Source organism: Stegodyphus dumicola, chromosome 11 (genome assembly GCF_044657685.1).
Source record: "Stegodyphus dumicola isolate Sdum_Otavi_A_Nest chromosome 11, ASM4465768v1".
Lineage (NCBI taxonomy): Eukaryota > Metazoa > Arthropoda > Arachnida > Araneae > Eresidae > Stegodyphus > Stegodyphus dumicola.
Genome location: NC_140778.1, coordinates 90,426,300 through 90,498,388, shown reverse-complemented (window position 1 = coordinate 90,498,388; position 72,089 = coordinate 90,426,300). Strand labels below are relative to the sequence as shown.

The 72,089-nt window shown below is 34.2% G+C and overlaps 1 protein-coding gene across 2 annotated transcripts; it reads left to right on the top strand.

Moving 5' to 3' along the window:
- The first annotated feature begins 30,866 nt into the window (after positions 1 to 30,866).
- LOC118198005 (uncharacterized) lies at positions 30,867 to 58,343 on the top strand. Of its 2 annotated transcripts, none has more exons than XM_085826984.1 (2): positions 30,867 to 38,636; positions 57,184 to 58,343. In XM_085826984.1, exon 1 carries the CDS (start codon positions 31,288 to 31,290, stop codon positions 33,007 to 33,009), a length of 1,722 nt encoding a protein of 573 aa, XP_085683110.1. In that variant the 5' UTR covers positions 30,867 to 31,287; the 3' UTR covers positions 33,010 to 38,636; positions 57,184 to 58,343. The 2 variants fall into 2 exon arrangements, 1 of the variants encoding a protein (XP_085683110.1); XR_004759686.2 differs by lacking the exon at positions 30,867 to 38,636 and adding an exon at positions 46,190 to 49,933.
- Positions 58,344 to 72,089: the final 13,746 nt, after the last annotated feature.

The window sequence follows — 72,089 nt, the reverse complement described above, 5'->3', positions numbered from 1 at the left end:
TGTGTAATGTTAACGTTAACGGTGGCAAAGCCTCCAACCTGGTTCTACCGAACGGAAATGACTTTAGTCAAAAAAACCAACCCATTTCTGTTTAGTCTGAGAGAATATTTTTTTCTCTGATCAACCTATTTCAGGAAAAAAAATTCTAACCCTTTTCGCTTGAGCGATCACGAAATTTTCAGCGACGACGAGAGGGTGAAGAAGATATACAAAATACATCCCGTGGAGAAGATCAGGACTATCTCGTAAGAGAGAAAGCTAACCGTCACACACATACACAAACATACAAAATATGAAGCACTTGAGGGCTATTTGCTTTCGTGGAGGATTTTTGAAGGAAAACTGGCTCGTATTCATGTTACACATGGGAAAAAACACGAAAAAAAAAGCCACCCATGCAGCCAGCTTGAAAGTCATTCTTCAAGTTTTACAAAATATGAAATTGATTTTATAAAACATATTGGGATATAGACCCATATTCGTATTCATATTGGATCATTCTGTTGTTTTTTATCAGAATATACCAGTATATACGATTGAGCAATTATTCTGAACCACATGATCTTACCTTTTTGAAAGGGCTTTGTTAAAGTTTTACAAAATATATCAGTATACGATTGAATAAAAAATCATGATCCATTTATCCTGACTGATGGAGTCAGCTGTGGATCATAAGATCTTGCCTTCTTGAAAGGGCTTTGTTAAAGTTTCACAAAATATGTCAGTATACGCTGGAACAATCGTGATCCATCTATTTTTTTACTGGTCTAGCCAGCTGGGGATCATGAGATCTTGACTTCTTGAAAGGGCTTTCTTAAAGTTTCACGAAATATATCAGTATACGATTGAATAAAAAAAATCATCATCCGTTTATCCTGACTGATCTAGCCAGCTGCGGATAATGAGATCTTGCCTTCTTGAAAGGGCTTTGTTAAAGTTTCACAAAATATATCAGTATACGATGGAACAATCGTGATCCGTTGATCCTGACTGATCTAGTCAGCTGTGGATCATATGATCTTGCTTTCTTGAAAGTCATTTGTTAAAGTTTCACAAAATATATCAGTATACGATGGAACAATCGTGATCCATTGATCATGACTGGTCTAGCCAGCTGAGGATCACATGATCTTGCTTTCTTGAAAGTCATTTGGTAAAGTTTCACAAAATATATCAGTATACGATGGCACAATCGTGATCCATTTATCGTGGCTGGTCTTGCCAGCTGTGGATCACATGATCTTGCTTTCTTGAAAGTCGATTGTTAATGTTTCACAAAATATATCAGTATACGATGGCACAATCGTGATCCATTGATCGTGACTGGTCAGGCAAGCTGTGGATCACATGATCTTGCTTTCTTGAAAGTCATTTGTTAAAGTTTCACAAAATATATCAGTATACAATGACACAATCTTGATCCATTGATCGTGACTGGTCTAGCCAGCTGTGGATCACGTGATCTTGCCTTCTTGAAAGTCATTTGTTAAAGGTTCACAAAATATGAACAAACATATGAAATAACAAATCTTTAAATATTTTAAAGCGAAATATCAAAGTATCGAAAAGAAATAATAACAAATTTTCTATAAAAACGGCTATTGAGTAAAACATTTATAGCCTTGAAAAGCAAAGAAAAAAAAAAAACAGTAGGAGGGAAAGAATGTTAACCCATTAACGGTTTCACCCGGATTTTCTCGTTCTTTTATGCAGGTCTCTTAACGGTTCGTTACGGATTATTGTTAGTTTAAATGTACCCTCGAAAACGGACAGTCCCGTGTTTTTGTATTATCGAAAAAACACGCCAAAAAGGACTAGCCCGTATTTTTGTATGTCTTCCAACCCCTAATGCCTAAGGGGACAAGGGTCCATGCAATCCTGACGACAATGGGTAATGGCTGTCATTAGCGTGGGGAGAAATCTCCTTGATGTTTTGGGATAAAGGCCTTACACTGACTCTAAAGAAACAAATTTATTAGCAGTTACAAAGTGGATGCATATATAAAGGGATTTAAGAATTTCCGTTTTAGAGCAGTTATTGAATAAAAAATAGAATTTTTTACAAAATGAACGTTTACCTATAAGAGCATTAATGAATTAAAACGAGAAAAATAAAAGTAATAAATGCAAACATAAAAATCTGAGAATGCAAATCTTTCAGATTTTACATTACGCCCAAAGTGCGTTTTTTAACGGTTTGTAGGTTACCTTTATTTTTAAATATCATGTTCTTCGCACTTAAACCATAAAACTTCGGTTAAACAGCAATACCGCAAAATAAATTTTAAATGAGCATATCTTTAGAATTTCCAATGCACAGTCTCGCCCGTTGAAGATAATTTTTTATATTATTATTTTCATACAGGGTTGCCTTTGCTCGCTTTAAAATCGTTGAGTTTTTTAATAAAAAATTCATTGAAGTTTTAAGAAATAGGAAACATATAATAAAACAAATTCCAAATCTCGGCTTCGAGATGCCCATATTCGGGTGGAAATGTACGTTATTCAAAATTGGATGGGTCTAGGTACCGTTGTTTTATCACAATGCGAGAAACATACATGTATTTATGCAGATTATTCATTATTTAATTTCAAGGCAGATAGCCCTCGAGTGCTTTGCCGTAATCTAATAAACCAAAACCATTATTTAATTTCTTTAAATATAATACAGGGCTGTAATATGTGGTAGCAACAGTTTGAAAAGTGAACTGACGTAGGTTTCAACGGAAAATGAAAAAATGAAGTTAATAGACCTTTTCGGCTAACGCCCTTTGTTTTAAAAATAATGTATCGTGTAATTTAATGGGAATACGAGATTAAATAATTCTCTTTAAAAAATTCTTTTACAAATTTATATCACGAATAATAAAAACGTGAGGGTGTCTTGATAAATTTATAAATATTATACATCTGACAATGCGATTCAATTATTTAATTTCGTAATTTAAGAACCTATGATTCTTCTTATAAAACTGTACAGGAATTTAGCAAAGAAGCTATTAAGTAATCTCTTATTATCATTAATCTATGCGATAAATTATTATTATTATTATTACTTTTGGTTCAGTCTTTTACTTCCAAGTATCCTTTTACCTCAAATAATCGAAAAGATATATATAAATTTAAAACAAAATTTGCCCCAAAATCAGAAATTAGGTTACGAATTTCCTGCAAATTTTATTTCAAAAGCTATTTTACGCTCTGTAAAATGATGCAAACTTAAAAATTTTGAGATTTTTAGTTTATTCTTAAATGGAAATATGCGCAAAAAATTTCTTCGACATTAAATTTTAAAAACTCTAAATCGAATTATTATCATCCGTAAACGGTGTGTGTACAAAATTTGAATTCAATAGTTTATCGATAAGTAGTTCAAAAATCGACGACGAGCTTTTGATTAAACACCGTGAATGAACTGAATACAATTTTTGGAACAGCTCTATTTTTAAGCACTTTGGAAAGATCGGTAAGTTGTTGATATAGCATAACTGTTATTTTTATAACATTCTTTGCATTATGAAACGTGTAAGTGACATTCATAAGCGATTCCCGACAGTTCTGTTCATTTGTCAAAGTGGTTGCTTTTGAAAATATTGTGAAGCTCACTCGATGTGCTCCAATATCTATGATACTCATTAAAGATATTTAATTATGTTTTATTTCTATACAGAAATACTGGTAAAATTAAGAGGTCAAATATTTAATTATTTGAGTTATATAACTACTTATACTGTCTCAAGAAATTTTGAGTCATTTTGTAAAAATAATCTTTTCTTTAAAATTCCTTTTCCCCCCCTACCCCCTATGCTTCATGACTTTATTACTATTCTGATGAATGGAAGGTTTGTAGAGACATTACATTTTTTTTTTCACAGCAAAAGACATGAAAAATGAGCAATGCCTTACCCGGGACGCGAACCACGGACTTCTCGAATGCGCGCCGAGCATACTGAGACCACAAAGGCATGCTAAAAGGGCGGGAGAAAATACCGTATATACTCCCCCTTTTAAAGGGCGACTGGGGATTAGGGGACCGAATCGCCAAATCCTTGCGGCGGAGAATCATCATCCACCACCTTTTTTGGTTTGGGTGCCACTATAGAAACATTAGGTTATTTCGAAGCAGGACATGTAAAATGGGAGCAATGCCTTCGCCGGGACTCGAACCACCAACCTCTCGAATACACGCCGTGCGTGCTGACCATTACACCACGAAGGTATGATAAGAAGGCGGGAGAAAATACCTTATAGGTTATGAAAACCAAAAGTTGAGTAGGTAGTCACAAATCTAACTAATAAATGTTCTACAAATACAACTTTTAATATTTTAGCAGAATTTTTTGGAAACGTATTTATATAGATTGTTGTAGAAATCGACACAGTTTGATGCCAATTTAGAGGAGGGGTTATTTATGAGCGTATTAAAAATGCTTTTCCCACTCAAAATGTTAACTACTTTAAAATAATAATTCACAATCGCACTGAATCTGATGTTTACAATTATTTCCCCTGAGATTTCTTTAAAAAGAAAGAATTACAATTGTGTTTAATGCAGAAAATTTAATGGAATTGGCATCTGCGCAAGAGGACGGAAACTATCAGGGAGGACATTCTAAGGAAAACTAGATTTCCTTCACATTGAACGTAGAAAACTTTCACCGAACAAGCGTGTTAACCAGGATTTGAACTTATGTAGGATTACCAGTACTCAGCGGTTTTAGCGCTTGGCCACTGGGGCCCGCAGACCGATTAAAAATCTTGTTCAGAAACCTTTTATCTTGATTTAGTGTGACAGGTGCCGTAGTTTGAAGGATAGGATTACTTGAATACAGCAAAACAGACGAGGACTATCTGCTTTTAAGGAAAGAGATGCCTTCGTAGAGGACTTTTTAACGAGAAAAGTCTCATATTCATGTTATACATAGGAAAAAACATGGAAAAATACCATTCAGCTATCGTATTCGTTCGTCAGGGTGTAAATCTAAGTCGAACTACCAGTATTTACCGGCTACTAATATGGCCGTAGTTTAATAGGGGAAATAACTGTTGGATTGTAAGGCATCTAAATTAAGAAATAAAAAAAAATTCACTTCTGAGGTAATCTTTTAAGTTTTTTATTATAATTATGAAAGAGTTCAACTCATTTGTTAATTTTCAGATCGTTAAAATTAGTGTGGCTTTAATGAATGATTATTTAGACCTGTTACAGGAAACAAATACATCAAAAGTTTCCTTTAAAATATCAGGAATTATTGAAAAATCTTCTGTAATTTATAAACGAGAAAACGTATTTAACCAGATTTTACATGTTTGAAAAAATAATGAATTTTGATCTCCCCTAGTAGAGACATTTGTAATTATATTTCTAGTTCCAAATTCAGAGTGAGAAATCTAGGTGCCTGAAGCCAGAGAACACTATCGATTCTTCTTGGCTTCTATTTTCAACGACGAAATAGATCAACTGCATGGAATTTTTATGATTTTTCTCAACATGTAAACTAAATGCGTGTGTTTCTTAGAAAGCTCGTCGGAAGTAGAATATCTCTATCTTGGTAGATAGATATCGTGTGCTTTAGTAAATTTAGCAAATCTAAACACAGGGCCGACAGTACTATGTTTGAGGCCTTTCTCTAACATAGTCGAATAGTGTATCGAATAGTCGAACAGTGAAATCACCCTACATCGCCCTCTTTTACTTACTTTTATACTTTTATCTCAATATTATATATTGCATCCACAAAAATTTCTTTAAATTAATGTTATTTGGATTCGAAAACCATTTTATACTTAAATACATCTTTCCAGATGTTTGTCTTTTACTCACTGAGAGTCAATGCTTCTTGAAGATGTCAATTCATGAATGAAAAATTATTTCTTGCTTTTCTGGTTTCCCCTAACCGTTTCCACAAAGGCCAAACCTTTGGGCAAAAACAGCCCTCCTATGATGTTAATTCCTTAGTAAAAGTGAAAGCACTGAACGGGGTAAAGTAGAAGAAATCTTGACTTTCCTTTTCACTCAAAATTCAAGCATTCCAAAAATCTACTATAAAAGATATACTCCCTAAGGTATAAAATTTTTGTGTAATGAAATTATAAAATGCAATATATATATATATATATATGCATTCTAATATATACATATGCTAAAATATGAATGCATATATATATTATTGATTATATATATATATATATATCATTGATGACATATATATATCAATTAAACCATTAGACACACTCGCACACATACATAATCAGATATATTACAGATATAGAATCACATAGTATCAGTAGGTGAAAGAAGAAAATAAATCCTACTGGTGAAAGATTGCTGAAGAAATTCAAAGCATAATGAAAGTTTCTTTTATCTTGGAATCAAAGAACTTTTTTATCGCTTTAGTTTTTGGGAGACTATTAGATTAAAATGTAGTAAATAAATAAGTATATGGAAGAAAAATAAATCTTTAAAGGAAGAAAAAGGAAAAATAGAACCAAACAATCAAATCATTTTCAGCATTAAAACCAATTTTAAATGCGACAGTATATTTTTCTGCCGATACGAAAACTTAAGAAAATAGACAGAAATCTGCATTGTTTCACCTATCAATATACGACAAATGGAAAAACGATACAAGAAAAAGTAAATTTGAAAAATTTGCGAAAGCGGAATAATTTCGAATGTTGCACAAACAGAAAGATACCATGCAGAGACATTGGATTTTTTTCGAAGCAAGAAATGCGAAAATTCAGCAGTGTCCTCATTGTGCTTCTAATAAGGAGGTCTTCCAAATTCTAGCTGGAAGGACTTCCATTTATAACAAGATAGTGAGAATGGCGTAATTCCTTATTATTTGTTTTCATTTAGAGGGCGAGAGAAAAGAAGCACGAGGCACTGTCGGAATAATTCATGTGTTAACGAATTATCGTCTGACATGTTTTCGTTGGGGTGCCATTGAAGAGACATAGCGTTTTTACGAGAAAAAAAAAACACGAAAAATCCGTTATCCTATCAGCGGAATACGAACCACAGGCATTCCGACTGACAGTCCGATCTACTGTCACTTACACCCCGAGTTCAAATTCTAGCTGGAAGAAGATCCATTGAGCAATTTCCAGCTCAAAGAAGAATGAGATAATTTCTCATAATCAATACGGATATATAACTGATGATTCTAAAATTTTATTATCATTAAGACTGGAAAAAATACACGATTTAATTCATTTTCATACATTTTAAAAGAAGTTAAATTTTTCAGAGAGTTACTGTAAAATATTTATTAGAATGTCAAATTTAAGCATTTCAATTATTTATATAATAAAGGATAAATTTTATATTTATATAATAAAGAAAAATCGTTGATAATATCACTCTGATTTTAGTGGAGATATTTTAAGAAATAAATAAGTGAAAGCTGGAGGAAGAAAAACTATTTCAAGTTATATGTTTATCTTAAAAGTAACGAGAGAAAAACATTGTTAAAAGAAAAGGCACGCATATCGAAATTGTTCCCTGTACTGCTGACAAATTGTTATATGGCATGCATACTATAATGTTCATGAATAATTTATTGCTACTAGATTAATACAGGCATAGCATATTTCTAGGGACTGATTTGCTGTAATTTCCAATTTGATTTTTACATGCTTTTATATTTAAGACACTAATTACATCACACTGAAGATTACTCAATGCAATAATTCCATTGCAGTTTTATAGAAAATTATAAAATTTTCAGTTTCAATAAACAAATATATAATATTTCGATGACTCGGCAGGTAACATAATTTATTATACTAATTCAGAAGTCAAACAACAAAAATCAATTTTGTTGTTTGACTTCTGAATTAGTATTTATTCGGCGTGTTATTGTGTCTTAATAATTTATTATCTTTCAAGTTTTTTCGAAAACACCTCAGCAGATATAGAATCAGCCGCAGACTGTACTAACTTTAACAAGCGCAGTATCTGAGTGTTCACATTTCTGTTTTAACTGCAATAAGAACAAGTATAAGTGGCTATGTGGATAAAAGAGATGATCATAAGTATTTTGACCTGGTTTTGGTTTCTGGTCAATACGTTGGCTGTAGGGAAGATTTCGTGATTTTTTCCATGTGAACTAGTTTTTTTTATAAATTCCTCTAAGTCTTTCGTTAAGTACATACAAAGTTGCTATATTAAACATTAGTAAGTGTTTACATAGGTAAACATTTTAAAAGCTACTAGCGTAAAGAAAGATTATTTAAATTATGTTTTTAAAATGCAAATTCAGAACACTGAAAACCAAACATTAAACATTATAAGACTAATTTAATAATCTTTGGTTTGGTTTACTTGAAAACTTTACTTAAAAAACGTTGAAATTTACAATGCTTACAACAAACTATTATTCTGCCATATTCATCGAATGCGTTAATCAAAATCTAAAATTATTTAACGTAAAATGTAATTATCCGAAAATTATGTAAAATGAGAATTTTTTCGCACTATATCTGTAGCTTACAATGGCTAGAAAAAAAGATAGCTCTAGATAATGAGTATTTCTACAATGAAAAAACTCTATTGACTAGAAATAGTCTTTGGAGACCTTAGTGTCAGTTAGCCTGCGGAGGTCAGGTTCCCTTCCAAGTCGTTTTCTTTTCCCAGGAGGCAGGGGTAGAAAGGATTCTTCCCGATTGTTATTACTTTTAGCAAAGACGTTTACAATTATCTATTCAATCCTTGCTAATCAGACGAATTTGAGAAGAAAGGGAAAGTTGTAGATAAATTTTGCTTCTTCCAGTGCCAGTTACAAATCGTACAGCTGTTCAATAACATTTGAACTATATCATTAACGTTGCATATTACTGAAATGTACTTGTTCTTTAAAATCCTTGATCTGTTCTAAAAATAATACCGAAGTTTCAGAAGTGAAGTACAATTTAAAGCTACTTAACATTTCTATGCATATAAAAAAGTAAAAGTGTTTAAAATGAATATAGTTTAACGCTTCCTGTTTTATTTGGAATAATATTTCAAAAATAAAACTCGTGTTGGTTACGACCCAAGCAATACTTAACGGGATAAAGAGCCGTACTTTGATAATGCTAGGATCATGCATTCAGTTTCGACGTTTTAATAAAATCCATTATGATACTTATGCTGGTAATTATAAACTGCATATACGGATACAAAAGTATGATTAATACACTAATATCACAGAATATAAGCTTTTTATGCTCTGACAAGTTTTGTCAAGATACCAATTTTTAGTTCATATACAAGTCGTAAATTCCCTAGCCAGATTCCTTTTTTATATAAATAGATGCATAGAGGACAAAATGAAACGGTTAATTTTATTTTTTATTCTTTTTCAAAATTTAATTCTTTTAGATATAATTTTTAACGGTAAACGATATTCTGCTAAGTTATAATACAAAAATTATTACTAATAATAATTTATATCCTAATATTTATATCCTAATTTAATAATATTTATATCCTCATTTATATCACTCAAAACAGAATTGGAAAACTCATTCAAATCATATTTAATCAAAACATTTTACGAAGCTATGGGAAAAAGGAATTTTGGAGTTTGTTTGATTTTTAACGGTGAATTCAATCATTAAAACATTTTTACCGTGTTTCCTCATTCATAAAACATTAGCAAAATAATTTACTAAATAATTCTTAGATGTAATAGTATTCATGTTTATCTTTTGTTATATGACTAAAAATAAATAAAAAAGCGGCTGGTATTCAATTATTTATTTAATTAAAAATACTTGGCTACTGGTACTCAAGACATAGTCTTTTTATATTATCAGTTTTCTATTAGGCCTTGAAATTATGTTAACGACCTAATAGAATTCGGAAAATCCTATGATTGCATAAAACTGCGGGAGGTGCTAATAATGACAAATTTTAAATGAAAATAGAAATTTATTTAAATAAATTTATTTAAATTCTATTTGTGAGTGTCTGCTTTATGCATTTAATGTATCAAATGCAGAAAAGTGAGAAAAATCCATCCAACACAGAGAAATAATTATTTCTAGTCTGTGGTAAGATTGTATCAAATTCATTTAAACTTCCGTTTAAATTCGAAATGCGATCTCTCAAATCAACGAAGGAATACATTTTTGGCTTTAAATTCTACATTAGTAGCAACTGTATAATAGCTAAACTTACCAAAATATTTGTAGAAAACCGCCAAAATTCTAGAAATTGCTATAAAATCCCGAAAAATATTAGGAAGATTATGCTTGCCAATTCCACGCTGAAAAGACGAAGATGAGCTCGACAGTAAACGAACAACTTGTGGAAAAAATTCAACGCTAAAATATAAATGCATATGCGAAATTTTCCAAAAATTTCTGATAAATATTGTACTCTCATCGTAAATATGTATGGACTTATAATGTGATGAAAACTGAGTCGGTAAAAGAATGGATTAAAATTTAATTTCCCAAAATAAATTGGCCTACTAAAACTAAATAAAATAGATAAGTAAATAGTAAAAAAATTGTGTAACAAAATAAATAATGATCTTTCTTAAAATATTGCCCAATAAAACATGTCGAATAATTGAAAGTTTACAAGCTTGGAAGCTAAAATTCTAAAAAAGATTTCGGAAAATTCGGCCGTCACATGTTAAAAGAAACAAGTCTACAGGCTACTAGTACAAAGAAAGAGGAGGGAGACGAAACTAAACGCAACAACTACTTCTCGCCATTCAATAGCGGGGAGGCAATTTTATGGCTTATCCATCACACTAAGGGGAAGCAAACATACTGCCTTAGGCTGGGACATCTTAGAGAGATTTCAGAAAACGAAAGCGATTTTTTGGAGGGGTTTGTTGTCTGACAACGCGACCGTTTTCAAAGCATTTCGTTCCGAGAAGCGGGCTCGTTGATGGGTTAAAATACGTCAAAGTATTGAAAGGAAATAATAACACACTTCTAGTCTAATGAAATACAAAAGAGCAGGAAACCAATGTTCACATACCTTCACAGAAGCTCTTTCCAGGAGAGAGAAGCGTGCATCCACGTTGAATCCACAGCACAGACTGATCAAGTTGAAACGCGAGTTGTTTAAATAGATAGCGAGAGTTCCGTCTAAAAACAATTTGGATCGGTCTAGTTTTGATTTTCGAGTCGAGGGGGAAGAACTCTCAGAGCTCTAGAAAAAATTTCTGAGTATCAAATATGAAATAACAAATCTTTAAATATTTTAAAGCGAAATATCAAAGTATCGAAAAGAAATAATAACATATTTTTTATAAAAACGGCTATTGAGTGAAACATTTATAGCCTATGTGTAAATAAAAAAAAAGTTTTGTTAATTTTTATTATGTTTTTAGACATAATAAAAATTAACTTTACCTCCCTTATTTTGGTTCGAATCAGGTCTCAATATGTTTCAACATGCTCCTAAAGCAGATTTCCAAGAAAGAGATGACTCATTGTTTTTCTAGGAATTCTATTTTTAGAAAGAGTGAGACATCATCCTATACAAAAAGGGTATGTAGTTAATTTTTATGATGTCTTCGCTCAGAAATTTTTTCCAGAGCTCTGAGAGTTCTCCCCTTCGACTCGAAAATCAAGACATAACATACAAAATTGTTTCTAGAAGGAATTCACACTTATCTATTTAAACCACTCGCGTTTCGACTTCCAATCAGTATGTGCTGGGGATTCGACCTGGATACGCACTGCTCTTTCCTGGAAAGATCCATTATGAAGGTATGCGAACATTTTTCTCAGCTGTTAGAATTTTTTTTCCCAGCCGACTCGATCGACGAGACATCCCTCTATTTTTAAGAATGGACTCTCTGTTATCTATGGAAGTCTTTCCCGTTTCTCTTCCGTGCAGTTCGTGCTGTGGACTCACCTGGATGTCTATTTTCTGGCCCCCTTCTGGAAATTCCCATAGCTCTTTTGGATTCTGGTAGTTTTTTTTTGCGTAGCTTTTGAAAGCAAATCAGAAAAATCTTTTTGTTGACAGCCTTCCGAGTTTTGCTGTAGCTATTCCAGGGTGATCTGAGAAAACTAGAACAAGATCTGTCAACACGATTTTTCTCAAGTGTTCAAAGAGAGGGGGTCGTATGGTAACAACATTAGGAACTAAAAACATTTTTATTACAGTTTCACTCTATAAACAAAAAATCTGACAATATTTCACTCGGAAATGTTTAGAAGCATACTTTAAACAACGACTTGAGAAATGAAAATGGGACATGCCTTACATGAAAATTATTTCTATCCAGACGAAAGCGGGAATAGATTTCCAAAAAGCATTTTCAACCTAAAGCAATGTCAGCTCTCGGGACTGACTCAGAATTTTCTTCTCAGCTCTGAGAAATTTTTCCCAGCCGACTCGATCGACGAGGCATCACCCTATTTTTTTTAAGAATATACTTTCCATTATTGAATGAAGCATTCTGCGTTTAGCTGCAGTTCAGTCCCTGCTGTGGACCCACCGAGACGCGTAATGGCAGACCGCACATTGAGTTGAACAATGTTAAGCAAATTTCGCTTACTGCGCATGCTTGATGGTGTACCTTTGGCGCGGGGAGAAATATTGGCGACTAAGCAACCCTACGCTAGCTTATTCGTGATCACCATGGCTGTCGAGTGTGTTCGAAGGATGTTTACAACTGTAAAATGTTGTGCAACTTAGCTTATTAGTTAATATTTTAACGTCCATACCGATTTTCTAATATATCTTTCATTGTAATTTGTCAATAACAGTGCATTTAATATTTGTTAACATATGTTCGTAATACTAATTTGTTATTTAAATGTAATTTGTTTACTTGTTATAATTCAGTAATTGTAAACTGGTGTATCTCGCTTAGTTTGTTAGCGTATATTTGCGATTTTATTTTCTCATTTCACAGAATTTAATAACTAGCATTAAGGAATTGTAAAATTTCTTCAGTGTTATTTGTAAGCACTTGTTATATTCCTCAGTGTTTGTTTATGTATGTAGGAATGGAACGTATGGTAAATCCTGAATTGTTTTTATTGCTTAAAAGTATAATGAATAAATTTTCAACTAATATATCCTAAATTTCAGTCTTTTTCTGAACGAAAATTTGTACAGTTCCAAAGGAATGTGCAGAATTTCATAGGTATAATATTTTACATTTTGAATACAAACACTGCTTCACATTACTTCGCAATAATTTCAGCTTTCTAGTTGTTTGAGCAGTACAGCAAAAAATAGTATTTTAACACAGTAATTAATTTACATTTACATTATACTCTACGAAGATTTAAACGCCAGATTTGTTTACAATCAGATGGCGGTACATCTACCATATACCGTATTTATCTTCTTTTCAAATCGGCCAACATAATAATTACGCCAAATTGTTTTCTGGGCATGCGCAGTATGCGACATTCGTTTAACACTGTTCAACTCAATTTGCGGTCTGCCATTACGCCACCGGGACACATGTTTCCCTGATCTGGAAAGAATTGGTATCAAGAGAGATTCCTCCTACAATTTTCTCGTTTCAATTCATATATATGACAGTTTGTTTGCCCTATTTCTTTCAATCTCTATCGTGGAGGTTAGCGACTGAGCCATCATCAGTCGCCAGTATTGTTTTTTATTCAACTGTCATGGTCTGTTTATCCTGATGGATCTAGCTAGACCTCTTACAGCAAAGCTAAGAATTGTTTTGCTTGTTTTTTCTCAAAGTTCGATTTAGTTATACCACGTGGTTTGAAAAAAAAAAAAAAAGAAAAGAAAAAAGAAAATAGAACTCAACCTTCCTCGAGTGTTAAAAAAATAGGTTGATTTTAAATTAAAACCTCCAACTTGGATCATGGTTTCCTCATAACAGACCATTTTGAAATTGGGAAGATCGTTTCACATTAACGGAAAGAAAAAAATTTCTCTAGCTCGTCTCTCATACCTCTCTAAATCTCAAAAGTGTTGTCTGTCGTGGAAACGGAAATAGATCTCACGATCTGCCCTCCCCCCTCTCACCTCAACGGTCAGCGTAAAAGGAGGGACCTGTAGAACGGAAAGGATTTGAGTCCAGACCGTTTCGCTTGAGACTTATTTCAGGGAGTTCAAAAAAAAAAACTATAAGAGATTTTTTTTCTCTGAGCTCAGAAAATAAAAACCAATCTAAAAATATGCCTCTGGGATCCTTTAGAAATAGGTAATCAATAGAAGCATCTTGCTTTAGATTCTCGTTGCTGATCTGTGAAGGGCTTTAAAAGGACAGTTTTGAAATCGCAGCGTAAAGAGGGGGGCCAGCCGAACAGAAATCCTTTTGTCCCATTTCAGCGACCACGATACGTTGGAAAAGATATCCAAAAGAGAGCGAACTAAACATCATACATATGTTTTTAAACTAATCATGCTTTTAAGGGGGGCCCGGGGAAATCCTTTCAACTCTCTCTACATACAGTTATTTTCTACACTCCTATTTAAGAAGGGAGAATCAGATCTAAAGAGTATAGTGAAACATATAAATCATGCCCGGTATGACAATAACATTAGGAACAAAAAATTGTTTTTATAAATCTATTACATCTTACAATGCTCTACTAGACAATGTTTAAAATAATAGTTTGAGTAAAAATATTTGTAAAAGACTTACCTTTCATGAAGACCATGTCTATCCAGACGAAAACAGGAATCAATTTCGGAAAAGCATTCTCATCTTAAAACTCTCAGGATGCAAATGATATTTCCTTTTTTGTTTTTCAATTTCAATAAACGACATCCTTAAACAATTCCATTGGAATCTCTTTCTTTGTCAAAGTGCTTCGAAATACGAAAAGAAACATCCAACTCATCAAAGGTTCAGAAGTTGTCAACAATTCCTAAAAGAATTTCCTCTTAAAAAAACATCGTGGGTCCAGATTGAGTAGAGAGGTGTCGTCTCTTCAACAGCCAGCACGGATCTGCATTCAAACGCGGAATGCTTTTATAAATAAGTGAGCAATTGACATCCAACTCATCTAAGGTTCAGAAGTTGTAAACAATTCCTAAAAAGAATTTCCTCTGAAGAGCATCCTGGGTCCAGATTGAGTAGAGACGTGTCGCCTCTTCAATAGCCAGCACGGATCTGCATTGAAACGCGGAATGCTTTTATAAATAAGTGAGCAATTGACATCCAACACATCTAACGTTCAGAAGTTGCAAACAATTCCTAAAAGAATTTCCTCTGAAGAGCATCCTGGATCCAGATTGAGTAAAGAGAGAGAGAGAAAGATGTGTTGCCTCTTCAACAGCCAGCACGGATCTGCACTGAAACGAGGAATGTTTTTATAGATAAGCGAGGAATTGAAAGTGAAAGTAAAAGCCAAATCGTCTTGGCTTTCGGCTGAGAAAGAATTCTCAAAGCTCAGAAAAAAATTCTGAGTCGCTGAGTTGTTAGAAAAAGAAAAAAAATTGTTAATTTTTATGATGTCTTTAGACATCAATTAACAACATACCCGTTTTGTTTAGGATGATGTCTCACCCTTTCTAAAAATAGATCATGACTCATCCTTTCTAAAAACAGAATTCCAAGAAAAACAATCAGCTATGGTCTATTATTAGAAAAGTGAGTCATCATTCCCAGACAAAAGGGAGAAGATCGTTAATTTTTATTATGTGTAAAGACATAATAAAAAATAAGAAAAAGTTTTTTCTTATTTTATTCCAAAGGGCCATCGTCCCCGAAGGACTATTACTTTCGTTCGGGCGTTTTGCGTTTTGTCGTTTGGGGCGTTTTGCGGGAAACCGTAAAGTGTTGAATCACTTTTCAAAATAAAGCAAAACGACCGAAAGAAAGTAATAGTCCTTCGGGGACGAAAGACCTTTGGACGTAATCTAAAATCTGAATCCTTTCAGATTTTTTTTTTTTTTTTTACAATTCAGCGACTCAGAATTTTCTTCTGAGCTCTGAGAATTCTTTCCCACTCGACAGCCAAGACGATTTGTTTTTTTTTTAATTTCACTTTCACTTCCTCGCTTATCTATAAAAACATTCCACGTTTCTGTTCAGAACACTGCTGGCTCTCGAAGATGCAACATGCTTTCTCTCTCTAGCTCTACCTCATCTGCACACAGGATATGCATTCTTCTGAAAAGAAATTCTTTGGGAATGTTTTGCCATTTCTGAACTTTACACGAGCTGGCTATTTCTTTTTCATATTTCGAAGCAATTTGTCAAAGACGTGTAAGATGTAATGAACGGGACATTTTGACGAATAAGCTAAACTATTTTTCTAGTCTCACGAAAGCTCATTCAACTCGAATCATTTCGTGCTCTTGAACCTCGATAGATGGAAAACCACCCTTTTATTTCTCATCTCAAACCTTGATGGTGGGAGGAGCTATTTTGTTTCCCATCCAATGAAGACTTTCTGAGGAGACTGTTGTGTTCTTTCTCTTTACGCAAGTCAAGATGGGACGCAGCGACCGTCTAATTTTTTCTCTGCACGCGAACCTGGATCGTTTGATCAGTCATTTTCCCCATTTCCCCCAGATAGGTCATGTTGTATTTTTTTTCCTACACCTAGACAAATTTCACGTGATCCACCCTTTTATTTTCCCATCGAACTAAGATGGATGAATGAGACCATTGTGCTCTTTCTCTCTTCGCGAACCGAGACGGGGCGCAGCGACCGTTGTTTTTTTTTTTCTTTGAGCGCAAACCTGGATCACTTGAGCAACCATTTTGTTTCCCAGCTCACTCAGATAGGTCGTGTTGTATTTTTTCCTACATCTAGCCAAATTTGACGTGAGCCATCCTTTTGTTTTTCTCTTCCAACTAAGATGGATGAGTGAGACGATTCTGTTCTTTCTCTCTTCGCGAGCCAAGATGGGGCGTAGCGACCGTTTGTTTTCGTCGTTCGTCTGGGCGCAAACCTGGATCACTTGAGCAGCCATTTTGTTTCCCAGCTCACTCAGATTGGTCGTGTTGTATTTTTTCCGACACCTAGCCGAATTTGAAATGAACCATCCTTTTGCTTTTCCCATCCAACTGAGATAGACTCTTGAGACCCTTTTGTTTTTTCGCTTTTCGCTAACCAAGTCGGGCCGCAGCGACCGTTTACGTTTTCTCTGCGCGCAAACCTGGATCGCTGGAGCAGCCATGTTGTTTCCCAGCTCACCCAGATAGCTCGTGTTTTTTTTTCCGACACTTAGCCAGGATGGACGTCAGCCATCCTTTGGTGTTCTGATCGAACTAAGATTGACACTAGCCACCATTTTGTTTCTCAACGGAAAAGTAAATTTTCTGAATGGGTAACGGTTTTCGAATTCTTTTGTGACCGACTGTACGTCATCGGATGACAACCATAACCTGGTCTACCATAATAAGCTGTTTCTCCCCCTTTTGGCGTTAAGGCTGTTCTCCGAAACTTATCCGGGATGCCTTCGTGGAGGATTTTCTAAGGCAACTGGCTCGTATATACGTAACCACAAAGGAAGCCACAAGCAATGAGCAATTTCAAGTATTGTTTAATGCTAAAAACTGATGAAAAATTAAAATTAATTGATTTAAAGGCACTTATTTATAGAAATTTGATTTAGGGCCCTATTCACGACAAGGAGCGTAAATAACGATCTTCTCTTAACGGACGACCGCTAAATTTCACGGCTCCAGTAACCGTAAGGACTGTTGGTTAAATTGGCATTCGTGACAACGACCGTCGGAGGAATCCTTACGGTAAGCAACCTTCGTTCGAGAGTTGGGAAACTTCGTTAAAATAAGCCAATCATATTACAGCTACTAGAGACACAGGTTGACTCATCAGCCATGTTCAAGCGTGAGCCTCGTATTGGAGCCCCGCTTTAGGGTTTTATATCAGGTTTGGGGTGATATTTTTGGCACTTTAGCGGTGTTCGCTAAAACGTTATTTAACATTCTAGGGTATCCAAACTTCCGATTTTTTGCATTCATATAAAGATGTGTGGCTTTTGTCTCCTTTCTTTTCTCTGCAGTTCAGCTTCTTTCTTTAATATATCTAGCAAGTTCACAGTTTAAACTTCTGAAAAAAATTAATAGCATGTCTGCATATAAAGCATGTTTTTTATTTTAAATATGCTATTTGAAGTTTGCTTACATGGAATCTAACATCTATTATTGTAGCAAACTGGTTAAAAATGTTATTTTGCATGTGTTTCCAGAAAAGGCTTTATGATTTTAAATACTGGTTCAAGACATGCACCTTTAAATTATAATGCTCAGATTGAAGTGCAAAATGCTGTAAAAAATACTTCAGTTCTCTGATGGCAAAAAAATAAATTTTTGTATAGATTTAATAGAGTAAAAATTCCCCATCAAAAACATTTTTTCACCCTTATTTACGTAAAAGAAATTTAAAAATAATACGTACATAAATAAATAAAAATATTACTTTTACGTACGGAATTTGCAGATAATATTTACTAATCAATTATTTGTTATTGATAGCTACTTTTTATAACACATGGAAAAAATACTGATAAATTTGTAAGAATTTACATGCATTAAAAATGATGGGAAAAAAAAACATACATATGCTGTTAATATTACACTTATCTGAATAATTAATGATAATTCCATAACCTATATAAGATTCAATCTATACCACTGCAAGGGCAATGCTTAAATCACAGTTCTTCTTATTAGTTAATTTCCATATGCAAAAACATAAAAATATCATTTAGCTACAGATCTATAGATTATGGCCTCTTGTAACAAGCATATGCATAACACAGATAGTGAAAATATGCAAAAACAGAATTTTTTTCACTTTTTTTCCCCCTTAATGTAGTGCAATTCATTCCATTATATTGAAATCTTATTAAAATACAGCAGTAATTTGATATGTTTTTCTATTATAAATCAACAGCTTTATATAGAATGATTTTACTTTACAGGATCCTTATTTAAATGAATGTATACGGAAATATCAAAATAAATGAAAAAAAAAAGGTCTGAATAAATCTTAGCCAACACTGCGAAGATATTCTTATTTTCAATAAAATGTTTCTAGGTATATCATTTTAGTTTAGTTCTTTTTCTATTAAAGCAGCTAACCTAAAACATATATCTCATTAATTTGTTAAAAATATAGCTTAAGTAAGTTTTATGTGCATGCTGAGTAGGCAGAAAAAAATAGCCTTGATTTAAAACCTGTTTTAAAGCAACAAGTAAATAAAATACACTGGTTCTATTAGCATGTCAAAAAAAAATACTGATATGTACTCTAAAAAAAATCCCAAGTATCACATTTTGATATATTTACACTCTTACAAAAGAAGAAATATCAGATTAGGAATATACTCTTTTATGTATTTGATAACAAAAGAGAGTAAAACGTATGCAACATCACATTGTGAAAAATCCTGCAAGTCATTACAATAATAAGGTAAAAATCAGTTGATCATTCTTTCACAGTAGCACTAAGCTTTCCAATCAAAATTATGAATATCCCAAAACAAATTCACTATCGGTGCCCAAATTTAAGGTCACACAAAAGTAAATTTGATTTAGCTGAACATGAGATCTTCCACGACAAATTTATGAAAAAATTGATTTTCTTTAAAATGTACTTGCAAATTTAACAAAAGCATGCATGAAATTTAACATTAAAATCTAAAGCACTAGTATTTAAGAAAAGTTACATGTATTAAATGAATTAAATCACACTTTTAAGAATGCAGTTTTCTGATAAATTTTAATTTTTATACGAAAATTGGATTAATTTTGCAAAGCTACTTAAAACATATTTCCTGTTCACACATTTAAGTAAATTTAAAGTAAGTATACTTAAAAATGCAACATGAAGATCTACTACTAGATGCATTATAATGGGCTCAAAACAATTTGTCGAATATTTAAATTAATACTTAACGTCTTCAAAATTCCTAAAAAATACATAATATATCTTACTATAAAGAAAAAACAAAATTATTTATAATTTAGATCACACTATCAAGTTTTTAACACTGGCGCCAACTAACAGATTTAGCGACAATATATTAGAATCAAAATAGAATGCTACTTTAAATTATCAGTCGTACAGTAAAATTAAATAAAAATAAAGCACATCACATTTTTAACCTTTGTGATAACTCAGCACAAAGTTTACATAAAATGTAGGATACAATTTTACAAACAGCATAAACTATTTGCGATCCGCGATTCCAGCGCTCTGATACGCCATCTAGTGGCTAAAAGGTAGAACCATTAAAGCTCGGTATTTACGTTTGACAATGCTACCTAGTTTGTGAAGCGTGTTGTGATCGAAAAGTAATTAAACGTTTTATTTTTTATTGTTGTGGGCATATGTATAACTTAAAAAGAAGTACAGACCCCACGTTTTGTTGTGTACACTAGTCTAAATCACGAGCTTGCAAGGAACCTGAGTTATGCTTCTATCGCATTCTTGGTTCGAAAAATATCGAACGAGATAGCAAAACGAAGAGGGTGGATTCGCGTATTTCGAATTGGAAAGAAAGTTGGATATTATATGAACGTGCGTTCTAAGCATTTAAAAAAAACTGATTACATTTTTTCTCGTAAGAAAAGTTTTCTTTCTCGTGTATCATACATATAAATGTGTATGTGTGTTCTTCGAAAGTAAACATGCATATTTGTGTATTGAAGTATAAATCATTATAGCTCATTAATCTCTTAAATATTATTAATACACATACATATACAATTATGCTTTTATGCATATTTTACCTGCAGAAATTTAAATTGTGTTTCAGTTTATGTTAGCAATGATTTAAATGAAAATTTATAGAATGACACATATAAAAGTAAAAGTTAATTATTTTAACGTTAATGATGAACTTTGAATTTCATATTCTAGTAATGTTGAAATTTCTGTGTGTGAGTCATTTCCTGTTAAACTATTTAGAACTGTTTACAGTGGTTCAGGATAGTTAGCATAAAAAATTTCTAGTTCAGAAAATAGTTATGATGATGTAGTATAAGTAATAGTATAAAAAGTATAACAGATATCAAATCTTTTCCACTATAGAATAGCATGCACCAAACAATTTCTTATAAAATGATATACAGTCAAAAGTCGTTAATTCGGACACCCATAATCCGGAATGATCTATAATCCGGACCTCAAAGCTAAAAATTTTCTGCGCATGCACTACGTTGGCACATGCGCACAGGCGTTTTACGCGTGCGCGTAAGACCTTGACTACTGCGCATATGCGTGTGCGCAAGTGCAGAATACGTTTTCGCCTGCGCGTTTAATGTATAACGGACGGTGTAAGCTAAAATTATCTAATTATCTATTTCAGTTAATGTTAATGATTGCGTTGTTCCTTAATCTTCGACTTGGATCCCGCTTATTATTTTTTGCAGACTGTAAGAGCAATTTTATAAAAGTAAACTTGAACTTTAGATTATGTCAAATAGAATTTCCGATGCTGGAACTTCCAAAGGATCTACAAAACGAAAGTATGTTTCGATGTCCAACAAATAAAAAGTGGAATTGCTGCAAAAAATGGATAAAGACATGAAGAATGTGACATAGAGGTTAGTGAAAACGAAAAAATTTCGATTGACAAGTTAGTCGGTATTCTCGGCACAGCAATTAACGGGACTTGAACAACGGAACTTTGTAACTGAACAAGAAATTATGTCTGTTTATAGAATTAAAGAGAAAGTATTATCACATAAAACGAAGCACTTTTAAACAACTTACATTGAAAGAAATGTTGAATAAAGTAAACAAATAAATATTAAGCTTTATTTTTTGTAAATTTTGATACCCTTTAGATCATAATTGTTCTTTATTTCATAAATTACGGTTTCATATTTTTAATTTTAGAATTTCTGCATACCATCTTACGAGATTTAAACTGATGATCTATAATCCGGAAAAATCGATAATCCGGAATCGCCGAAGTCCCGACGAGTCCGGATTAACGACTTTTGACTGTACATACCATTGTTACTCGCTGAGCACAGTTAAACGTTTTTTCTTATCTTTTATAGCAATGTTCGTTTTGAAGTAAGTATTAGTAATAAAAAGTTTTTAAAGTAGCTTAAAAAAATTTTCTCCGTGGTGAAAATTAGCTAATGATGAAAGTATTTTTCCTCACTTGAAGTATCAAACGGGCACATGTATCGTTTTCGAGAAAATCTGTTGTTCTGTAATGTAAAACACCCAAGTATTTGTTCAGTGATAAACATTGATAGGGGAGAGACTTTTAAGTAATTTCATTTCTCAGCCATTATTCAAAATATGATTGCATGTAACTAAATAACTTTGGAGTAAATTAAACAGTGTGCACAGACATGTGTATACAGATATACAGGTTAGCAAATAAAAGCAAGGACTTGGATCAGTTCAGTAATTTATTAGATTGTTTATGTATTCCTGTTTTATTTATAACAAGCTTTAATTTAGTAGAATAAGAACGTGTAGAACATTTAGTAGAATAAGAAAAATACATGAATACACAGCCTTTTAGTTGCAAGAAAAAAGATTTTGCATAGTTATTTAAAGATGCAACCATATTTATTATCTCAAACATTATCTTAGTTGTATTTCTGGGGCAAATATGCATTAATTCTCTTACCTATTATTATGTCCTTATAAAAATTCGATTTTATGGTGTTGCTTATATGTTCGTAACTAGAATTGGTGTCGATTTTATGCAGTGTTGATACCTGTAACTATAAGCCTCATCAGTGCTAAGAAGATTTAGCGATTTTTTTTTCTTTTTTTTTACTGGCACAATCTCAAAATTTTCATTGCCAGTATGTCATTGTTTGCGTACAGCACTTTTACTAAGAAAATTATAGTACATATAAAAAATGCTAAGGATAATAAATCCTTTGTTAACACCAGATATACATATTGATTTGATATTATCTGATAAACATTGTAAATGAATGAATAAATTTGTCATTAAAATAGTTCGGAGGAGTAAAAATACATTAAATCATTTATATCAAGTGTTGCAAATCAATCTTAAGTTATGTTTTAGAATGATATATAAAAATCCGCATGTGTATCGTGTATGCAGTGTCTTCTGGATGCATATTCGTGTAAAATCGATGAACACTGGTAGTTCGGTCCAACTTTCGATCCCGGCAAACGGGCTGACTCCATGTGTGTTTTCTTGATTTTACACATGTGTAACGTTTATGCACTATCTTCTGTATGCATATGTGAATAAAGCGCTAAATCTGGTAGTTCGGTCCATTTTCGAATCCCGGCAAGCAGGCTGACTGCATAGGTGTTTTCGTGATTTTCCGCATGTGTAACATGTTGGCAGTATCTTGTGAATAACGTCAATAAAGCGGGCGCAGCCCGGGTAAAATCCGCTGAATACTGGTAGTTCGGTCCAACTTTCGATTCCCGGTGTACTGTTCAGAAATTGTGGATGCATATGTGAATACAGCGGGCGCAGCCCGGGAAAAAAATCGCTGAACACTGGTAGTTTGCTCCAAATTTCAAATCCCGTCGAATGAAAGCGGGCTTCACTGGTAGTTTGGTCCAACTTTCGAATAAAGGCCAATGAAAGCAGGCTTCTTCCCGCTCAAATGGCGGGCTTCTCCGCTAGCAATCATGTGAGCTAGCGTATATCTTGTGATTGCATACGTAAATTAAGTGACCTAACGTGAATAAAGCGGGCGTTCCACGAAAGCATCCCTTCCCTCATGTAGCGGGCTTGCCCGATAGTGATATATAAAACTGTCCCTCTCTAGCTACATCCCTGAAAGTAAGCATTCATTCAAATATTTAACAAATAGATTTGATCATATTTTATGCATCATGCAGACTATATTTCCAGCTCTTTCATTTAAGTGCAATTTATTTCCAATGTATGAACATGAATACTGTACAAGCTTAGTCACTTATTCGTAATTTAATTAAGTTTTTATATAAAAGTTAAAATTTACCAGGCAGTTGCTTAAAAAAAATAGTTTAATAGATGTTGCTGTAATTTAACACTTTTGATTTTAATGTTTTCAGAAATTTGCTAAATCAAGTTTATCTTCGTGCGACCTTGCATGAAAGGCACAGATAATAAATTTGTTTTGGCATTTAGTGCTAAAATTTTTAAAGAAAAACTTATTACAGTCAAAAGTCGTTAATCCGGAATCGTCGGGACTTCGGCGATTCCGGATTATCGATTTTTCCGGATTATAGATCATCAGTTTAAATCGCCTAAGATGGCATGCAGAAATTCTAAAATTAAAAATATGAAACCGTAATTTATGAAATAAAGAACAATTATAATCTAAAGGGTATCAAAATTTACAAAAAAAGCTTAATATTTATTTGTTTACTTTATTAAACATTTCTTTCAATGTAAGTTGTTTAAGTTGCGTTGCTTCGTTTTATGTGATAATACTTTCTCTATAATTCTATAAACAGATATAATTTTTTGTTCACTTACAAAGTTCCGCTGTTCAAGTCCCGTTAATTGCTGTGCCGAGAATACCGACTAACTTGTCAATCGAAATTTTTCGTTTTCACTAACCTCTCTGTCACATTCTTCTTGTCTTTATCCATTTTTTGCAGCAATTCCACTTTTTGTTTGATGGACATCGAAACATACTTTCGTTTTGTACGATCCTTTGGGAGCTCCAGAATCAAAAATTCTATTTGACATAATCGAAAGTTCAAGTTTACTTTTATAGTATTGCTCTTACAGTCTGCAAAAAATAATAAGCCGGATCCAATTCGAAAATTAAGGAACAACGCAATCATCAACATTAACTGAAATAGATAATTAGATAATTTTAGCTTACACCGTTCGTTATACATAAAACGCGCACGCGAAAACGTATTCTGCGCTTGCCCACACGCAAATGCGCAGTCGTAAGAGGTCTCATGCGCACGCGTAAACGCCTGTGCGCATGTGTCAATGCGGCGCATGCGCAGAAAGTTTTTAGCTTTGAGGTCCGGATTATAGATCATTCCGAATTATGGGTGTCCGAATTAACGACTTTTGACTGTATTGATGTAAAAGAAGGAACAAATTATATTTAATCTTGGTAATATGTCTTATGATATGCTTATTTACGGTGTCATGATATTGCAGTAACTTAACGGGCATTTCATATACTTGTTTCTTAAGTTGCGTAACCTGTTTTCATAACATTTTGTTATCAAATATATATAAAAGGTAAATTTCTAATCAAATATTCTTCATTCCACAGCAGAAAGTTTGTAGCTTTGAGGTCCGGATTATGGGTGTCCGAATTAACGACTTTTGACTGTACTAAAAATAGAACCACACGAAACACACATGAACAATTCTTAACTGTTACTAATTTAATAAAAGAAAATACAAGTATAATGTTCTATGAATAAAATAACAGTTACAGTAAAGAAAAATTTTTAAATATACATTACATCTTAATTCTATATAATTATTCTTTTGTTTTTCACTTGCACTTGACATTAGTTGATGGCAACTGATTCAAGTCAGAAATATTGTTCCTTATAAAAAAATACACACATAAATGTTATTTATATAGAAAAATTTATGTACTCTTCTATTATCGGGACTGGATTCGGAAATGCGTGTATGCACTTTTATATAAGTGTTTATACACAAACATACATGCCATACGTACATATGTGAACGCATTCATCCATACACACATTTCTGAATTCGGTCCTGATAACAGAAGTGTACCAAATTTTGCCACATTTGTTAAATGAATAGTGTAAGGTAGAATGGTTCTGGTTTATTTGATTACGGCAAAGCCCGCTCAAGCCATCTACCTAAGGGTATAGATGATGTCCTTGCGTAGTACTTTCCATTGAAAACTGGCACATATTCATATTACATGTGTATACTCAGCTATGAAATATGCACCAAGAAACTGAAATTGTCAACAGCAATTTAATATACTTTATTTTGTGTTACATATGAATGGTACATTGTTTTTGGGCAAAGCTATATGAAGCATACATAATCAACCTCATTCAAATACTAAATATTTAAGTATTCTCTGATTATCCAACCCCTAGTTTCAGCATTTTATACAAATGCGACCAAAGGCAGCATATACAAATGGATTTACATATTTTATAGTTAAACGTCATTTCACTGAGAAATACTTTTTTTATCATAATGAATTACAATAGAATTCTAGAGTCTATGTACTTATAAGAAAGAAAGCATTGGATTTCTTTACAAATACAATGTTTTCCCTAAGAACAAAGAATAAAAAATTTGGGTACTTTTCCGTTTTGCCGGCGCAGGCGATAAGGTCGCCAGTAATGGTACAACCAATGCCAAATGGAATATCCTTGCTGGTAACCTTTTACATCTCATTTTCAAAAGAAGTCACAGCATTTCTTATCAGATTGATTGTTCCTTTCAATACTGGCATACAATTACATAGAATTTTTACCAGATAGTTCAATTTTATGCCCTAAGGTGATTCGCGAGCATTTGGTTGGTTTATTAGATTACGGCAAAGCACTCGAGGGCTATATGCCTTAAGGGAGGGATGCCTTTGTGGAGGACTTTATAAGGGAAACTGGCTCGTATACAAGTTACACATGGGGAAAACCACGAAAACACCCATGCAGCCAGCCCGTTCACAGGATTCGAACCTCGGACATAACTAGCAGTGTTCAGCGGCGTTACCGCTCGGCCGCTGGTGGTCTTCGCGGGCGGTAATTATGTGAATTAGGATGCTATCATACCGCTCACCCGACGGCAAAAATATAGAAAAGTCAAAGGTTAAATTCATTAATTCTAATCAGAATGCACTAGCAAAGTAAAGCACTGCGGTTTTACATAATTTCTGATTAAGCTATTGAAATCGTACAAACTGAAATAATTCTTGCATTTAAACTTGTATTCCAAATTAAGATTTAACTTGAAATTAATGTAGATAATTACTGAGAGAATTGAATTTTTGTAGTGTACTTTACGTGAAATGAGATTACTTGGGGTCATGTGATGTGAACCGGCGAATCAGGATGTTTTACCAAGAAAGCATAGTAAATTCTTAAATTAATGTCTTTTTGGAAATTTATTGGCTTTTTTACAAAATTTTAAATGATATTTAAATGTTTATACCTTTAAAATAAAAAATTCTTAGAACTAACATTTGTCTATATTTTTTGTGTATATACTGTGTGTTCTCGCCAATAAAGTCTGCTTGGCGAGATTTGCGCTGGCGAAACGGAAAAGTACCAAAATTTGCATTCTATGAAATTGAACTTTTTAAATAATAAAATTTTAAAATCTACAATTTGAATATTAAAATATGGTTGGAAAATTACCATAAAATTTCTTGTTTCTACCAAAATGCTTTTAATATTCTGCGATGGAATGGGATAGTTCTTATGAAAATTATAGTATTATGGTACTGGAAATGACTTCTTGTTTGCTTAAGAATTATAACCAGATAGTGAAGCTCTTACAAGAAATTTTATCTGATTAATATAATTTATGCCTTTTTTATAATGAAATGGCTGTTGTATATAATGATTGTAGTTGTTTAAGAGGTATGTTATATTTTCCCATGAAACCATTAGGGCATACTAAAATTCATTTGATAAGTTTAATTTATTTTTGGTTGTTGGATATTATATTTCTATGCAAATACATTATGGTATATTGATGATTATCGTCAAACTCCTAATATTTTTACTCTACTTTCGACCATTTTTGGCTAACAAAAACTGATAACAATGTACATTAGCCCCAATAATGGATAAGCATGATATCAAAACGTACTCATAAATTCTCGGTGGTTTCATATAACACAGAGAAATACTTAATAAACCACTTTTATCTGTTGATTATCTAACCAAATAAATAGCATCTGTTCCTCCCAAATTTCCACATATAATTTTTTAAGTTTTTTTTTATATGCTATAATCTCTATAGTTTCTGTTGATTATGTAACTTAAAAAGAAATATCTGTTGCAATAATTTTTGAAAGCAAAATAATTCCATCAATCTTCTTGACTGACAAGAAAAATATGTAGATAATGTGTGGAGTTATTATAGCATAGGGAAAAACATAACACCAATTTTACAACAAATCTGAAATTTTGTTTTGTGAGTCTTTGGTTAAACTAAAAGCTATAATTTATTTAGGATGAAATAATTCTTTGGCATAATGTAATTCATATCATCTATGTTGCTACAATTCTGTTTCAATACAAGACCATCATATCAGTGTAATATTTCCTATGTGGAGACTTTGTTTCTAATCTTTGTGTAATATAATACAGAGAAGCTCGTACTGTGAATTCGTAAGTATAATTTATTCTTCTATTAGATTGGAATGGACTCGGTGTTTTCATATAGAATGTTTCATATCCAAAGTGTTAGTTCCGTGTTTCATATTCAAAGATGTTGAAGTTCATACAATGTAATTAATTAATAGACTTATCACACAGACTTTTTTAATAGACTTATTCTTGAATTTTTTGCTCAGATATAAAGTTATTAATTAAAAACAGCATTAGAAAAGCAAAACTGATTAAAAGAGCACTTCAGTTATTTTTAAAATTGATATATTTAAATGCTTTTGTTCATATAAAAACAACAATAAACACATTTCTAAATAATAAGATTATTAAGAATTATTAAGAAAATTTGGAACATTTATAAAGGTTTGCAAGGACAACATGATCGATTTTGTTATAAATCACATGGTTTTGACATGTTTTGAGTATGCTCCTGCCAGATTGGTAGAAGCCTGGTGATCCTGTTATGAACAAATCTTAACAGATAAAGATATAACATGTGAATACAGAATCTAAAGAAAAGGTAAGGTTAGATTATGCTATTTGAATATGGCTAAGCACATTGGTTATCAGCCTGAAGAAGAATGCCTTTATGAAGAACTTTATGCGGAAAACTGGTTCGTATTCATAAAACACATGCAAAAAAATAAAAACTGCACAGCCAGCTTGTTCACCAGGATTTGAGCTGAGATTAAACTACCAGTATTGAGTTGCTTAAACCACTTGTAGGACAAATCTAAAGAAAATGCTTGTAATGTCATGTAATCAAAAGTTAACTACATGTTATATACCAGGATTGCTTTCTCAAGTACTGAGGTAGGTAATACCTTTATCTGCTTTTTTTTTTTTTTTTTTTTTTGAAATGTTTGGTCATGGTATTATTTATTGCATGTATTTTCTATAATACATACAGAATATTAATAGTTCTATAACAAGTGTCTTTTTTTCATTTTTAAGTGCTTTGCTTGTTGATATTCTCAAAATTGCATTTGATGATTAGTGCTATCATGTGTATAATAAATACAATAGATGCATATAATAGATCAATATATTTTTAGTATACATATAATGATTCAATATCATTTTTATGGGAAAAAAGACCCTTTTGACTGCACAGATTTTCTGGAAATCCCAAGTAAAACACATATGAAATCATTTGTTTACAATCAGTGAACTTTAAAATCAGCTACATGTCACAATACAATAAAACAACGACACAATTTCCTACAACAGCCAGCAGTTCCTCCTTTACATGAACAAGAATTTTTTTTTTTTTAATTTTTATTTGTCCTTTTTGAACAATGAAATGTCCTTCGATTTCATGCGATCAGGACGCTATAGAACTTATCCTTAAATAGAAAGCCAAAACTTGTACATTGGATTTCAAGTAAAATTCCGAGCATTACCAAATGATCAGCTTTTTAAAATGCTATCTGCTTCAGTAATGCAGCGAGAATTTACGCCTCCTTGAACAAAATCAAACATTTCGGAAGAGCTAAGTAACTCCATTTTTGAATGTACGAAGCCAGATCACAAATCAAAATACCGAGTTTTATCCGCCATACTAATGTGTGAAAGCGCCATCTATAGGTGAATTGAATCGCGGATAATAAAAGAAACATCACAAACAGTATTGGCGATAATTTTACTGCACAAACACATGCACATTCCGCAATTCATTTTGTATTTATACAATCAGTTGATCGTCAATAAGTGACAGTGAAATAAAAATACACATTCTGAAGAAATACGAAGAGTAATTTTTGTAACATTCTATGGAAAAATACGAAGCTGAACTTACCTCACCAACGACACTCTCCCGGGCCCGGAATTCATTAATCTTGACAATAATTAATTATCCATTTTCTATATTGTATGTAAATCGAACGCATTGCTTCGATCACGGAAAATTCGCTGCCGTCGCAGAGAAATTCGACTAATTTCATCTAAATACGCTTCAGCTAAAACTGACGCAAAACCTTCCGCCATGTTTATTGCCGGAAATATAACCATCTGTTTATTTAACACGAAGGGTCAGACCTGTCCTTACTTTAACAGCCGTCTCGTCAATTTAACGGTCAAATTTAACGCTAGCTTTGATGAGAATACCAATACTTGCGATTTAACTACTTGTGACGTCAGAGTACCACGTGATTCCGTAAATCTCACTTAACGGTGTGGTTAAAAATGTCATGAATAGGGCCCTTAGTTTAGATGAAAGAAGGGTACTTATCTTAAAATTCCAGGCTTTTGTATTATATCCTCACATTGTCCGCTGTTTCATTCTCATCAACATCGGAGCTGAAAATCTTAGGAAAAGGTGTATGTTTTGTAGAAAAAACACTATTTCAAAGTAATTTGATTGATAACCACTAAGGGGAAAGGAATGTTTTTCACTTTTTTACAGAGCGCTGCGAACGTGCAGCCCAATACATAAAATAACTAGAAAGTAACAGGACTTTATAGTTAGAAATTAGAAAGTAAAACTACTTTGCGTGCAGCCCACTACATAAAATAACTACAAAGTAACAGGGCAAGCTCGAAGTCTCAGTAGCGAATCGACATCAACCCTATGAACTCTATAACCCTTCCTTGATGCTTGAGCAAGCCTCGCTTGAATTTTGTTAGTATAGTTTAGTAATTTGTGCACGGCAACAGCGTTCAAACTCTAGAAACTGTAGTTATTGCGATTTTTCTAGTGGTAATAAAGTTTGTTTTCATTGAAACTGATTTTATTCTGTGGCTGATCGCAACACGTATAGATTTTTATGCTATTGTCTTTTTCAAAGCTATGATGTTAGTCTTTAATTAAAGACTACTTCATGCTGCATTGCCAAGTATTCAAAGCTAGAATAATTCGTGACCGTTTTCTTGTAATCTTGAATATTAATCGTTTGATTTGTGAGCACCGCTTCGGTGCTTTGAGTTAGCCAAATTACCCGTTACTCCGTAGGTTTGCATCAAGTCAAATAATAAATCATTTGGAAGAGTAATGTTTTAAAAGAGTACATGCATGCCTTTGCAGGAGAAAAACCTCATGTATGTGAGATATGTAAATAAATATTTTTTCAAAAGCCTTCTTTAAATATGCATGTGCTTGTTCCTACAGGACACAGATGCGAAGTATGTCGGACGTCATTTAGAACTAAGGGTGGTTTAAAAACGCACATGCTTATTCACTCAGGAGACAAGCCTTATGTATGCGAAGTATGTTCGACGTCATTTAGAACTAAGAGTGGTTTAAAAACGCACATGCTTATTCACTCAATGGACAAGCCTTATGTATGCGAAGTATGTTCGGCGTCATTTAGAACTAAGAGTGGCTTAAAAACGCACATGCTTATTCATTCAGGAGACAAGCCTTATGTGTGTGAAGTATGTAGGAAGCCATTTAGTCAGAAGATTACTCTAATTCAACATGCGCGTATTCACACAGGAGAGCAATGTCATGTGTGTAATGTGTGTAAGAAGTCATTTAGGAAAAAGGGTTTTTTAAAACGGCATATGCTTAATCACACAGGAGAGAAGCCATATGTGTGTGAAGTATGCACAAAGTCATTTAGTTGGAAGGTTAATTTAAATGCGCATATGCGTATTCACACAGGACAGAAGCCATATGTGTGTGAAGTGTGCACAAAGTCATTTAGTTTCAAAGGTAGTTTAAATGTGCATAGGCGTATTCACACAGGAGAGAATCCATATGTATGTGAATTATGTATGAGGTCATTTAGAACTAATGATAGTTTAAAAGGGCATATCCTTATTCATACAGGAGAGCATCCACATGTGTGTGATGTATGTATGAAGGCATTTAGAACTAAGGTTGGTTTAAATGGGCATATGCTTATTCACACAGGAGAGAATCCATATGTGTGTGAAATATGTATGAAGTCATTTAGAAGTAAGGTTGGTTTCAATGGGCATATGCTTACTCACACAGGAGAGAAGCCATATGTGTGTGAAGTATGTACAAAGTCATTTAGACGAAAGGGTACTTTATATAGACATATGTGTGTTCACACAAAAGAAAATACTTATGTATGTGAAATATGTAATAAGACAGTTAGTGATAAGAGCAAATTAGTCCGGCATATGCTTCTTCACACAGGACAGAAACTTCATGTGTGTGAAATTTGTAAGAAGTCATTTATTCGAAAGGATAAATTAAATGAGCATATGCTTGTTCACACTGAAGATAAACCTTATGTGTGTGAAGTATGTAATAATTCCTTTAAACGTAAGAGTAATTTAAAGGAGCATATGAGTAAGCACAGAATAGAGAAAGCTTATGTGTGTAAAATATGTAAGAAGGCATTTAGTCGAACTTCTAATTTGAAGGAACATATGCGTATTCATACAGGAGAGAAACCTCATACCTGTGAAATATGTTTCAAGTCATTTAGACAAAAGGTTAAATTAAATGGGCATATGCTTGTTCACACTGAAGATAAACCTTATGTGTGTGAAGTATGTAATAATTCCTTTAAACGTAAGAGTAATTTAAAGGAGCATATGGATAAGCACAGACTAGAGAAAGCTTATGTGTGTAAAATATGTAAGAAGGCATTTAGTGGAACTTCTGCTTTGAAGGAACATATGCGTATTCATACAGGAGAGAAACCTTATACATGTGAAATATGCTTCAAGTTATTTAGACAAAAGGTTTCTTTAAAACAGCATATTCTTATTCACACAGGAGATAAACCTCATACGTGTGAAGTATGCTTCAAGTCATTTAGACAAAAAGTTTCTTTAAAACGGCATGTTCTTATTCACACAGGAGATGGTTTAGTCAAAACTGCATTTTGAAGTAACATATGCTTTTTCACACGTGAGAGAAACTGTGTGTGAAGTATGTACGATGTCATTTGACAGGAGTATGTACTTAGACAGGAGAAGTTACATACTTTACACCTTATGTATGTGAAGTATGTAAGAAGTCATTGAATCAAAAATAGAGTTTAAACTGCCATGTACTTATCTACATAGGACAGAAATGGGAACAGCTTTAGTATTGGTCCTTTTGGCGACAAACTTCGGTCCCCAAGGTATACCCGGCTTTGAAGATCGGGAAAAAATGGCAGATTGTCAACAAAACCCGATCTAGACTAAATAACAATCCTAAAAAATAAGCTCTTGATCAGAATAAACAGTGTCTCTAATTTTCAACATTTCTAGTACTATGATAAATTCTTGAAGCACTACCGTAAATCAATTTATGGCAGTGATTATGTTATGAGTAATGAAATTTACAAAAGGTTAATATTTTAAATTACAAAATATAATATTAATATATTAAGCATTAATATTTTAAGTAGTTAGTTAATAGTTATATTATAATATATTAGTACTTAGCTAATATTTTTAATTTACAAAAGGTTAATTTTTATGTTATAAATAATGAAATTTACAAAAGGTTAATAAATGCATTTCAAACTAGTATGTTACTTTAGTTTCTTAGATTCTGTTATTAAAAGAAAATTTAAAAAAAATATTTCAAAGTGAAAGAAATCAAATTAAATTATAATGAGCAAGTTTTGTACCAGTGTTAGAAATACTTTTTATGATTAAATTTTGTAAATAGTAAAAATATTAAGAAGTGTGTATTTTTTAATCACTCAATTTATTACAAGTAATTTATGGTTATAATTTAAAAGCTAAAATTAAATTATCATAATGAGTAAATTTTGTACCAATGGTAATAATACAATAATCATAAATGATGACTTCTGTGAAAAATTCGAACAGTCATAGGAATCCACTAGTGGTGGAGTGATAAGCCACTGAACAGTGGTAGTTCAAGGTTGGCTATATGGGAGTTTTTGTGGTTTTCCGTGCATGTAATGTGAATCTGAGCCAGTTTATCTTAAAAAGTACTTTATGAAGGCATACTTCTGCTGCTAGCCAGCATATATATTTATTTTCTATTCATAATTCTCTCTTATTTTCTTAATTCTAAATCTTACTTCTGAAGTGAAGAAGTATTGCATCTATAGGTCGAAAGATATGGTCAATATGTTTGCAAAATCCTGTTCAGTTGTGGACAGCAATTAAATAAAATAAATAATTTGTATATGATGTAAACAAAAATGCATTACACTATTTCATGCAGTGAATAATTAATCAGGGAATAAAGTACAATGTAACGTTGTTTTATTTTGTAACCAGAGTTATTTTATGCTTGGGATCTTTACTGTCAATTTCCCCACCAGAATCCAAATGAAGTTTTTAGTTTGTAAACCATGGGGTTTTCATCCGCAGAGAACTCGTTGGCGTCGTTGCATTTATACTCGCCAAGCTCACGGTTCATCGATGATGAGCCGAGCCATAAATGCAATTTTTACTGCATGTAAGTTCAAGTTAGCAGACAAAACAATATATTAAGCATATGGTAGTAAAAATTCGCAGATAATAAGCATGTAGATGTAAAACTAACCAGTTAAACGTGATATACAAAAATAAATTTGTATTAAATTCAAGTTAGCACAGAAAAGAATATATTGAGCATAGGACAATATATAAGCATTTATAGCGGAAATAAAAATTCATTTAAAAAATATAAATTAGTATTAATATACTGAAATTAACCCGTAAAACGTGATATACGAAAAAAATTTGTCTTAAATTCCAGTTAACACAGAAAATAATATATTCCTTACACCAGCAGTGGTTTGTTAATTTTGATGACCATGGTGATGCATCAAACTATTCCGTCATCTAGATAATCAATAATATTTTTTAATTCAATTTAATCATCTATTTATGTCACACCTGCCATTCTCCGAAAGGTTATTGTTGGAAAAGCATTAACAATATATTGTTAAAATTTTACTCCATAAAAATTGATTTATTCTCATAATTTTAGATGACAATAGCCAATAATAAAAATAAAAGCATTACTTAATTATTTAAAATGCACATGCACATTTTTGCGTCCTACAAAAACAAATTATTTTAGAGGTTAGAAACCTCATGGTTCTTAGAGCTGTTAATAAGAACACAAATTAGCATTCACCCCTCCCGCCATATTTTCATCCTTTCACCCCGAACCAATAACCGACATCTATCTACGAAAATATTTCTATCTGTTTGTTGTTAAAAAATTCAGAAAAAATAATAATAAATAAGAGAAGAATAATATGAATCTGCAAATGCGAACAACGACAGTGATAATTCAACAAAATGAACACAAGAGGAATGGTTGCAAACTTCGAACAAGCGAATAAGATAAATCCGCTGGGTTACCAGATTTGAGCTGTTATCGCCAAAGTTGACGATGTTTACATTTACCGGGTTCTCTGCGGAAGTGCTTCCAAACCATGTTTTGCCTTTCGAGGCCACGTTACTAGGTTGCTAGATAAGATTTGTAGTCTTCAGTCTTGCATTATAATTGCTAATAGTTGAATTCCATGTCGGTTAAGTTTTGAACCGACTTTGCATTAAATTGATTTGTGTAGCCTTTGGCCACAAATTTATTTGAATTTAAATTTTACATTTGAACTTAATTGTTATCATAAGTTGTCTTGCCACAAGTGGTTGACTGAGTCGTAAGCACAAACTTTGCCATCTGTTCTGTACATCTAAACTTTATACAGGCAAAAGTCTTTAATCCGGATGTCCATAATCCAGAATGATCTATAATCTGGACTTTAAAGCTACAAACTTTCTTGCACGTGCGTAAACACATTATGCGTTTCATAAACTCATTATGCGCTTACGCATGCGCATAATACATTTACGCATGCACACGTTGAAAGAAATGTTTAATAAAGTAAACAAATAAATATTAAGCTTTTTTTTTTATAAATTTTGATACCCTTTAGATCATAATTGCTCTTTATTTCAGAAGTTATGGTTTCATATTTTTAATTTTATAATTTCTGCATGCCATCTTACCAGATTTAAATTGATGATCTATAATCCGGAATCACTGAAGTCCCGACAAGTCCGGATTAAAGACTTTTGACTGTAATAGAATAAGAGTATATCTTAACTTAATAAGAATATATCTAAACTTTATAATAATAACATTTAAAGACATTGAAATCAGTATCTAAGTGCTTGCCATGTAATCGAATTTTTATATATAAATTGTACTCTTACTTTTATTATAGAGTTTTTATAACAAAAAATTCAGATTTCTGTTAGATAAAATGTTTAAGTAATGTAGATAATTTGCATAAAATTTAAAATGAAAAGTATACTGTTATGTCAACATACTGTTAATAAAAGTAATAATACTCAGTGAAGGTTATTCATATACAGCTATTAGGTTGTGAAATTTACAAAATTTGAGAACTTAAAAGCAATATTATATTTTTTATAGTCAGACAAATTATAAAAATGTATAAAATCAATAATGAAACCTGATTTTGGTTCTGATTTGAACCTATGATGCAATTACACATCCCTATAGTTCTAATATGAGGCAAAAAAGGCTAATATGAGACCATGGTAATTTTGATCTCCTTAGCAAAGGAAACACGAAGAGTTTACCTGATGCTACTGAAAATGTGTTTTTTTCTTGGGGAGGTGGAGTTTATATATGAAAAAATGTCAAGACTCGTGTGATGTAATATAAAAAGCATCAGTTTTAACTATGAAATTTTGGCTTTTTTAAAAATATTTTAAATGTTGTGCTTTCCTAACACAAAAGTAACTTCAAGAAAAACATGCAATTTATCCCTCCTGCCATCAATGCTCTGATACCTACGAAACTTGTTAAAGTTATGTGGACAAAAATGGCGGCATGTTTTTTCAGCTCAGTATTTACGGTTACCAAGGTTATAATTTTTCATTTATCGCTTCAAGATGTCGCCCAAAAGAACTAATGCTAAAGCTGCACCCAGAAATGTGTGTCAAATATGCTATCAGTCATTAAGAGGGAAGAGTAATTAAACAAACATATTCATATGAGAACAGGGAAGAAACCTTTTAAGTTATGCAGAAAGTTTTTATTCTAAAAGGTGATTTAAATATGTATTCACAGAGAACAAAAAATCTAATGATTTATGTATGTAAAAGTCATTTTTTAAGTTATTAAAGTATGTATCGATAGAAAAGAGAAATCTCATGAGTAAGGTAAGCAGAATTTGGATTCAAGAAGCATTTGAAGAAACATGATTATCTACATCATAGACAAGCCTTTTGAAAAAAAGGTTAGGTTAATAACAATTTTTAATTATCGATGCCTTAGAGACTTGTCCTTTTGAGTGAAGAAACCCCATTATGTAAAAAGAAGGCTAGTTCAGTCGTACCAGTTAGAGGCAGTAAAATTCTTAGAATTTAGAGAGGTTCTCAGTGGCTAAAATTAAGGATTTGCGGGCATTATATCGGATGGTATAAAGCAGACTGTTGTTTTTGTGTGAGGTATATCATCAGTTGATCAAAACAAATAACAAATCATTTATTTGTTTCTGCAAGAGAAGAAATTTCCAAGATATATCTCAGTATGAAGAAGAAGTCAATTTAAAGAAATAATTATTTGAAGTAGCAGTTGGTTATTCATCCAGTTTTCACTTGAACTCAGACTTTATGGTTTTTCCATCTCCTGTAGCATAATAATGTTTCACCTTTATCTCTAACTTATTTGTGAGTTGAATCCTTTGTACTGTATTGCACTTTACATATCGTTTCATAAACAGTATAAAGGTATGGAATATACTGTTTTATGATGTCCTCTTTAGCACTTAAAGCTGAAATTTTTTGTGTTCTAATTGAAAATGTACCTCCTTCATAGTTGTGTTTTGAATATTGAGAATGCCTTGAAATGATATATCACCAAGTCAGTGTTATGCACGCACTGTTATAAAATTATTTCGAACTCTGCTGCCAACACCATAGTAGCAATAATCAGCTCCTATTAGCATCAAGTAAACTAGAGGTTCTTGAGCAAATAAAGTTTTTCATAAGTTTATACAAATAACTGTGAGGTCATTTTTACTTACATTCACTGTCTACTCGTAAGTGGTCAGTCTTTATATCTGTCACTTGCCAATATGCACTATGGGGATCATATGCTTGTTGTCACTTTGAAATGCTTCTAGTAATGAAATTCTAAAGCATGGCTAAAAGTTTCACCTTTATTTCTAACTTATTTGTGTTCTGTGTAAACTTGACTCTCTCTGAGTTTGATACAGATATTAATCACAGCTGTATGATTAGTTTTGAAATGTCTTAATTCTGTGTGTTATAAAATAATGTATTACTAACTCATTTATAGTGAATAAATACTGAAGACCAGAGCTGCTTTACCAAACAAGTGCTGCAGTCAGTGCTTAACATTCACCAAAACAATACAAGATTAAATCTTCCAGTTTTCTAAAAAAGAAATGAGATGTTCTTCATATTTTCAGTCAGATCTTGGGTTTATGAAGTACAGCAACTGCATGTGTATAAAGTAGGTTGAAAGACATTTGGGGAATATTTCCATGCAGGTAAGAAAGCTATATATACTCTAGCGAAGAGCCGGGTATCCGATATGAGCCTAGATATTTATTTAAACTATTCAGAAAAAAAAAAAAAAAATTCAGATATATTTTTACTGATATATTTAGTTAATGTTCCTCATACATTGGTAAAAGAAAATGTTTTAACTTGCATCGATGCACATTTTGTAAGTAGAAGACTTAATAAGCATACCAAAAATATTATAAATGTAGAAATAAGAATAAGAAAGATCCTGTTCAGGAATTAGATCTAACATATTTTCATGTCTCGTAACTAAGCGAGATTATTATAAAATTTTATTTCATGGAGTTTATTAAAGTAACATTTCTGTATTTCAGTCTGTTTATTTTATTTAGTAAATCTTCATTTTAGAAAAATTGTAACCAAAGTGCTCTGTTATGTGGGTGTAGCCATCTCAATAGAATAGGGTTGGTGCCCTAAGAACTGATGCAGTTATACAGTCAAAAGTCGTTAATCCGGACTCGTCGGGACTTTGGCGATTCTGGATTATCGATTTTTCCGGATTATAGATCATCAGTTTAAATCTCGTAAGATGGCATGCAGAAATTCTAAAATTAAAAATATGAAACCGTAATTTATGAAATAAAGAACAATTATGATCTAAAGGGTATCAAAATTTACCAAAAAAAAAAAAAAAAAAAGCTTAATATTTATTTGTTTACTTTATTAAACATTTCTTTCAATGTAAGTTGTTTAAGTTGCTTCGTTTTATGTGATAATACTTTCTCTTTAATTCTATAAACAGACATAATTTCTTGTTCAGTTACAAAGTCTCGTAATTGCTGTGCCGAGAATACCGACTAACGTGTCAGTCGAAATTTTTTCGTTTTCACTAACCTCTCTGTCACCTTCTTCATGTCTTTATCCATTTTTTGCAGCAATTCCACTTTTTGTTTGATGGACATCAAAACGTACTTTCGTTTTGTAGATCCTTTGGGAGCTCCAGCATCGGAAATTCTATTTGACATAATCGAAAGTTCCTGTTTACTTTTATAAAATTGCTTTTACAGTCTGAAAAAAGTAATAAGCCGGATCCAGTTAGAAGATTAAGAAACAACGCAATCATCAACATTAACTGAATTAGATAATTTTAGCTCATACCGTCCGTTATACATTAAACGCGCACGCGAAAACGTATTCTGCACTTGCGCATACGCATGTGCGCAGTTGTAAAGGTCTTACGCACATGTGTAAATGCCTATGCGCATGTGTCAACGCGGCACATGCGCAGAAAGTTTTTAGCCTTTGAGGTTCGGATTATAGATCATTCCGGATTATGGGAGTTCGAATTAACGACTTTTGACTGTACTGTTCTTGTGCATATTACAGCATCTTCATAGGTATAGGTAATAATTATGGGACAAATATATTATGTTAAGGCCAATAATGTTTATAAAATTACTAAATATATTACATACTTAATAATAATAAAATTATGTGATATAATTACAGATATATTTAGTTAATGTATTTATAACCGTTACCTTACAGACATATTAAATGTGTATTTTGGTTTTTCTTATTAAGAGTTTTAACCTTTATTAAAGGAATTTTAAAAGGCATAATAAAGGAAGCAGCAAATAACAAAAATAAAATAAACGTGGCGAAAGTACTTCTGATATTTTACTTTCATATCTGATGTACCCACCCACATACATATAAAGGAATGTTAAATCATCTTACATTGGTTTCATAATACAGTCAAAAGTCTTTAATCCGGAATGATCTATAATCTGGACCTCAAAGCTGCAAACTTTCTGCGCATGCACGTAATACCTTTAAGCATGCGCGTTTATTGTATAACGGATGGCATAAGCTAAGATAAAATTATCTAATTATCTATTTCAGTTAATGTTGCAGATTGCGTTGTTCCTTAATCTTCTAATTGGATCCGGCTCATTATTTTTTGCAGACTGTTAGAGCAATTTTATAAAAGTAAGCTTGAACTTTCGATTACGTCAAAAAGAATTTCTGATTCTGGAGCTGCCAAAGGATCTACAAAGCGAAAGCGTGTTTCGATGTCCACCAAACAAAAAGTGGAATTCCTGCAAAAAAATGGATAAAGGCATATCCTTTGTTTCCCTAACCATTCCGAAATCTGTTTATCAATTTCACGCTGCTCTGCGAGGACGGGACGTCGTGGCGCGCAATGAACTGGAAGTTGATCTGTCAGCACAATCCTTATCTTCAGGCCAGATGTTTTTATTTTATTCGGCTTATAATTCCTTACTAAATGTAGTATTTCATATTGATGTACTCCATCTTTGATATGATTTAAATCAAATTCCTCGTCATTATAAATATCACAAATACACATCAAATAGTTTTCTAGTTGCAATTTTCTAATTTCGACTATGCGTAATGTATGCTTTACGCGTGCGCGCGTTGAAAGAAATGTTTAATAAAGTAAACAAATAAATATTAAGCTTTTTTTTGTAAATTTTGATATCCTTTGGATCATAATTGCTCTTTATTTCATAAATTATGTTTTCATATTTTTAATTTTATAATTTCTGCATGTCATCTTACCAGATTTAAACTGATGATCTATAATCCGAAAAAACCGATAATACGGAATCTCCGAAGTCTGGATTAAAGACTTTTGACTGTAATACAAAATGAAAATGTTACAAATTTTATGCATATGTAAGAAATTTTAGTGAAATTGTATGTAAAATTGGAGTATTTTTTTAATAAAGTTTAATATAAAAATCTAAAGAAGTAAAGCTCTCCTGGAAAGGTAAGCATAGTGGGGCAAGTTTATTTAACATTGAGTAAATGGTTATCTCACTAAATTGGTGAGATATCACCAACTTTGGCGAGATGTCTCCAAACTTGGTGACATGTAGGTATGGTTTGCTGTATAACTGTAATGGATATTGTAACTGAATATCTGTAACTGATCCTCTGTGTAACTAGCCATATCTGGCCTTCATATGCCTTCCAGTAATTTTGAGAAGCGGAAGTTGCTAGACATATTTAGGTGGCTAGGAGAAAACTATATAAGGCCAAAGAGGGTATTAGTTTCTCAGTGGTTATTACAGATCTGAATTAGAAGTATCGAGATTATTCATGAGAGTTTCTCCTTTTAGATGCGCTCTGCATTGTGCTGTCTTTAACATTCTTAATAGTTCGAAGTGTAATTGCTGATGGCACTCTGTGATACTGTGAAAAGCTGTACGATTATTTTTATGGAAAATTCCAGAACTGTCAAGTTTTTCTCTATCGCTGATTCTGTCCGCATTCACTCTCGTACAAACATGTACATGTGCAACAGTATTTGTAATTATTAACTTACAAACATTAAGGTGACTAGACGTCCCGATTTAGGCTGGTCAGTCCGAATTTCAGACTTCATGTCCCGAGGTCTCTCGCTTGTCCCGCCGGGACGCCTGTTTGTTCCTCTTTTCTGCAAAAGAGACTCTTAACGTCAATTAACTCCAATTGGGAGCCATGGCGCATTGGTGACGGCTCACTAAAGCTCTGCTTTTGATAAAGTTATGATGTCATCACTCAGAAATGCGGCCGTCGACAGCATTGGTGGCTAAGGCAAAGAAACAGCATGCGCGAAATATCTGTCGACAAAGCTCCCAGTCTGCATCGAAGTTCGAAGGTTACATTTACAAAGAGTCCAGAAAATTAATATTGTTTTAAATTACTTTTAACGTTATAGGAAACGAAAATATTTTTTTGTGCAAGTAAATTAATAAATGGATTAGTTATCGCTTTGTCAAAGAACGTTTCTTCTGAACACCGTAATACCGCTGCGGTGTTTGAAGCGGACATTCTGCACATAGAAGCACAGACTGTAACAGCATTGGAAGTATCTTCTGAACTGGATAATTTAATACATAATTGCACTGAGAGAAACTCAAAAATCTTTTTGCCAAATGAAGTACATATGCTGATTACCCAATTAGAAGAGGAAAGATTGGCAAGAAAAAAATGACATTATAAGAACCATTGTAAATTTTTATGACAACTGTGCTGGATATCTGAAAGAGAGGGTTGAGCAATTCGAAGATCGGAATGCATTTAGTTGGGTTGCGTTAAAGGAGCCACCCTCGTGGAAAAAGTAAAAGAGAGCATGCAACTTTTTGGGTGAAAGATTCCGAAGGTTGACAGTTACGAATTATTTCACGAAGTAAGCTACATTAGGTGATTTACTTCACCACAAAAGATTGTAGATTGGAATTGTAAGAAAACTGGTCTCGACTGTCGATGGGTTGAAATTTTTCGCCATTTCAAGGATAAAAATGTGCCATGTTCACAAATCCAGAAAACTGTGGATTTTTTGTTGTGTCTTCCAGAAACAAACCCCGCCAGTGAAAGAGTTTTCTCATCTATGAATATCATATGGACAACTGAAAAGACACGGTTAAAACTGGAAACACTACAAACAATGTTAATGGTGAAGTGCAATTTTTTTTGACAGTTCCTGTGATAAAGTCCATGAAAGACTTCTACAAGAGCCAAAACTTCTTATAAGCATTCATTCGTCAATGAAATGCATCTATGGAGCACCTACCCAGGATGATCCTTCTAGGTCAGCGGCTGATCAGGAAGGCCTATCGTTGGCGTCGAATTAATACATTTGCGGCGTCATGTGCTAGATGGACACATTCAGGTCAGGTCGTAACATTGAACTTCAAGTATCGTACTAATGAAAGTACATTACTTGACCAGATCTAATCCATTTAAGGCTAGTAACGTATATAGGAAGTTACAAACTTTTTTTTTCCGACTTTTTTTTTTTTTTCGTTCACTCTTACTCTTACTGAAAGCTCGTCTGAGTTGTCTCAGTCCAGATCCCAAAGTCTGTGATTGATCATTTAATAATTAATTCAGTCTGAGATATGGATAAATTCTATTTTTTCTTTCAATGATAGAGTCTATTTAACACAAACGCTAATTCGCAAATGATAGGTAATTCTTTACAGGACAATGTGACTTCACTAAAAATTTTGCACTCCATATTTTCACCTTCAGAGACTCCCACGCTTTTCCCAGCACCCAAATTTGCATCCCTGCATTCCGCTTTGCTCTCTGGAATATCCAGTCACCTTACAAACATGTTAAATGTGTATTTCAATATTTCTGTTTTTTTTATATAAGTGTTTTAACCTTTATTGAAGCAATTTTAAAAGGCATAGTAAAGGAAACAACGAATAACACAAAGAAAATAATATTACCAAATTTTATCTTCGTATTTTACTTTCATTTCTGACATACACATACATTAAAAGGAATATTAAAATACAGTCAAAAGTCTTTAATCCGGACTCGTCTGGATTTCGGCGATTCCGAATTATCGATTTTTCCGGATTATAGATCATCAGTTTAAATCTGGTAAGATGGCATGCAGAAATTATAAAATTAAAAATATGAAACCGTAATTTATAAAATAATGAGCAATTATGATCTAAAGGGTATCAAAATTTACCAAAAGAGAAGCCTAATATTTATTTGTTTACTTTATTAAACATTTCTTTTAACGTGCAGATGCGTAAAGCATACCTTACGCATAGCCGAAATTAGAAAATTGCAACCAGAAAACTATTTGATTTGTATTTGTGATATTTATAATGACGAGGAATTTGATTTAAATCATATCAAAGACGAAGTACATCGAAATTAAATACTACATTTAGTAAGAAATTATAAGCCGAATAAAATAAAAACATCTGCCCTGAAGATAACGATAGTGTTGACAAATCAACTTCCAGTTCATTGCGCGCCGCGACGTCCCGCCCCCGCGCAGAGCAGCGTGAAATTGATAAACAGATTTCGGAACGGTTAGATAAACAAAGAATATGCCTTTATCCATTTTTTGTAGCAATTCGTTTTTTTGTTTGATGGAGATCGAAACATACTTTCGTTTTCTAGATCCTTTGGGAGCTCCAGCATCGGAAATTCTATTTGACATAATCGAAAGTTCAAACTTACTTTAGAAAATTGCTCTTGCAGTCTGCAAAAAATAATAAGCCGGATCCAATTCGAAGATTAAGGAACAACGCAATCATCAACATTAACTGAAATAGATAATTAAATAATTTTAGCTTATACCGTCCGTTATACGTTAAACGCGAAAACGTATTCTGCATTTGCGCAGACGCATATGCGCAGTCGTAAATGTCTTGGGCGCACAAGTAAAACACCTATGCTCATGCGTCAATGCGGCGCATGCGCAGAAAGATTTTAGCTTTGAGGTCCGGATTATGGGTGTCCGAATTAACGACTTTTGACTGTACTTTTGAAATCTATCTTACTTTGGTTTCATAATAATACACGAAAAAATCTATATTTTTATTATATATAACTACATAATTAAAGATATTGAATTAAACATATGAAAGTTGTATGTGTTCCATTTCTCTTAATCATAAAACTAAATTGCAAATAAACTTGGGAAAGAAAAAAGAGCAAACATTTTCCGCCCTATCATTTTGGTTCAGAAATTACTATATTCCTAACTTCTAATTTTGTTGGCTGTAAACTTTATCATCTGATATTTCTTTCATATAATGAACTTCTGCAGTCTTCTCAAAGCACTTGCAGACATTCACATTCAAAGATATTATTCAGCAATGTAGCTGCTATGTGCAAAAGTACATTGCCCTTGTAACTTTCCCCTTTTCTGAAAAACACTTGGTCACCCACCCTAAAAGAAGGGACAGAGGACCCTCTTCTCGCCTCAGCTGGCAGAGGGGAGTGGACTTCCCCCCCCTGGTTACAGGTGGGAGAAAAGAAGAGATTGAGATGTGAAACAGAAAAGAGCGGACGCTGGCTTTGCGCACTCTACTGTAATGAAAATGTATTTGAAAGTTTCTTTTTTAAATGTAATCTCTACATAGTTGTATATATAAGTAAATATTTAGCCTAGAACAGGTCTTGTTTATTTGGCGGAGACACAGCTATGGTACAACTGGTGGCAGCAGCGATGAGATTTTAAAAGGCTCACTAGTCAAACGAAGAAGTGATGCTTGGATTCAACACAGTTGAGATGAATCATCCTGATTCAATGAAGTTTTGACACCACCCTCATGATTCTGTGCAGTTTAAAAATCAGCTCAAGTTCTGATGTTGATCTACATAAGTTGATGGTACCAAAATCATCCTGATTTTCACGTCGTATGAATCATCCTGATTCCAATTTCTTCGTTTGATCTAAGTGATATTTTAGAGAACCGCCATGGTTCTGCACAACGAGTTTTCTTCATCAAAATCATTCTGATTTTTGTGTTGTAATCATACCAATTCCAGTTTCTTCGGTTGATCTAATTGGTAATTTAGAGAACCGCCACAGTTCTCCACAATAAGTTTTCTTCATCAAAAATTATCCTGATTTTTAGGTTATAATGTTAAAGTTCCATGTTGTGAAGGAAGAGTCAGCACGTTCTACAGAAGTTGATCACATAAACCGTGTGTGTGTGGGAATCTTGTGATTCCGAAGATCGTATAGAATAGATATAGTGTCAGTGAATCTTCATCTAACAAGTCATCAAATGGGGTAAGTACCTTGATTTTTATATTAAGGCAGTGACTTATCCTAAGTAGTTAATTTTGTTAAAGGTTGATACATTGTCTTCCTTGCTATGCATTTTAGCTCGTATGTATGTGTATGTTATGGTGTTAGTTCATAATGATTTCTCACAGCAATTTGCATATTTGTTGAAATAATAAAGTAGAAATTCAGTAGCATGGAAAATACTAAAATTCTCTTAACTGTTGTTATTCGTTGGTCCTGTTTTAACAATTTTGAATGGAAAATCCAACAAAAATTAACTATGTTTGGAATTAATGTATATTGGTTTTATTGTTATTTAACAGTATAAGAATTATTGACGATTTTATATTGGTTTTTTTTAATGTATAAGAAAACACATCAGCACTACTGTAGTTGTGAAAACTGAGATTTACTAAATTAAGTGCAGTTGAAATTTATTCAATTGGATTATTACTGATGGTGGGTTTATTGTGTACTAATTGTTATTGAAGTTGTGATTGAATTACTTACTGTTTTTATTAGTATGTACTCAGGTAAAAACTTACTAAAACTTAATTCATTAATTCTGTAAATGTAGTCATAGTGTGTATTAGATTTTAATAATATTAGGAATTTCAAGTGTTTTGAATATTGTAGTACTGAGTAAACTGAATTCTTGTTATGTTAAGATTCAAATCATTTACGATGTTTGTAAAATCACTGTGCATTAATGGTTACTATTAATAATGATAATCTCAGTAGCATTGTATTTTTGATTAGTGTGTGATAATTCTAAGTAGAGAAATTGAGTGTGGCACAAAGCTGAAAGACTTTGGTTAAAATGGCTTTCTTGGAAAATGAATAAAAGATTGACTTATACAACCTAGCAATAGAATTAGGGAAGAGGCTACAATGAGTCTAAAGATGGTGGAGCTAAAATCTCTGATTCAAAAAAATGCAGCGTATGACGAAGAGTTTGTTAAGGGTGTTTTCGAGGGAATAGTAAATGACAGGTTGGAGGAGGAGAGACTTCGAGAAAAAGAGAGAGAGGATTGCTGGGCTAGGGAGATAAGACAATTTGAGTTAGAACGGCTAAGGATCGAGGCAATGGGTAGATCGTCGCCTGTGCTATCGGAAAATTCAAAGTCGAGTAATAAGCAGTTTCATCGTGAGATACAAAAAATTATTCAAAAATTTGATTCGGATAGTGGGAATATTAGTTTGTATCTAACAATGTTTGAGAGACAAGCGAAGAGGTTTAGTATCGAGGAGAGCGACTGGGTAGCTTATTTGTTAGCACTATTGCCCATGGAAATCATACAACTTATATCTAAAGAACCTGAAGAAAAGGCTTGTGATTAAATATATGTAAAGGCTTTGCTCTTAAAAAGATTCAAATTGAGCCCCGAAAAATTCTGTCTTAAATTCATTTAGCATCAACGAAAATCAGATGAAACTTGGATTTAAGTTTTGCTCTCAGAAATTATTTAGATGGATGGTTAAGCGGTCTGGAGATAAACGATTTCGAGAAACTAAAGGATTTGATGGTTACCGATCAAATGAAACATCAAGTTGGCAGCGAAGTCAAGGAGCATCTCTTGGACGACTGATTAAAAGTTACTTCGGCAGCTAAGTTGGCAGATGTGTTAGATAACTACGAAGATGTCAGAGGAATTCGAAAAAAATCAGCCCACCCTGGGTATCAAGACCAAAGGAAGAATGATAGGAATTTAACTGATCCTAAAGATAAAAAGTGGGATGACGAGAAAAAAAAAAAAATTTCGTCTCGGGCAGAACAAATGAAGACCAGCCGAAACAAAGCATTTGAAAAAAGAAAGGCTTCTAAGTATTTCAAATGCAGCTCAGAAAATCACCTTAGGCCCCAATGTCCAAAACTCATCAAGGATAAATCACCAGCCAAGGTAAACAACATATACCGATATAAAAGCGCAGAGGAATTGTTGTCTCCGTTTATCACAGACACATGAGTAAATGGTCATTCTATTAAAGTAAATTAGACCGGAGCTCTGGTGTCAGCTTAGAAGATCGGTTGGAACCTTGGCATGTAGATCAATTACAAGATTTACTAAAGAGATTTTCTTAGAATTTCTCCAAAGAGCCGGGAATAATGGAATTAGTAGTGCACAACATTGAATTAATAAGTGACAAACCAGTTAGATCTAGACCCTATAAAGTATCTCTAAGGCAAACGGAAATTTTGAAAATGGAGATTCAGAGGATGCTAGATTTGCGCGTAATCGAGCTAGGGGAATCGGACTACCCTTTGCCTATGATTCTAGTGGAGGCGCCCGGGAAGTGTATAGATTACCGCCGCCTAAATGAAGTAATACGCACTGAGTTCTTCCCCCTGCCAAATATAGAGGAAAGAGTGGAGCTTGTTTCTTCTGCGAGGTATGTAACTATTCTAGATTTGGCAAAAAGATGCTGGCAAATTCCTCTAAGTCCAGGGGCCCAAAGATTGGCCGCTTTCATCATGACATTTGGGTTGAAAAACGCTCACTACTTTTTCAGTAAGTTGATGGCTGAGTTATTAAAAGGGTGTGAAGGCTTTGTTGTCCCGTATTTGGACGATGTAGCTATTTTTTTCCAATACTTGGGAAGATCATATGAAGCATTTAAATTGTGTTTTGGGAAAAATAACTGCGGCAAATTTGACCATTAAGTCGTCAAAATGTCGTTGTGCTCAAAACCATGTAACGTATCTGGGACAAATCATAGGACAGGGAATCAGACGACCAGCTGTGGCAAAAGTTAAAGCAGTTGCTGATTATCCCACTCCGAAAACAGAAACTGAAATAAGGGTGTTTTTAGGTTTGGCAGGTTATTACAGCAGGTATATTTCCATGTTTTTATTTATAGCTTCTTCACTCACGAATGCATTAGAGAGGAAAGTAAAGAAGGGGGAAATTCTTTGAACAAAGGAATGCGAAGATGCATTTATTCAGTTGAAGGAAAAATTAAAGAAGGAACCAGTGCTACACGCACCAGATTTTAATAGAGAATTTATGGTGCAAACTGATGCTTCCGATTTAGGGATGGGAGTAGTATTAACACAAATGGATGAGAACAACACCGAACATCCCATCTTGTACTTAAGCAAGAAGTTTTCAGTGATGGAAGCTAAGTACAGCACAACTGAAAAAGAATGCGCATGTATAGTTTTTGCTGTAAAAAACTGCATTATTATTTGGACGGTCCAAAATTTACTGTAATTACTGACCACAACCCCTTAGTTTGGTTAAAAACTAATGCAGGCTCTAATCCCAGGCTAATGCGGTGGGCTTTAGCCCTGCAGCCGTATAATTTCCAAGTTATTCATTGAGCTGGGAAGAGTCATAAATATGCTGACAGTCTAAGCAGGTCTGCCACTTAAAAAAATATGCTTGTATTTATCTCTGAATTCTTTTGTGAATTTTATGTATTTGAATTGTGTCACTGGTCTTGATGTAATATTACGGTACTTCCATGTTATGTTTTCTTTTGCATGTGTGTAACTAACTCTTTATCTCAAATATACTTAAACACTTTGATGAGCAAAATGTTTCTTCGAAGGGGGAAGGAGCAGTAACATTCCCCTTCTCTGAAGAACACTTGGTCGCCCACCCTAAAAGAAGGGACAGAGGACCCTTTTCTCGCCTCGGCTGGAAGAGGGGAGTGGACTTTCCCCCCTGGTTGCAGGTGGGAGAAAAGAGGAGATTGAGATGTGAAACAGAAAAGAGCGGACGCTGACTTTGCACGCTCTACTGTAATGAAAATGTATTTGAAAGTTTTTCTAAAATGTAATCTCTACATAGTTGTATATATAAGTAAATATTTAGCCTAGAACAGGTCTTGTTTATTTCGCGGAGATACAACTATGGTACATCCTCCTAAAGTTAAGGAACAGCTTGTTTTTTTGTGTCTAATTTGAGAATGAAGCAACATAGAATCAAGAAATTTACAGGACATGATCGCTAAACAGTTCCCCAATGAATGCAACACAGAACGTTTCTAAAGTTCAACACAAACATAAATTACAACAAAAACTTGCTTGCTTGGCAGAGGAATCCAGTCTTCGAGAAACAGTATATCACAGTTTTTTCAGGGAAAATGGGATGGTAACATTACAAAAATGGGTTCTTATAAAGAATATATCCACTTCTAGCTGCAATACATTGGCAGTAGTGACATTCTATGCTGTCGATTAACTTGTCGGTCAGTTAAATGGAAAGCAATGACTAGATTGAGCAGGCCATTCCTTCTGCTTCATACTGTGACCCTCAAGATATTCTTCAGCAACCTGAGCTCGGTGCGGTCTCGCATTGTCCTCCATCAGAAGAAATCCAGGACCAATAGCAGACTTACTGGTCAAGGATCTCATCTCGATATCTCACAACAGTCAAAGTTCATCCATGGAACACATGCAGGTCTTTGTGAGCACCAAGAGAGATCCTAACCCAAACCATTATTCCACAACCTCTGTAACTATGTATTTCCGCAATGTGGGATTGATTGTATCTGGTGCGTTGTTTCCTTCAGATCAGCTGACAACCTGAATCACTCTCCAATGGGAACCTGGACTCGTCTGTGAAGAGGACAGATGCCCATTGTTGACTGGTCTAGGAGACATGTTCTCTTCCCCAACATAAATGGATCAAGGGGACACAAACAACTGGCTGTCTTGCATAGAGACCTGTATTGTGCAGGCATGTATGCACTTTAGTAGCTGAGATTCCACTAAATGATCTCCAATGAGGCCTGAGGCACAGTAATGTTACTCCTCCTCTGGGCCGAAAGAGCAGTCTCCCTCAAGTGTTGTAACTCTAGGTCTGCCTGGAACATGTCTTCTAGACACAGAACTCAAACTGATTCTTCTGAAACTGAAGTATTCAAACTGATTCCATAATGAGTGGACCACACTAGGAGATAAAAATACTAAATATATTACTTTAATAATAAAAAAATTATGCAATATAATTACAGATATATTGTATTTAATTAATGTATTTATAATCATTATCTTACAGGCATATTAAATGTGTATTTCCATTTTTTTGTTTTTTACATTAACAGTTTTAATCTTTTTACGGATATATAGTATCTAATTAACCTATTTATGCCTAGTGCTCCATATACACTGGTGTGCAAAACTTAAGGATGAAGTCAAAAAATTAGCATATCAGCTGAACGAAGAGGCAGAGCGGACAGAAAGACCAATCAGGAGATTAAGTAAGGTGATGTACGGTAGCACATGCGCAGATATGCAGGTAGACGTAATAGGGGAGTTTCTGAGTAGTATAAAGCATGATGTCGGTGTAAGATCAGTATTTCTGGCAAAGAGATTGCACGCCGTATAGCAGTTAAAATCACACCGAGTTGCTGCCTCAGCGAGAAATGACGAATAATCAATCTGTTAGACGACATCTGGATGCTTTTACCCGAGGTCGAATCATTGGGAAGTTGGAAGAAGGCCGCAGAGTGACAAGTGTGGCTGCAGAGTTCGGAATTGCTCACAGCATCGTTTCACGACTTTGGAGACAATATCAAACTACAGGAACAGCTATCCGGGGGTTTAGTAACAGCTATCCGGGGGTTTAGTAGTGGTCGTCTACGAGGAACCACACCCGCAGATGACCGGTATATTGCCTAACAGGCCAGAAGGAACAGGCGGCAGACAGCGGGAGAAATCGCTAGACACACGACACAGGCGACTGGACGACCGATATCGCATTTTACCGTGGCCAGAAGACTGCACGGTGGTGATCTGTTTGCACAACGCCCTGTACGGTGTGTACCTCTAACGCCTGCCCATCGGAGAAGGCGTTCTCTGTGGTGCCGGGAACACTGGAATTGGAGAGACAATGAATGGGGACAAGTACTCTTTACAGATGAGAGCAGATTCAGTCTGAGTAGCGATTCTCATCGCATACTCATCTGGAGAGAGCGGGGAAACTGCAATCATCCCTCGAACATCATTGAAAGGGACAGGTATGGAGGTGGTGGTGTTTTCGTTTGGGGAGGCATCATGCTTGGTAGTCGTACAGACCTTCACATCTTCGATGCAAGTTCAGTCAACGGGACCCGTTATTGTAACGAGATTCTTCTTCCATATGTGTGTCTTTTTAGAGGCGCTGTGGGTCCGCAGTTCCTTTTCATGGACGACAATGCACCATGTCATCGCACAGTAGCTGCCAAACAGCTCTTAGAGAGTGAGGATATTGAACGTATGGATTGGCCGGCACGATCTCCGGATCTCAATCCCATCGAGCATGTATGGGATTTTCTAAGCAGACGCTTGGCAGCTGGTACCTTACCACCAGTGACGATTCCGGAGCTTCGATTGGTGCTGCAAGGCGAATGGGCAGCAATGCCTCAACAACTCATTGACACCCTCATTCTCAGCATGGGCAGACGCTGTGGAACCTGCCTAGCAGTCAGGGAAGATCATATCCCCTATTAAAGACCAAATGTTTCTTGCTGGACACCTATCACAGGGATGTTTCGGCTTTCAGTTGCATTGCGCTCCATGCTACTTTTTCAATAAAGCTTCTTTTTATCCCTCTGATTTCTCTTTTAGTAAGTGTTGCTTACATTACTCATGTCCTTACGTACTGGGGATCTTACGGTATTAAATGTGTTGATTTGGAAAGCTTTTGTACAAAGTTATATTGAAAAAAACCGTCTCGTCCTTAATTTTTGCACACCAGTGTATGTATTTATAAACATCCATTTAAATGCCCGCCACTTCAGTGAATCAGGAAAACGACTTCTGGATATTATCCACGAATTTGTAATAACAACTGAAAATCAACACTCATGAACAAAAATTGCAATTTTTCCATTTTTTCTCCAACTCCTATATAAGCATTCATTTCTATAAAATAAAAGTGATAGCTATTGTTTTCGCATATATTTTCTTAAACTTCATTATTGTCATGCATATGAACTGTGAATTTAAACGTGACTGACATTTTTGTAATGGTGAGCATTAAAAAACATGTTTCTTAACTTTTGGAGGGCAGTATATATCAATTTTAGGGAAGAAGTTTTCTTTTGAAGCTTTTAAATTTGAAGTGTGTGGGAGTTGTGCTTTGGGAATAGACATGAAATGTCAATACCAACATTTCATTTCTTTGTTCAGAAGTTCTGGAGATGTTAAATCGTTTTTATATGTTATACTCAATTCGTTTACAGCAAGAAAGAAGAAAAAACGACAAGTAGAGATGCTGTATACACATTTTTAAAACAAATTTCATTGTATTTACAGAAATATTTTACCTAAATTGTATTTAAAATTTTACATTTGATTACTCACTATCTTTCTACACCATAATTTCCATGGCAATAAATCTTTTTTTAAGTAGCGGAAAAGGTATTTTATCCCATTCCTCTTGAAAAGCTTTTTTAAAGTCCAAAAGTGCAAAAATCCGTGGATGATACATCAGGAGATTTAATATTGATATGAGTGAAGGATATGGCATTGATACACATTGCTTATTCCATTTTTCCAGGAAATTAACAGTGGATTTTAACATGAGGCTGTTTGCTTTATCTTCATGCAATTCTAGTGATTGAGGCCTTTGTGGTTAGAGAAGATATTTTTGAAAATTGGATATGAAATATGTTCCTGATAATGTGTAGAGTTGACCTTAACATTTTTCTGCACTCTGTTTAATTTTTACTTGTTATTATTATATCAAAAGCAATTGCAAATCCTTTTGAAAAACTTTCTTTAGATTCTTTGAGCCTAGTTCTGAGATTTTTTTCTTCTTTTTGATAATAATAAATGGATTTCTTTTTATTGCAGTCGTTTAAATATACCGAAAGTGTGACAACATTTTTCCATTTTTGTCTAAACTATTGTTTCTCATTGAGAACTCTGCAATGCATTCTGCTTTTGCTGATATGTCAAGGAGAAAGGCGATGCACATTATTTCTTCATGTTTTTACAATTCAAATTGGCTTTAATCTCTTTGTTTACAGTTGACACTGAGCATTTTAAGGATTATGCAACTGTCCTTTGACTTTAAAGATTTTCTTTTAACATTTGTACATTTGAAACATTTGATTATTTCCTTGGATATGTACTTTGAACAATTTTTCTCCTTCAAACCAAATTTTGACAATATTGTGTATCGTTGCCTTAGATACCAAAAAATCATGGCTTTCGCAGCATTTTTTAATAACTAAATATGAATAACTTTCTTCAGAAAAAAATACAAACATAGCGTTCCATCCATTGCTTCTTTAAACCTGCCATTTTGCATGAAAACAAAGTTTTTGAATAGCAGACACTAATTTACACTTTCAAAAATGTAGTTGCAGTAAAAAAAAAAAAAAACTTTGCAAGCAGGCGATTTTTTTATATAGCAAAGCAAAATCATCTAAAAAATTTATGAATAGCCTCTATATAACATACCTCTATATAACATACAGTAAGGCAAAGCTGCAACCTTTTGTTTATTGTAGATTTTAACCAAGATTATTAATTTTGAGAGTGAACAGGTACAACAAGAAAAATTCTGCAGAGTTTCTTTTCGATGAAATACTCTGGTCATTAGCAATATTTGTCTCTTCTCTTGCCTTTTTTCAAATACTGTACCTAATGTTTATGATGTAGTAAGTATTAAAAAAATAGCTCATTTAGAATCCTTATGAGTTTTCACAAGTTTCTGACAATTTTCCTAAAATTATTATCACAAATGATGTAGTTATTGTTAAAAAGATAGATAATTTAGAAGCCTATTTAATATGCAAAATTTATGAGTTTCCGCAAATTGTGGATTCTTTGACATTCTGAATTTAGCTACTAGGTTTTTCTGCGCTACATAGTTTTAAGAACTTCAGAAAGTCTCTTTCATACACTTTTAAAAATATTTCACTATATTATAAAATATGAAACTATACTGTACTTTGTATTCCAAAGTATAAAACTATATTTATTTATTATAAAATGTAGAAAACTATAGTATGAGGCATTATCCCTTTGCAGCTCTATAAATTTGGAAACGTTGGTACATTATTAGCAAATTTTAATTTAGTCGTTCATTTATGCTCGTCTGCCCTTTGAAAAAAAAAATTGTATTAAGAGATTTTGTCTAACTACACAACATAGAACCAAGAACTCTATATATGATAGCATCTCTAAATGGCTTAGTTAAATAAAACTAAGATTACTGCAAATGAAACAGACATTTAGAATACAATCGATAACTGCAAATAATTAATAAATGAGTAAATTTACCTTTAATTTAAATTATCAGTTTAAACAAATACACAATTGCACATTGTACAAGAACTTTTAATGACATGAAATGTTTCTTATTATAACAGTTGAAATTTCATAATATCTATAATTTTCAGATGAGGGGAAAAATTGCTTACTTGTTTCTAAACAAGAAATTCTTTCAGTTCTATTTGTAGAGACACCTTTGTTCTTAAAAGTGTAAAGAGTATGCAGCTACTTTTAGATGTTTACTGTATGTGTAATATGAAAAGAAGCTCTAAAATTAGGGAGAAAAGGGTGCAGTGTTAAGAGTACATATCGCCAAGAATTTAAAAGGAAATAATTATTATTTTAAAATTTTAGGGCATGAATCTAAAAACTATTGTTGTTGTTGCTGTCTTGTCCATATTACATGGAACAATGGTTGCCAGAGCCTACTCCGAAGAGAGAAGGTTCTGGGACTTCTATTTTCCTGTTGGAAAACCATCTGTCCGCTGCCCCAAGAGAGGGCGCTACCAGCTTTCTCCCTCTTCCTCTCTGGAGGAAAATTCGAACTGGTTACTCGGTTCGTGGCTGCCGTCGGTGAAGCACGCACTTACCTCTCTTTCCCTCCGTGATGTTATCGTAGCTGTAATATGACTTTCTTGATTTTACTCATGCGGACTTGCGAACTGAAAAATGCTCATCTTGTAACTACATGCAATGTGATTGTGTATAAGTGAATATATGTTAAAATATGTATAATCCTAGAATTAAATATAAATGTTAATATTACCGAGTCAGATTTTGTTAACATTCAATGTGCAATCAAAAATGGCATCCATTAACAACAGCCATAACATCATGCGTTTACGCATGGGCATAAAGTTTGTAGCTTTGAGGTCCGGATTATATAGATCATTCCAGATTATGGACGTCCGGATTACAGACTTCATACTGTACAGTGCAAATTGTTGTATGACGACAAGTTTTTGCAGTTGTTTGAAGTTTTCTTAAGCTAAAACAGATTAATGTGTACATAAGGTGAATAGCAGGAGAAAAAGAAGTAAGTGTCATTTTTATGGGTGTTTCTCCCATTAACAACTTTGTTTATTGGCTGCAATTTTATGTAATTCTTAGTCATTTTTAAAAATGGCTGTTACCTTTTGCATCCGAGATTGGTGTAAACTTGGTCGCAAATGATTGGTGGCTTTTCGGAAAGGTTGGACAAATAATCAGAAAGTAACAATATTTGCACATTAAAATCAAATCTAAATATTCTATAAGTACCCTTAAAACTACATTAGTTTGCATACTTTTCTTTGACTTATGCAGAGAAAATCTGAGCAGAAATGAATAACGTAACAAAGAGTTATAAAAAATTCATCTTAGATATTTATAAGGTGTTATAGAATTTAAAGAAATAAATTAAATTTTTAAAAAAAATATTGCATTACTTTAAAAAATATTGTTTTCATTTTACCACAGTCAATCAAATGGGGATATTTTAAATAGGTATTTCTAGGTAAATGGATGTAATACAATTAACACCAGCACAATTGACATTAATAATAAACACTCATATGAAAACTCACTTTTGTTTTAGTTTACCTTATATGTAATCATACTGAGTTTACTCTAATATAAATTCATGCTTTAAATTATTTACACTGTGTTATCAGTTATAATACCATTAATGTATTTTTTAATTGAGTGTTATTATTATAATTTATCAATGCGTAGTAGTTTAATTATTTGCTAGAATTTCTATATAGCTAGAAAGAAAATATGCATATAATCCATTAGAATGAATTTTTTTCAGCATGCGTCTGAAGGTTATGTTTAACCTACCCTACTCCTACTCTAAAGACTCGTTTGCATAATTCTGAGAAAGACACATGAAATTGATAGCTCCATTAATGTAAGCTGAATGTGGCTTTTCACTGGGAATTTGACCAAGCTGATGTAAACGGGAGAACTGAAAAACTTTTAATATATATGATTAAAAATTTGACCAGTCAAAGACTTCCAAGTATTTTGTTGATATTGCATGCTGAGAAACAAAAGACAAGATTCAATATAAAGTTTTAAATGTTACAAAAATGCTGCAAAATACTTTTTTGCGGGATGAAAAACAAGATTCTCCTTGTTATTGTAATTTCCTGCAAAAGTCGAGAGATTATATGTAAATTTAGCCTTTCAGTATTAGTGATGTTTATATATTAAGATATAAATTTATTCAGTCGTATGCGATGTCGTTTAATGTATATAATTATGTTAGGCAGAGAATGTGACTTTATCTTATGCATTATGTTTAATAAAAATGATAAAAAGATGTTGTAGTATATGAATTTAGGTATTTGATGCAAATGTTATTGAAATTCAAATTATTTTCAGTTTCAATTAAAATATTTATACAAATCTAAAAAATTTACATTTAATTAAATACAACAGTAGCAATATTTAAATGATATTCATTAGCCTTTCTTAAATATTGTTATTCAGCTGTTAATTTCTTTTTTTTATTTTTCTTCTTATTTTTACTCTATTTAGAAATCCATATCCTCTGTTTGCATCCAAATTCCTCTGTAATTTGACTAAATATCCTTAAACTGCATATTTATGTTGAAACTTCATAAATTTTACTCATAGTAGTGCAATATCTCACAGAGTTTTCTAATATATTTTGGTAAATTCTAATATATTTTGATAACTAAAAAGTTGCAGCTTTCAATAGTTAATTAAAAGTATGTTTATACCAATTTGAATACCTTCTAACTTTAATTGTGAGCTTCAGATCAAATTTATTTAACCATCTGGTCAGCAAATAAACAGGAAAGTATATATGCCTGCATTTTAAATTTAGTCATCTGTTGATTCAAAAAGTTCTGCAATATGTGACTTTTTTATTTAAACGGAATGCAAAATGATGCTCCAGGAAAGCATGTAAAGCTATGAAATAAACTGAAAGTTGTTATTGAAGAAAAGTTGAGGTGTTGTATTGTTTTACATTGCATTCAATTTTTAAAATTTAAAAGAAATTATTATTCTAATACCTGTTTTAGACATTTTCTGTTCTGTTGTTGTAGTTACATATGCTCACTTGTCTGACATAGTCAGCCTAAGCCAACAAAATTCCTCGTGGTAAGGAGTGCAAGATTATGCCTGTCGTTGGCAACCTTAAAGGTGACTGTGCAATTTAGCTCAGTTCCCCCCCCCAATTTTGCTATAGAACACTCAGGGGCATGGGTTCAAGAGTCTCCCACTCCTCTCCCTTTCCACCAAACCACATGAAAGGACTTTGGGCTCACTGCATATTTAGAGTACCACCATGCCACACTGACACTATACATTTACAAACATCCGTGCCTTCTCCGTTATTCGAACCTGGGCCCCTTGGCACAGCAGTCAGTGACGCTAACACTATACTGTTTGGGCGGCAGTCATTTTCTTAAAAGTATGGTTATATGCAGGTAAAATAGGAATATGCCTTGATTTTATTAGTTTGCAAGAAATGGCAGAGGTGATTTGCATAAAAAATATTGTGATAATCGCTGAAGTATCACAAAAAGAAAAATGCATTTTGGAGGTGTTAATGCAACGAGAATCGGTGAAACATTCATAAATTTGCAGACCTAGATTTGAATGTCTTCTATAAATTCAAACATTTCTAAACCATAATTGAAATATATATAGGGGGGATGATTTGGGCAATTTTCAGATAACTATCTGATGGCCATGCTCATGTCTGAACAGCACCAAGTTAATGGGTATGAGAGCAATGATATGAAGAGCTGCTGTTGCAGCCTAAGTTACTAAAGAAAAATTTTAAAAAAATGGGAGAATATTAAATGTTTGAATAATTATATGATTATTTTCTAGCTCTTCCTGCAAATTCGCTACCACATTGTAACCTTAGCAAAAAGTGCCATCTCTTACATGAAAATTTATCTCATTGTTTTTCTTCATTTTTTGTATTATGACTATGTTCTGATTATTGGGGACCAAATAAGTGGGAATGGAAACATGCAAAGGGCATCACTTGCTATTAAAATGATGTAAGATATTCTCCTCGTTATATCTGCTGTGTTTTGACACCATCCAAGGAAGAAAAAAATATCTCTAAAAGCCAGTGATCTGAAATGTGTTACTTACAAATTGACTGATTTTCTGTTAAAAGAATTGTTCATACCTTGCAGCATTTTAGTAACTTGAATTATTGCATATTAAATGGACACCTCAAAATCTGAGGAAGACTTAACATGGTTGACATTTAATACTACTTCTGTACACTTCCAAGTATTACAACACTCAGGATAAATTGGGATTTTTATAATGTACAAAGAAGTACTTGGAGCTTTGGTATATCCAGTATGGACAGTAACAATGGAGTTTTTTATTATATTATAATGGATAATCCTATATCACTGTAGATATCATTTGCATACATATAATCCCTTTTGAATATCACAATCATATGTGTTTAATCCCCAGTGTAACTAAACATGTGTACCTTTATACTATTTTCCCATACAAACAATTTCTTACATAAATCACATTCACATATATCCTCAGTTGTGTCCATAATTTTGTGCATGTTTAAATCACTTCTGATTGCAAATGATTTATTACAAATATAACATTTATTCATTTTCTCACCAGACTGGATGAGCACATGTTTCAATAAATAACCTTTCTGAACAACAGAAAACAAATCAATAACTCGCTTTTCTGAAAAAAGACAAGACGTATTGTTTTCAGATAGTTTGTCACCAGTATGATTAAACTTATACTATTTGTTTGAGGCACTTTTAAATCTGAACCTCATGCTGGGAATTCATAATGTTTCTCATTAGCATGCGAAAACATGGCTCTTTATTTATGCATGCAAAAGAGCAGCTACAGTTGTGGTTTCTTACCCGTGTGTGCAAACATTTGTGTATATAAATCACCCTTGCATGCAAATGATTTACTATTCATATGATATACATTCATATGATTTTTGATGAGACTAAATTAGTATGTGTGTTGCTAAATAAATTGAGTTAAAATGATGTGTTACATTAAGGGCATGCATATGGGGCAGTAAAACCTATATTATATATTATTCATATAAAATCTATTAACATCTTTAAAATACTGAAAACTTTTTGTATATATTCCCTTTATTGTGCATTAACCAATAATACAAATATATTAATGTAAGGCTCACATTTGTGTTTTGTACTGCGAGAGCCTAAGAAAAATGATATTTATTTGAATATGTGTAGAAAAAGTAGTTTGGCATTCCTTTATTGAGAAAAACAAAATAATGCTGTCTCTTCATATAGTGTTCATTTGGTTTTAACAAACAAATTATGATTTTACTTAAGATCTTATCTGCATTAATATTTCAGACTTTAAAATCCCTTATATAGCGCGGATGATATCTTTTATATTAAAAGAAAAGTTGGAAAATATCTAAACAGTACACCGAATCGCCATTTCGTTGTCAACCGTTTCCGATGTACTTGATTAAAAACACTTCTGATGAGTTTGGCTACAAATATTTATGAAGTTTTTATCTGCGCCTTGCCCTTATAATATTGTTTTAATAATAACAAAATAGTATTTTATTTTTAAAATTTTTTAAAGTAACGTTTCGTTGATAAATAATACTTGCTAAGGAAGTCGTCAAACAAAATTACCTTTTCTCGCCAAGAGCAACTGTGAACAAATAAAATTTCAACAGACATATATACAGTCAAAAGTCTTTAATCCGGACCCGTCAGGACTTCGGCGATTCCGGATTATAGATCATCAATTTAGATCTGGTAAGATGGCATGCAGAAATTATAAAATTTAAAATATGAAATCGTAATTTATGAAATAAAGAGCAATTATGATCTAAAGGGTATCAAAATTTACCAAAAAAAAAAGGCTTAATATTTATTTATTTACTTCATTAAACATTTCTTTCAATGTGCTCGTGCGTAAAGCATACATTACGCATAGTCAAAATTAGAAAATTGCAACCAGAAAACTATTTGATGTGTATTCGTGATATTTATAATGACAAGGAAATTGATTTAAATCATATCGAGTACATCGAGATGAAACACTACATTTAGTAAGGAATTATAAGCGGAATAAAATAAAAATATCTGCCCTAAAGATGAGGATAGTGCTGACAGATCAACTTCCAGTTCATTGCACGCCGCGACGCCCCCACCCCCGCAGAGCAGCGTGAAATTGATAAACAGATTTCGGAATGGTTAGGGAAACAAATCACCTCTCTGTCACTTTCTTCATGCCTTTCTCCATTTTTTCAGCAAATCCACTTTTTGTTTGTTGGGCATCAAAACATTTTTGCGCTTTGTAGATCCTTTGGCAGCTCCAGAGTCGGAAATTCTTTTTGACATAATGGAAAGTTCAAGCTTACTTTTATAAAATAGCTCTAACAGTCTGCAAAAAGTAATAAGCCGCATCCATTTCGAAGATTAAGGAACAACGCAATCTGCAACATTAACTGAATTAGATAATTTTAGCCTAGCTTATGCCGTCCGCTAATGCGTTTACGCATGCGCAGAAAATTTGTAACTTTGAGGTCCGGATTATAGATCATTCTGAATTATGGACGTCCGGATTAAAGACTTTTGACTGTATACCATTTTGATTTGATTAGAGGCGCAACCGCTTCATTTAATGATCGAACAGTTGAAAACGGAATTACGTTTCGGATAACTTTATCGCAGTGAAAGTAAAAATAATTTAACTTCGCTCATTGTGGAGGATAATACCATCAGAGGTGAAGATGCAGCTTGAGATGAATTACTTGCTTTTCGTATGCAATCTCTAAATAATATTGAGAATAATCCCAAAGAAACACTGCCTGCTGAAACCGAATTATTGAAGCCAATTTGAATAACTAACAACACAAGCAGAACTTTTAAGTAATCGCTCTCATCTATTGAACCCCCCCCCCGCCTTCTCAAATACATTCAAATATTGCAATGCTCAATACATTAAGACACAATAATTGTTATTAGTTGGACAAATATGTTCCCTAAGTGTTCTTTAAATTACATCCACCAATGGTACCACGAATTTTAAGAAAAATGCCTTCGCCTAGATCAGGAAGGCTGAAAGAATTTCCAAATTGGCTTATTGCTTAGACGAACTAATGCTATTTCTCACCTCGACGTATCCGAAAAAAATTGGCAGTTGACAGCAGGCAAAAATTACACTCATGTCCATAAATTAAGGATAATTCGGAGTCACGCGGAAATCGAATTCTAAAATAAATATATGTAAAATCACTACACACATCTTCAAAAATCATGCAAATTTCAGGAAGTAACCAGATGACATTGATGGTACGTCACAATGACGAGAGTGATATATAAGGAATACAGGCAAAGAAGTAAAATTGTTCGCAGGCGCTTTATAAGCATTTCAGTGCAATAACCGAATAGTTATGACACAAAGGACGCATTTGGATGATTTTTTACGTGGTAGAATTATCGGCCGTCTGGAATGTGGGCGTACCCAACTGGAAGTATCAGACGCACTTGGAATTGCCCAGAGTGTCATCTCCAGGCTTTGGCAATTATTCCAATATGATGGTAATGTGAGTAGACGTTACAGCACAGGTCGCCTCAGAGTTACAATGCCGAATGAGGACCGGTATTTGGCAGTTACCGCCAAAACAAACAGGCGGAGCACAGCCTCAGACCTGTCTCTTCAGCCACTGGTACGACAATTTCAAGGCAGACCGTGTACAGACGCTTAGGGCAGATTGGTCTATATGCTCGTAGACCTGTCAGATCCGTTCCACTTACTGCAACTCACTGTCGCCTGCGGTTAGCCTGGAGTAGAGAGCATGCATTGTGGACACCGCAACAGTGGGCTTGTGTGATGATTTCCGACGAGTCCAGGTTTAGCTTGCAGTCTGATTCTCGCCGGACTTTCATATGGAGAGCTCCAGGTACCCGTTACCACCAAGAAAACATCATTGAACGACACCGTTACGGTGGTGCAGGAGTGCTTATTTAGAGTGGAATTATTCTGGGTTCCAGAACTGACCTGCATGTTCAAATTGGAACCATGACAAGCCAAAACTATCGGGACGTCATTCTCGAACAACATGTACGTTTGTTTCGGGGCGCACAATTTGTGTTTATGGATGACAACGCCCGTCCTCACCGTGCAAACATCGTAAGCGAATGGCTTCAATCGGAGGATATTACCCGTATGGACTGGCCAGCATTCTCACCGGACTTGAATCCAGTAGAGCACGTGTGGGACATGCTTGGCCGACGAGTTGCAGCCCGTCAACCTCCTCCTACATGTCTACCGGAACTTCGGGGAGCATTGCTTTTTGAGTGGTGTAATATCCCCCAAGATCAGATCGATAATTTGATACTCAACATACCTAGGCGTTGTACGGACTGTATTGCATCGTCTGGGAGACATACAATGTATTAACAATCATACCAACCATGTAATATAGGTTTTTTCTGTAATTTGCTCCAGAGAGGAAAAATCGCTAATTTTATAATAATATCAAACATATAGCATCTTTTTTTGTTCTTTACTTTTTGTTTAATAAATAAGCTTTACAAATAAGGCAAATTTGTTTTGCTTCTAACTCTTACTTTGCCTGATTTTGCATTATCCTTAATTTATGGACATGGGTGTATATTAGTTGGATTGCATGGGAAAATGGTCTCGCCTCAAAATTCAAAACGCGCACCACGCTGCAAGAGTTTTTAATAAACTGAACGAAAATTAAGCACACAATGATTACATTTACGCAAATGGTACTCTTCTGGGAAAAGCTCCTTCTACCATTTCGCAACCTGACCGCATTTCGATGATCATTAGGGAATATGAGAAAGTCGCTAGAGTCACAAACTTTAGCTAACAGTTAAAACCAACTTTATTTGATATTTAAACAAAGCAACCCACATCTCGGAAGAGGCTACATAGTTAAAAATTGACAGACACACGAGTCAACGCCAGACATCGGGCGCGAAGAGGCAAAAACAAAAAGTGAGATGTAAGTCTCGTCCAAAAAGTGAAGGCCTTTATCTCGTCGCGAGTGCAAACGGCGCTGAGCCATTGACCACCATGAATGACAACTGCTGACCAGGTGCATGGTAAAAAAATGTAACTGAATTTGTTAGATAAATTTTGCATTTTTCAAAGGCCGCAGTTGTTTCCGCTGTCCAAGGAACGAGACGTATATCATTTTTAGAATCTTTTAAAAGAAAATGAAGCAGAGCTTTGTTGTAGCTAAGAATCATCGAGAGAGAAAGAGGCTGATCACCTGAAGAGAAAATTCAACAGCCAAGAAATGATACCGATGACTTTCCAAGAATACATTTCTTTTTCTTGAGATTGAGTTTGTCAGGTATCAGGCACCTCTAATAAATAGCAATGAGAATACATTTAAAAGGATTTAGTTCCAGTCCGTATTTTTGCAATCTATCAAAAGTCAAACGAAGGTGGCTCTCGAGTTGATCTTCATTTTCTGAATACTACTTTCCGGAAGCCGCAAGCAAGTCAACAAGTATGGAACGCAAAAGTCTAAGCCGGAAAGTAGTATATAAATAAATGTTTGGCTCGCGTTTCTCAGAGCAAACGGGATTTTAAGGAACTTAATCAAAATAAGGTAGTCACAGCTGTTTGAGACCCATCCTGTAGATTAGCAGGGACTTGAAGGTACGCCCTAGCCAAATCAAGTGTTAAAAAATAGGTTTTTCAAAAAAAAATTGTGAGCAATCCAGAATATGCGCTACGGGATACCGCTCAGCAATAGTCACAGTATTCATGCGCCCTATGGTCACCGCAAGCGCGCGAGTCACCATTAGCTTCACAGACAATCTGAAGAGGGACTTTTGGACGGCCTAAATACTCGATGTGACATGAGGTACTCAAACTCCTCTCCTGCCACCTAGATTAAATCCAGCGAAAACTACGAGGTTTAAAAAGCACTGAGGGCCTTGAATCTCAGTATAAAAGAAAATTGTTAATGTTTGATTATTGTTGGTTACATAAGAAAGAATGCAGAGCTTAAGATACTCAGCTAGTAATTTATCAGATTTGGAGTCAGCAAGCAGTAGAATCAAGCAAACTCTTAAACAATTTGCCACGTGATTACAAACTATTCTTGGAATCGATAATGCAGTTACTAACAGCGTCAACAAGTATTTTATATTTTTAAGGAAATCAGCACACATAATTGTCTGATTTAGATCTGCAACAAAACGAAATTCTGAGAAGGCCTAGAACATTGAGCATACTTTTTAGATAATACCAACACATCGGATCCAGTATCAATTTAATATTTTAATATTGACAAGGGGTCGGCCAAAAGTATATGATTCACTCGGGGACCCCCACCTTGGCCAGTAAACGATCTGACATTTCCTTGCACCCTCCCCAAAATTTATGTCATAGAATAAAGGTCGTCTGTTCGCTCTTTATAGCGATTAGTGCGATTGCGTGACCTGCTGTGCTAGCATGAATGCCAAACATTGTGCTTAGGACTGCAAGAATTACGTCCCAAGGCAGAGGTTAACTCAGCCAATTGCTTTCTTCGTTACGCTATCTGAAGTTCCAAACGAGTTATAGCAGATTTACTTGATTCAGCGGTCAGCACAGCCGTATTCAAAAACCGTTAGATGCAAGCTCAGTAAACTTCCCACCGACTGTAGTCACTTTGCTTAACTTAGACCGTATTTTATTCTCGAGTGTTAAGATGTAGAAACATCTTTTAACTCGGCTTCTGATAAGCAATCAAGGAGCAAAAGAAAGAAGAGTGTAGGAGAACGGGAAAAAAAACTGCGGCGAAACGGAAATGTCCGGGCCGCCTCATCCCTTTTTAGAGATATCTGTTGTGTGATCAAGGAGAAGATCAGAAAAAAATGGCAGCAACTTTGGGACATTCAACTTCATAACAAGTTGAGAAGGGTAAAGCCTAAAATAGAACATTGGGATACTAGTAGCAGTCGCAAGGAGGAAGTTCTTTTGACTCGCCTTAGAATTGATCACACTAGAGTGACACATAACTACCTTCTGAAAGCTGAGAACGAGCCTGTTTGTGCAAATTGTGATGTTTGTCTCTCAGTCCATCATGCCCTTATGGGGCCACAGGGAGTTTTGCGTCTGGATAGGGGAGGGTGTGGGACATATGCCTGTTTACCTCTGTTAGACGCCAGGCGTCTCCATCCTCCGTCACCTGTCACCTGTCATCTGTCTCAGTCCATCACATTTTAATTGAATGTCCAGTCTTCGTGAGAAGTATTTTAATAGCTGCGACCTGCCTCTCGACCGTTTAATCGGAAGAGACGTCAATACCAATTTGTTTCACTACCTGAAAGAGACAGGTTTCTATTATTTAATTTGATTATCTGAGATTTTATGTTAGAATTTTAATGAATCAGATGTTTTAGGATTTTATATCTCATTATCTGAATCATAATCAGCATTTCATCCCACCATTTCATTATCTTTTTACTTGCCTCTATTTTAAAAGTGTGCTGTTGTCTTAAGACTTTTTTCTTTATATAAAATCTATATTTTAGTTTATTATGTTGAAAAACGAATCCTGTGTTTGGCGCATATGGCCTGTAGAGCTCTGCGCCATACATCTACTACCACCACCACCTGGGGCGAAATGGAGCTGAAGTCAGTGACGTTACAAGATGAAGCAGTGGGTGAGACCGCTGCTTGTGGGTTAAACCGTAAGTCAATTAAGAGTGAATGAGTCAATTTTGGTTCTATTTTGTTATGTGGGTAGGATGTTATGTGGGTACGATATTTTTCCCTGGGGTGCGGGAAGTGTCTGAGAGTGATATTAAGGCTATTACTGTGGGATCGTACTGAGTGAAAGAAGTTGACCGCTAAGCGTTTAATATAGTCTTGCGTAGGTTCTATTTGAAGGTCTGTGTGAATGTAAGTGTTTGGAATATACCAAGGAGCATTGAGAATTTCTCTTAAGATTTTATTTTGTAGTACGTGTAATTGTTTAATATTGGTTTTAGCTGCATGTCGCCAGATCGGAGCTGCATAAAGGAGGGCTGGACGAAGTATGGAGCGATATAAAATTAATTTGTTTATTGTAAATACGTTGCTTCTTCTACCAAGAAGAGGTCGCATAGTAGCTGAAGTGATTTTAAATTTTTGTGCTACTGAACAGAAGTGGGTTTTGAAGGTGAGTTTTTGATCCAGGGAGACTCAAAGGTATTTGGTTTCATTAATCCAGTTTATTTCTTCGTCAAATATTTCAGGGGGTGGAAGGTTATAGTTTATGTTTCCCTTACGGAAAAGTATTGCCTTGGTTTTATCAATGTTAATTTTAATCCTCCGAAGAGTGAGCCATTTTTTCAGTTTTATGAGATAGTTTTGGAGTTGGTTTCTTTCGGCGATTGTTTTGCAGGCTTTAGTGAGTATGGCAGTGTCGTCGGCAAAGCGTGCAAGATGAACAGAAGGGTCTTTAGGCATGTCTTGCATATAAATGTTAAAATTACTCTGGTGGTTGACTAAGCAGTTCCAATTTTGATTCTGAATGTTCTGTTGCTGAGAAAAGAGGCAATTAAGCGAATAAAATGATCAGGAAAATTGAGTGTGATTAATTTGTAAATGAGGCTGCGATGCCATACCCTGTCAAAAGCCTTCGCGATATCAAGGAATATGGCACCGGTCGAAAGTTTGCAGTTGTAGCCTTCAGTGATAATGTTGATAACTCTTAGAAGTTGGTGGGAAGTACTATGATGATTGCGAAATCCTAATTCTTCTGACAGAAAATTCATGGAAGGGTGAATTGTTTGGATGTGGAAAAGTAGAATTTTCTCTGTAATTTTAGAAAGATGGCTCAGTAAACTGATAAGGTGATAGTTCTGAGGGAAGGTGGGACTTTGTTGGTGGGACTTAGGAAAAAGTATTATTATAGCTTGCGTCCACGGGCTACGAAAATGAGCGAATTGGATAATGAAATTTCATTGAATGAGGTAGAACATGTCGTTTCCTTTTCCTGTTTGCAGGTTCCCGGTTCCAGCAGGAGTATTTGGCGTTTGACGTTAAAGTCGCTTCCGACAATTGTAGAAGTATTAGATTTTAGGAGGTGAAGCAGTTCTTGTTATTTGGGATTGTTATTTAGTGGAATGTATACATTAGATATTGTGAATTTTTTGTGTTCTATGGTAATTTGTATTGTATTACTTTCAAAAGTGGTGCTGGGATTTGGTATCTCAGAATGTTTTATGCTCCTTTTAACAAATCTGATAATACCACCTCTTCTTCCAGTCTCCCGAACTGTTCGATAGGTGTTATAATTAGCATAAAGTAATTTGAGTGTTGGTCTAAGGTGAGTCTCTGGTATGAGTATTACGTCAGGTTCAATTTCTATTATGAGGATAGATAATTAATCTTTCTTATGATTAAGACCGTTCGCGTTCCAAGAGAGGATTTTTATGTTGCACCTGTTGCTGAAATTATTGGAATTAAAGTTGATTTCTTATTTTTCTATTATTTCGACTACTGCGATTATTTTGTCAAGAGGTGATTTCTTGGTTTTAATGTTTTTAACACCTTATATCACTATTGCCCAGATTGTCTTTAGCGAAGAGAAGTCGAAGAGATCTGACATGGAGGATTCTGCGGTGCTGGTAGTTTTTTCTCTTGAATTTTCTTTTTGAATGGAGGTTTGAATGAAATTTTCACTACTGTTGTTTGATGTTAGCAGAGGAAAGTATCAATCTCTGTTAGTCCAGGGATTGATTGCTAGTGGAGGGCTGGGTTGAAATTGAGCTTGTTTGGTTTTTTATCTGGCGGACAATTTGAAAAGTTGAGAACCTTTGCAATGGTAATATATGGCTGGTTGGGTCAGGCCTGTGGGTGCATTCTATAGGTTTATGGTTGCCTCCGCAACGCATTAATATTCAGTCTCTGGTGCGGGTCAAGGAACGATGAAAGAATCCCTGTGATCTGTAACATTGTGTAGGGCCGGGTAGCCTATTTCCAAACCTTACCCCATTTTTCAAATTTTTGACGTCACGGAAATATCGACTAGTTTCACCTGGCAAATAGGACACAGTCTAGTCTAGTCTGTACGGTTATTGCCGAAGTGTTGCGCAGCTGCGCAACTTATCCGGCTCTTGAGAATTGAGCCCAAAGGGCGCATGACATTGAATTTTTCATGACAATTTTTTAGGAGGTCAAAGCGTACCCCACTTTTGACTACTACGGCGCGCTTTCGAAAGAATTGTGGTGCTGAATAGTGTGTTTAGGTCCTAATTGTGAGATTTTCTCAATTTAAATTATTATGAGGGGAAATTTACGCAGAATCTTTAGTGAATGGTTATTGTTAATCGGCGTAGTGTATTTGAGGAAAGAGGAGAATAATTCACTTTCTTTCTTTTCACGATCGGCGGAACAGCTGGCCCACTGGGTTAGGAGCTTTTCAGCCTGTTGGATCCCGTCGATGGAATTAAAAATAAATACATGAATAAACATAAATAAAGAGCTTAGTACTGTGTCCTCCGGGGATTGGCCATGAAACGAGGAACATTGAAATAAGGACCAGAACATGGAAAGAAGGTGCATGGTGGGGACTGCTGAGACTAAGCGGAACACTTTTCACTATTATCGTACATGTTAGGCATACAGTTATATTAAGGATGTGCTATAAAAGTCAGGTTCAGATATAAAGATGAACCAAATACATTACAAATTGTGGAATACATTAAATGAGTTCTGGATTAATCATAATATTAAATATAATTAAAAACATCAAAAACAAAAAACACAAGACATTAAGTAAATTAATATATGTACAGAGTAGGCTGCTGACAGCACGGTGTCCAAGGAAAGTAGTCCAGGTTGTCAGCAATGCTTTTAGCAATGGTAGTGCAGTCTCTAATGCGGCTGAGCGCATATTTATTTTTAATTGTGTTCTTGAACCATGCTGGCATATTGATTGCATTTGGTCTTTTTAAATGTAATTCTCTATGTGCGAGAGAATAATTTACTGCTAATGTGTACATTAACAATATGAAAAATTTGGAAGGTGATACTCAACAAAAAATGTGATGCATTCGTCACAAAATTCAGCGATGCCAGTAAAGCAAACGAGATTGTTCGAAAAACTTATCCACATCTGAAGTCACTCTACAAAAATTGTATGTGTGCCAATACAGCAATGTTAATTAAAAAAACACTTGCAGAAAACTTCAGATCAATGAATAAGAAAGAATTTCACTGCCTCTATGTGCTTAAAAACTGCGAAGCATTCTGCAGACTTTTGTGCCAAAATCGAGGTTGACAAATAGAATAATACATTTTAGTGTTTCTTTTAGTGTATATATTTCAAAATTATTAAAAGAACTTGCACATTTGTTTAATTGCTTAAAACAATAATAAAGTTCAACTATAAAGATATGCAAGAAACTTCATAATTGTCAAAATAGTTCATTGCTTTGGTGAATAACTGAAATTTACTAAATTACCTAACTTTATAACATTAAATATCTTCGCAACTGTAGTATTATGTTCTGTTTGATAAAAGCTTAACTACTTTATTCATTTGCTATACAGTGAAGTGACAAAAGTCATGGGATACCTCCTAATATTTTGTCGGTCTTCGTTTTGCTCGGCGAAGTGCAGCAACTCAACGTGGCATGGACTCAACAAGTCGTTGGAAGTCCCCTGCAAGAATATTAAGCCATGCTGCCTCTATAGGCGTCCATAATTGTGAAAGTGTTGACGGTGCAGGGTTTTGGGTACGAACTGACCTCTCGATGATGTCCCATAAATGTTCGATGGGATTCATGTTGGGAGGTCTAGGTGGCCAGATCATTCGCTGGAATTGTCCAGAATGTTCTTCTAACCAATCGCGAACAATTGTGGCCCGGTGATGACATGGCGCATTGTCATCCATAAAAATCCCATCGTTGTTTGAGTACGTGAAGTCCACGAATGGCTGTAAGTGATCTCCAAGTAGCTGACGGTATCCATTTCCAGTCAATGATCGGTTCAGTTGCACCAGAGGACAGAGTCCATGCCATGTAAAAACAGCCCAGACCATTATGGAACCACCACCAGCTTGAACAGTGCCTTGTTGACAACTTGGGTCCATGGCTTCGTGGGGTCTGCGCCACACTCGAACCCTGCCATCAGCTCTTACCAACTGAAATCGTGACTCATCTGACCAAGCCACGGTTTTCCATTCGTTTAAGGACCAACCCATATGCTCATGAGCCCACGAGAGTCGCTGCAGGCGATGTCGTGCTGTCAGTAAAGGCACTCGAGTCGGTCTTCTGCTCACATAACCCAAGGAAGACAAATTTCGCTGCACTGTCCTATCGGAGACGTCCCTCGTACGTCCCACATTGATTTCTGCGGTTATTTGACGCAGTGTTGCTTGTCTGTGAACATTGACAACTCTACGCAGACATCGCTGTTCTCGGTCGTTAAGTGCAGGTGGTCGGCCACTGTGCTGTCCATGGTGGGATATTATGCCTGAAATTAGATACTCTCGGCACACTCTTGACACTGTGGATCTCGGAATGTTGAATTCCCTAACGATATCCGAAATGGAATGACCCATGCGTCTAGCTCCAACTACCATTCCGCGTTCAAAGTCTGTTAATTTTCGTCGTGCGGCCATAATCACGTCAAAGCCTCTTCACATGAATAACTTGAACACAAATGAAAGCCCTGCCAAAACACTTCGCATTTATACAT

What these genes read in the sequence shown, in the direction of transcription:
- LOC118198005 (XM_085826984.1), top strand. Translation starts at nt 31,288, where the DNA reads ATGCATGTGCTTGTTCCTACAGGACACAGATGCGAAGTATGTCGGACG.